A 72089-nucleotide genomic window follows, 5' to 3' on the forward strand; every position below is an offset into this window, starting at 1 on the left:
AACAGTTATTTTAGAAATTATATAAGCATGTCATTCAAATATGTTAATATTTGACATAGTTTGGATAAATGTGGTCTGACTAAACACAGTCAAATGTTAATCATTTAGTCCAAATGAACATTGTTTGGATTAAATAAATGATTTAGCCAAGATATCATCTGTGAATGTCACTTGCATTATAGGAAATGACATATTAAATGTTCAAATTATAAAGACGGCAGAGCAGCTGTGCAGTCGGACCCGAGCTAAAACATCTGTGACCACATCATGTTCACAATACTGAAGTTTCATAAAGTTAGGCTTTATATACATCACATGTAAAACTCTCGTGTTGGAAGAATAATATTACGGAAATTGTCTATGTGGGGAACAGTAAATGTCACAGTAGTGTTTGTTCAGTCCTGTGCTTTACCCACAATGCATCTCCCACATTTCCCCTTGTCATTCTCTTGTCTCCTCCACTTCTTTCTCAACGCATTCAATCTCTCTTCTGTATATCCACTTTTTGTAGTAAAACTAGATGGAAATGACATCCGTGCTTCCTCTCCATCCTCCTACACATTTTATTTCTGACATCATGGTGTGTGTCGCAGACTCAAACTTATGATGAAGTCCTTGTCACCATCACTGAAACATGTCAAGGTGTTGCCATAGTTTTCCTCTCATTAGTTGTGTATCTTTAAAGCAAATATATGTCCTTGTGTCTCTAAAAGAACGGCCCTCCCATGATGCTGCAGTCAAAATACTTTACTGTAAGAGGAATGCCCTGGTTTGCATTGCTTTGACTTCCCATCTAAAGAAAATTTAGCGATTAGGAGAATCTGGAGTTAACTATATAGGACCTGTCAGTCTTTGCAGTGGTGGTTCAAACTGTTTTTGACTTGAAGTGTCAGAAATGATTGAGGCGAAATCTGAAGGATGAATTATTTTGACAGACCACCTGAACACCTGGTCGAGGCAGAGGGGAAGCTAAAAGGTTGCACAGCTGCTATTTTTAATACCTGAGATATTTTAAATGCTCTGGTGTGTGTGTGTGTGTGTGTGTGTGTGTGTGTGTGTGTGTGTGTGTGTGTGTTTGTGTGCACAGTGACAGGAAAAATGTATGCAGTTTACAGTAGATTACAAACATATGTGCTCTAGTCTGACAGCTTCACACCGGAGACAAAACTGCAGAAACTTTGCAAAGAAAAATTGTGTTACATCACTTATGTCTAATGCAAGTCAGCCTGTGTCAAGAACTTTATTTAAGTGATATTTCACCCGAAATCTACACCTCTTTGTAAGCTCAAAAGAGGGTTGTAAAAGTTGTTTTTTTCATGTCTGTTGCAATGAATTTTATTGGGAAACGTTTTGCTTCATTGAGAAAAGAGGAAAAAAACTATCAAAAACAATCATAAAACTTCTCAAACCAGTGCTGCAGCAAAATCCACTTCTCTGCATGTCATACTTAAAACACTCCTTTCTATTATAATATCATAGCCTTCTGATATTGCGAATTGAGTTCAAAGGTTTAAGGACAATGGTGTCAGACAGTATGGAAGAACTGTACTGTTAAGCCAGATTTTCCATGATGGACAGCAGGGAAGTGAATTAAGCAGCAGGAGTAGTTTGAGAAGTTTGTGTGGACATTTTGATGCTTTTTTTCTGCTATGAAAACTGACATGAGCTGATAATAAACACTGCTAGCAAACTACTCCAAAACAAAGAAAGGGTGTGTCAAACACATTTTGAGTTTTTGTGATATTATGGCTTTCCAGTCTTTGTGAAACAGAGCTCTGTAATTACTTTCCATCAAACTAAACTGTGCATGAATGAGCATGCATTTACAACTCTCCTTAGCTACTTATCAGTCTTTGTTTTGAAATTCTTCCTGGTTCATTGTGAGCTTTATGTTTACCAGTGCTGAATGGAGTGATGGTAGCCTCGAGGTTTGGCTTTGGGCCAAAATGTTTTCTCAGAAGATCAGTTAGATCTGTGGACGAGCTGGGAAAATGTGAGCGGGCAACAACAAGGCACTAACCCCGACTTTCTCTAGTACTGAAAGATGGAAAGAAGGGCTAGTACTGAACAACTCTTAGCTGTGTGAATGTGTAGCTTGATGTTGCTCATGAAGACTCAAATGTTTGTTTGTTTAAACCACAGTGGAAAATTTAGCTTCAAGTGGTGAAATTCATACAACCCAAAGAAATCAAATACGTGCTTGTATACATAAATTCCCTCAAATCTGGAACAGAAGTTTGGCAAACTCATTATTCACTTGGAAAACGGTAAAGATCCAAATTTTCATTTTTGTCTTGGTGCAGTTCCATTGGCACCTAACTCCTAAACAAACCAATTTGAGGAACAAATGTCTCCAGAGATGGAAAAAACATTAACAAACATGCTCAAAGTGGACATACCAGTCAGTCAACCTCACACAAATAGAGCTGAAAAATGTAAAATATTGGAAAGACTTAGACAATGCTGATACTGAAATACTGACCATGTTAAAAAGACCACAAATCTACCAGCTCAGCCTATTCATATACAGTAGATGACAGAGTGTGCTTGTTTATTACGTTCACAGACTTAACCCTGTTTGAGTACCAAATGCAGATATTGGAGCAGAGAGGCATCCTGGGTAAAACATAACCCAAACTTAAAATAAGTTGCCCATGCCAATGTTATCTGTGGAATGCACTGCATTTAGACTCACTGAGATAATGAGCAAGAGGACTGTTGTGTCTGCAGAGAACGAGTTTGTCCTTTCAACATCTGTATCAGACTGGCTTCATGTGGAATTGATGGATAATTTGATATTTTATGACACAAAACACAAAATACCACATCTGAACTTCTAATTTTTCCACAGTTCCTCCCAATTTGTACATCATCACAAAATTCCTCACATCAGGGCTCATCATGGTTGGTGTTGTAGATACGGTTTGTGCCAGGCACTGGCACTGAGAAACATACTTTATATGTCGTTTACCAACAAAATCTCCTTCAGTATTTTATGGTAGCATTATGATGGTGGTTCAATGGGTCAAGCATGGCTCTAATACTGCCAGTTTTATTTCCCCCACTACGGCTATTAGAAATATTATTACGCTGCCCTGGGGATAGAAATATAAAAAGAAACTTTGTATCTTACTAACATTTATAAAATTACTTACAGGGAAGTAGTGAATGAAATGCTGTAAAATGAAGTGGTTCAGATTAGGCACTGCACCTAATGATAATTTTCTTTATAAATTAATCTGCTGATTATTTTCACGCCTAATTGATTAATAGATTTGTCTATAAAATGTATGAAAATAGTGACAACAGTCCAACACCCAAAGATATCCAGTTTACTATCATGCATGTCAAAGAAAAGCATCAATTCATCACATTTGCGAAGCTAAAAGCAGCAAAGGTAGGTATTTTTGCTTAAAAAATGACTAAAACAATTATTTTGAATATCAAAATACTTGCAGATTAAGTTTCTGTTGATCAACTAATTGACTCATAGACTTAATCATACAGCACAAGTTGACTTTAGGTCTACCTCTTCGCTTTTCCTGCGACTTTCAACTGAATCTCTCTACAATTTTCAGGGTCAAGAATGAACGTTCACACTCTAGGTTTAGATGTACTGTCATGCTTGCAGATTGGAGAAAGTTGAGGGGACTCACTTAGGAATTCAAGCAGCTCCAAATGGAGCAGCAGTTTTTCACGTCAGTCCTTATCTACACTGCTATGTGTGGGTCTCTCTGTCTAAGTACAAGGGCCCACTTTGAGCCGGCCCACTGTGTGTGGGATGGGAATGCGGGGTGTACTGAATGGCTCAGCACAGCCTGACTCCAGCTTATTCCCACCCAACCACCCATACAGTACCCATCCTGCCCTGCCTTCCTCGCCGCATGACAGTTCTGTGGTGAGACTGTGACCACTGTCTCCTCCTCTGAACCCAGTCTCCAGCTCAATGATAGGACATGAGCAGCATGGCACCGGCAAGTCGCTGATGCAAAGTGTGTCCACTGTATTTAAAGGCCAAAGGCCACGGACAACTTCTTTAGTAGGTGCTTTATTCCGTCTGTGTGAGTTAGGACAGCATCAGGGGAAGAAGCTTGTTGTGCTTAATCGTTGGCAGTTTTGAAGTGAAGCCAAACCATAAGGAACCAGTTAAACAATGAGGCACCCCTGAAACAACAAGGATCTAAAACTTAGAGTACACAGCCTGGCTCACTCCTTCCTGAACTCCATCACATTGATCCAAGCTGGTTTTGGCTTCTCAAAATGGTGAGTGGCTTTGCCTCTTTCTCCTGATTTCCTGAATGTTCAGCTTCTTCTGTTTTTGTCAAACAGAAATTCATTGCTTTTGGCGTAATGAAGCTGAGCCACTGTGGTGTGGTATTTTGTTTTCTGCAGACCAGTTTTTGTATTCATTTTGGTGGTTTTACCCAGAATCTGTGGGAGGCATTCTGCCCTACCACAGAACATTATAAAAAGTATTGCAAATGTATTTTTACTCTTTGACTCTGCATTTTTGTACAGCACAGTGAGGTCAGTGGACAAAGAAATCTTGGTGGTACATTAGAATGTACATTTTTCACGTCTGTTATATTTGTGAGACGAAAACATTGTTCAGAGTTAGACCTACGAAGGAGTGTATATCTCTGGCACTAAATCAATTTCAATTCCCCAAAAGTCCCCAAAATGTACAAATTTAGAGTTGATTAGAAGCGTGAGATATTAGAAGATATTTCACATTATTTCATGTGTTACAGTGCACTTAGTGTACGTAATTTCCCTCATCAAACCCACATCTACACTTCTGGACTACTAAAGCCCAATCTATAACAGAGTGGCCTCAGTCTGTCAAAGTTAATACTGAACCTGAGATGGTCTTGTATTTACCGTTACAATTGTAACTGTAGTTAGAAGTTATACTCCGTAACACCTTGATCCCACTGGGTCCATCTGCATCGCATTCAAGCTCCGACAAGCTGACCGCAGCCACTGGAGTCAATACTTGTGAGTCCACCGGATCCATCGCAGTCTCACAAACATCCCAGAAGCATCTCCGCCCTGTGTACTACATACACGCCTAGCCTTTTTTTTGAACAAATCGGTGTCAAGCTACAGTACACTGAGCAGATCAAGGTGGGCAGGAAGTCAGACACAGAAAAAATAAAGAGCATCCAGTCAGTTTTCAAATTAAGACACCCCATGCAGACGCCAGACTGTACATTTACAGTAAACACGATTAAAACAGACAAATAAAGAAACCAATGAAATACGTGGCCTACTTTTGCAGAAGCACAAAAATCAAGGAAAATGACCAAATCAACAGAAGAGAAAGTCAACAAAATCAGGCAGTTTAGTTGCGCTGCTACTGCAGTAATTACGGTAGCCGAAAGCTGCTCATTCCCTTTGACTATGCTGCTGTAATTACTGTAGTAGTGGTGCAACTGAATATAAAAGGCTGACTGCAATCAAACACTCCACTTCTGAAACTCTCCCAGTGGGGTAGGACGCTGTGTGGAGGTGGAGAACATAAACGCGTCAGAGCTGGAACACAATGCAAATGCACTTTGTGGGAACCCAGATGATGGATTCTGCCAGTAACAATGAAAAATATAAAGAGATAATTATTAGGTGTATCTACAATGAAAGGCTATTGCAACAACAACCAAAAATGTATACCATAAATACCACAGAAAAGATAATGATAAATGATGAATGCAGGAGCTGGCGTGACACTAACTAGAGGCCGACATCACATGAAATATGACTAGAAAACTACAAGTGACAGAAAAAAGCACACTACCACACACAAACCTTTAAAACCACCTCTACACACATGCAAAGAATAAATACAAGTGCTACAGTAAATCCGGAATGCAAACCCTGGTGATTTCCCTTACACACACAAGTCACTGAGTGGTTGTTGTTTTACCCGGCATGTGACATGGAGCTTAGACAGAGGTGTCCTTTGTTTGGCTTACCTACAACCGACATGTTTCTCCACGGCAACCGAATGGGGAAGCCCACAGGGCCACTCAGGTTTCAGTCCAGACATGAAAAGAAATGTCCACCCCAGCAAGAAAATTAGCCAGGATCCTGTCAAAGCTGACCATCTGCTTAGGAAACTCATATTTCTGTGGCACTTGCAGCATTCATTCACTTGGGGATGCTTAACTGCAGACGCACACATATGTATAGTGCTGATTTAAAATGAACGGACTGCTGTAACTGTTTTTACCTTTCGTGAATTATTACAGCACTGCAAAGCATTGCCTAAACCAAATCAGTGGAGTCGCATATACACAGAGGACCTGCTGTAAACTTTTAGTAACATTTCACTGAAAACCTTCCCTCGCTTCCTTCATGCATCGTTTGCAGTCGGTGGCCACTCACAGCAGAATGACAGAGATCACTTTTAGCAAAATGGTCCTTAACACGGCACTTAGTGGCACTCTCTAAGTGCTCAGGACTGAATTGCTTGATTGGGCACATCAGACAACTCATCTCCATTTGTATGGTAATCCACAGAAGAGCGTCATAACGAGCTGTAGGCGCATGTAATGGAATCTGCTGGATCCGTGACTCGCTGGCGGTGACCCTGCGCTCAATTTTAGGGCCAATATAATTCATCTACAACTCTATTGTAATAATTTAACGGTGCAATTATATCAGCACTCATTGTGTGGTATTCTTTTCTAGTCTAACAACGCTAAGTTTAATGAATGTGGGTTTTTCCCCAACACAGAGTGCTTACTGTCAGTCTTCCAGATTTTCAGGGCCCTGGCACAGTCTTGGTATCATTTCTGATTCGCTGTTCTTTCTCTGAAAATGGCCCTTGAGGAGCCATGCCAAGACTGCAGTTAAAAGACCCCCCCTCCTTTCTTCTTGCTTCTCTGTATCTTATCCCTGCTTGCTCCCTCTTCTCTTTCTTTTGTATCTCTCTTACAAGTCTAGTCTGGGTATCTGTTTTTAGCAGTCACTGATTCAGTAGCCGAAAAAAGTACCCCCGAAAAAACCCTCTTATTTCCTCATCCATCATTAAATAGTTCCCTTTGTTGCTCATAATTATGTAACCTTGGTAGTTTTGTAGCAATCGAAGCAAATAGTAAAACCAAATGGGTAACTCTAATGCGCTGCTGCTTCCTCTTCAAATGCTGCAGAATGGATCAGTTGTTCTGCCATTGTGGCGTTTCGGCTTCAAAATGCCTGAACACTGCGGCACTCAAAAAGCAGGCCAGCAACGAGTGACATCTCACATGCATCACACATCCTTCTAGTCTCAATTTCTTTATTGTGAGTTCTCCTGTTTACGTCTATCGATCCCATAACACTGTAAGCATTTAATAAAAAGCAGGGCACCACAGCTGAAACCCGATCCGTGACACTAGCAGGGTGTGCGTTTGTGTGCGTGAGAGAGAAACTCACTTTGTAACTACCTGCTAATTATACTCCACAGTAAACATGAAATTTGTTACCACACCACTGCAGGATATCATTAACTAAAAGGATTAGGGTGTGGCCCAGGCAGGAGGGCATCCGTGGCTTCTCCCGAATAAAAATGGACTAATCTAAATGGGATACATCAATAAAACGGCAGAATAAAGTTGCGGGCACTTAAGAGCGTCAGCCCCTTTTGCTCAGGCTCAAAGTAGGGAAGAGAGTCACTGGCTGGCAGCCAGCCAATAAATTAGAAGATAAGAAATATTATTCCACTGGCACACCAGCGGCTTGCAGCTATTTAAAACAGGGAGGTTTATTGATAATTGAATTACTTGGAGGAAAAAAAGACAAGACAAGAATAGAATGCTTGGAGGCGGATCAATAAGGAGATATTGTAGTGGATAACGCTGCGGTGGCAAGCAGCACAGCCAGGAGGATGCAGTGTGTGTGTGTGTGTTTGTGTGTGTGTGCATATAGTATTCATTTTATGTGTGTGTTGAATGTGTCTAATAGTGCATGGAGGCATTCAGTCAGAGGTGGTTGACTCTTTTTTAAAATAATATGTGACATTTAACAGCAACATAAGCTGATAAAGGAAGTGTCGGTGTCACTTTCATGACTTGTAACCTTGATGTTTACGTTGCGTGTGTTGTGTTTCAGGTGCTGAGCTGAAGTAAGATGGCCTCGGACAGAATGGCAACTCCTCAGAGCTCCAGACAGAGCAGCTCACTGTCTTCATCTCCAATGAGGTAAGTAGAAATGCACAGTGGTGATGCCCTGAACGCCTTGGGGTTATGGCCCCAACCATGAACCGCATTGTCTCCGGTTTGCATCCGGCTGCAGACTTTTGTTGCACGTCATTCCCCATCTTTTTCTCGTTCTCATCATTTCCTGTATGTCGCTACTGTCTGCCATAATACCAAAGACAAAAAGAAAGAAAACAAATCTAAGAATTGCTCCATGACCATATGAAGGAAGGAAGTTGCTAGTCACTTTCTGTAATGTATTTATGTAAACACACACAACCCAGGCCATCTCTAAAGGCACACATCTGGTTCATTTGAGCACTCAAAGATGTTATGTATTTAAAGGTTCGTTCACCCAAATCAAAAAAAGAACGTAATTTCCCTTTTGCCTCTTGTGGTATGTAGCCATGCAGATTTTTTTTAGTATTATTTGCTGAGGTATCCACTGCTGAGAAGTCTGCTGACATACCAGTAAAATGGAATTTTTAGTGGACTTTCCTTTGTGCTGCTCAAAGTACCAACAAGTTAGATTTGTACTAAAACTGCAGTAGGTCTGCAGCTGTCAGGTGTTTATTTTCATTTTGCCGTTGATTCTGAATGTGAAAAACAAGAACATACTTTCACAAAAAGCTTTTTAAGATTGGATGAGGTGGAAAAATTGGCATATTGAGAATTGTTACATCACATGGTACATGCCTAAAAATTAAAAGAGCATGGTTTGAGTCCAGTTGATGGCCATATATGTTACTATTATGTCTGATAAGGGTATTTGCATAGGTTAATCAGAAGAGACACATTCAATTTCATTTCATTCAAATGATATCTTAAGTGGAAAGCAGCAATTGAGTTTCATGATTTCATGATTAATTAATCAGTCACTAACTCTTGATAAATTATGCATCTTTTCAGTCCTCTTGAATATGTTTGCATAAATATATAAGTAAACATATATTTTGTTTTGGCAAATTTTCCAAAACTAGTATAAATTTAAAGACTATGCTGGGAATTAAATTGAGTTGTTCATGATCTGTGCACATTCACATAGTTCTGAGCAGAGGTCTAATCCAACAAAATAAGTGAAAACACTTGTCGAGGTGGACAATGGCTGTGCAGGGAATTACATGGAAACGTAACTGTACAGAAACAATAATGAGGCAAGCTTGCATGGAAGACTGCATCTTGAGACAGAGATCTCAGTTTTAAAGCAATTTCTGTGCCCCATACACTGCATTGCCTGCAGAAATGCTATTTCAAATAAAAAACACAGTGAACATGAACACAACAGTTTCAGCCTTGGTGGCCATGTTGCTAGTTAGACCTAAACACTGTCCTTGCCACACAAACACTGAAACCCACATAACACAACCACAACAATGGAACCATAAATACAACATCGCTAAAACAATGATTCAAACTTGAACATTAACAGTCCCATGAGCCCTTGCGCTCCATTTGCACAGAATGGTCAATAATTAGAGCGGCCTCCTCCTCTGATTGCTACAATTCTTTGGTTACTGCGGGTAAAACACAGAAATTGCAGTCAACAGTTGAAACTATTTCAACTGCTTACTACTTGGTTAAATGTAGTTCAAGGTTTTTTATGAACATAGTCTTACGCAGTTCTCTCAGCTTCTGGTGTTAGTATTACAGCCATTGGTTGAGAGCTGTAAATATTCTCAATGCTGAGAATACACACGTCACAAGCATGTAAAAGCATGTGCAAACACGCAAACACCATACTGACAATAATAGCCATGATAACAAGAAATAACCCTCCTGTTTCATCTGCCGATAGCACCCCCAGGAAAGCAGCATACTTTGGCCCCACATCTCCTTCTGATAATGTACTGTAATGATGACAGCGGTATGAGAAATACAGGTATCATGGCAACTCTCATTGTCACAGAGATTGGGGTTTCCAGTCGTGACAGGGTTTAGTCGTCCTCGGTGGTTTGTGAGGAGATGAATATGTCACATAAATGTCACAGATTAGGCTGCTGTGAGGAAGGCAGGTAGTATAAAAATATTGAATAGTAAAGCTTAAAATTTTACCATTGTTTGTCAAATATCCCAAATCCAAAATTTTAATTAGAAGTGTATTGTTGGCAGGGTTGCATTTGCAGATGGCTCACTTGTATTTTGACAAAGAGTGAATCAGGTTTCATTACAGTTCTTATTGACTGACACCCTAATACCCCGGATCCTAAATCAACTAATTAGAGGCAGTCAATAGCAGACAGAACAAAGGTCAAAACCTTAGTGACACACAAACACATAAAGCAATACACACCTTCACACTCCTGCCCACGCACACACCTGACATGAAAACATCTGGCTTCACTTGGATTCCACATTTGAGGTGCACATACGAGCCAGAGATTGAATCCAAAAATCCAGAAAAATCTGTAAGACACATGTCTGTGCACATACCAAACAATCAAAAACTGAAGCAAAAACAAAGCAGTTCTGCATCAACGCTGTCAAGCACTCACGAACAGTTGAAAACCTAAACCGGATTGCACTGCTGAACCGTTTTTTGTTGTTGTTGTTGCTGCTGCTGCTGTAATTGACGGTTCACGTGTCATTTTTTTCACTTTGAGAAAAAGAAAAAAACAAAGCCATTTTTAAAACTGCATGACTATCACTTTTTAAATAAACTGTGGTTACTAAGAAGTCTCTTTTTGGATGTATTCAAGACATTACTCATATCACACAGCAGTGATTTACTATATCTTAGTTGTGAAACTTTCAGTGCCAGATGCTGAATCCTTTTTTTAATGGGAAAAGACTCTTCATCAGCTGCTGTGTTTGAAGGTATTTCAGTCACTGATAATAAATGTGATTATATATCTTCTGACAGAGTTGTGTGTACAATTGCTTACACAGCATTGCAGAAGACACGCAGTGAATGTCCTTGGATATCAAATCAGTAGAGCTGTCACGCCATACATAGGAAACCAGACACACACACGCATAAACAAACAGATCATCTCTTACTTGCTTTCTTTGTCTGTCTCTCATTAACACGTTCAAATATAAATCCTATTTGTGCACCACATGGCTCACTAGCAGTCAGTAAATCAAGTGATGAAAGGAGCCAAATAACTGAATTGTATTAAAATAAATTGAAAACACATACATACCCTCAGTTGACAAACATCTCCAGAACAGAACCGGTGTTTTTTCCCTGTTTGTTTATATGAACAATCTAAGCCTCAGGTTACAGTCTTATAGAGGCTGGAGAGTCATTATGATATGATTTTTGTACCTTAATTTGTCTGTGCTTTTGTGTTTTTCATGTTGCAGATTTTTGCTTGCAGCCAATGCAGGAACGTTGGAAAAGTTGGAAACATAAGTGTGTTTTTTTTTGCTGATGTGAGGCAAAAGAGTGTGAGAGAAAAAGGGAGTAAATGAGTCAGCTGGAGATGGTTTGAGACACAGAGATAGAGATTATTCCACAGTATAATGTCTTGTGCTTATGCCCGCAATAGCTGTAATAATATGCCTACAGTAAGCAGGCATGTGTTAGGTCAGGAGTCTGAGTCAGAAAAAACAAACAATGAAGAAAATTAAAGGACCAGTGTGTAGGATTTAGTGGCATCTAGAGGTAAGGTTGCACATTGCAACCAACTGAATACCCGTCCCTCCTCCACTTCCATAGGAGAACCTACGGTGTCTGCGAAATTCGCCAAAAACTTGAAGGTCCCAGTTACAGTGTTTGGTTTGTCTGCTCTGGGCTACTGTAGAAACATGGCTCTTACTGTGGAAGAGGACCCGTTCCCTATGTAGATATAAAGGGCTCTTTGTAAGGTAACAAAAACATAAAGATTCTTAGTTTCAGGAGATTTTACAGTAATTTAAACATACTTATGAGTATTATATTCCATTTCTGCCAATAGATCCCCCTTAATACAAGCACTGGTCCTTTAAATTGAGAGTTGGTTTGACTGTGAGAAAGAACAAGAGAGAAACAGACTCAGTGTGTTCTGTTAAAGGTGAATCTAGTCTTGGCTACACAATAGAGGCAGCCTGAAACATCTGGGAGTCAGATGTCTGCCCCCTCTGCCAGAATCCAACTGTACCAGTCAGAGGCCACTATATCCCCTTACCATGTGCTACTTCGGGAGGAGCACAGACTCAACCTTCGCCCAGAAAATTAAGGCGTGACATGCACATTTAAAAGCACCATTAGCCATATGTTTTTACCATTTACTTAGCTCATCATGCCCTGCTTTTACACAGTAAGACAGCGTTATGTAAAGGAACCAGAGCTATACCCTTAGTGTAAAAAGGTTTGCGCAGTGAATAGTGTTTAGAAATATTCTGGTCTCTTTGTACATATGCCTTCATATTTAATTATTTATGGGACAAGAGTGTCCTTGTTTCCTTGTTCAGTTGAAGCCAAACCCACAATGGTCTAGGCTCAAAAGCTCGCAGCTCACTCTGCCCACATTTCCATTCACTATGCCCCACTGGACTGCGGTTCTGTTGTGGTATTTGAGAAAGATTTCCATTTGTTCATATGTGACATCAGGCGTCAGACAGCGATATTCATGCAAAGCAGACACTGGACAACAGCTACGGGCTCCTTCTTGCTTATATTCTGCTGAATGACTTCCATATCAGAAAGCTGTGAGGAGAGTAATCAGAACTGCAGTCAGAAACAATGGAGAGATTATTACATGAACTAACACATGTTGCTGTGGTTCTTTTCCAAACAAGCTACTTGGCCTGCCAGTAATATGTATGCATGCAGTCAGTGAACGATACAAGATGTTGTTTTAAACCATTTGATGAGGGCTTTTATTCAAAACCTCTGATTGTACTGTGCTGTGAATACAATTGGGTAGTTTAGAGGATTTTTTTTTCTTGGCAAAAACATTTCTGAAACAGTTATCATGCAAAGTTTTGCTAAATAAAACATTTTAGAAGTGATGTTTGAACTAATGATATATTAGGTCATAGTTTTAACTGGACTATGAGTAATAAGTGTTGTAATATTTTGCGACATGATTTTCAAGAGAAGAATTTGATGAAAATGAGTATTTTACACCATGCAAATATATTTTCATGAGCTAAAGTGAACCCATGTCACCAGAGATGAATGACGTTCTTACACTTAAATTACTTAAAGCTTCTACGTGGTGCTGCTACTAATGATAATTTTCATCAGCGATATCTTCAGATCATTTTCTCAATTGATCGTCAGCCCAAGGTGACATTGTCAGATCGCTTCTTTTGTCCGACCAACAGTTCAAAACTAAAACATATATAGTTCACAACAGCTTAATCACATTGAACTCTAAATCCATCTGAATGTGGTCTAAAAGTTATTGTTTTTGGTGATTTACTCCACAAAATCTATTTATTTACATGGAGCACTGTATTTTAAGAGATGTTAATTTCAGACACTTTCTGGAAACCAGACTGTCTGAGTCACGCAGAGTGTCTACACTTTAATTCAAAACATCAGTAGGATCCTTTTGCAGATGACAGCAGGATGACATGACTTGTAAGGAGACCATTAATCAAGCAGCGTACCAAAGTGAAGCAGACATTACTCAGCCTGTGCTCATGAACTGTTAAGTGTTGTACATAGTGCGTGAATCACCTGGAGCCTCTAGCGATATGTAGAACAAGCCTTATAATGGGCAACCACCCCTGAAGAACAAATTAGTTCCTTCTGTCCAATAACTGCCATACTTGAGTGACAACAGGTGCTCTACTGCTTGGTTACACACCTGTCCGACTGCCGCTAGTTAACTAGCTACACCACACTGTGGAGCTGATGCACTGTGTTGGCCAAAGATGTGACTGTCATTGTGGTTGACACTACAGTTGTATATCCTTTTATTTCCGTTATCCTCCATGATGTGATTAGTAAGTGACCTAGAAACAGCTCACGCTACAGTGTTTTCATGTGGACAAGGTTGCTGTTTTTAGCCTCAAACAAACTGACTCACATCCTGTCATTAAGAATTCTGACAGAGGTCTGTATGTGCGCTGCGCCAAGTGTTGCTTTTATATTTCCTTTCTCTTTGCTCTGTATTTCTTCTCTCTGAGCTCAGCAAGGATTTCCCCCGGCCTACTGAATGCCTGTCAACCGATGATTCCCTTATTGTAATGCGATGTCAGCTCGCAAAGGTTTTTGAAAATGTTCTGGGTGACTGTGAGGTTCATAAAAGGGAGATTTTACACATAAACGGAATAGAAATGTCTCATTTTATGGTCTGAAAGATGTCTGTAATGATCATAAGTTTTAAACAACCCTGTTTTACACAGGGGCAGAGAGGGTGAATGCAAATATAGACACTCAGAGGCAGGGAGAGCTGGGAATCGGGGACTGTGGGTGGTAGCTGGGAAACAGAGGCTGAGGCTAGGACTGGCAACCGGGGGCTGAGGCTTGGACTAGAAGTTGGGAACTTCAGGCTGGTGTTTGGGAAAATGGAGCTGAGGCTTGGGCTGGTAGTCAATGGGCAGACCCATGACAATGGTGGATGACATGGTCACTGTAGATGAGTAGGGCAGGGAAGCTCAAGTCTCAGAAGACAAGCCAGATGGGCAGAGATGCTCGGTACCTCGGTGGAGAAGGATGACTGCCTAGGAACTAGCTGGGTGTTGGCAGAGGTAGCTGATGGCACAGAAACAGGCGGGTTATTAGCATGGACACTAACCAGTGGAGACTTTATTGTGCTGGGCAGCAGAGAAAGCTAATGGCCTCAGGAATCAGGCTTTCTTCTAGAGGCTCCTAAATGAGGGTACCGCGTGAAAATGGCAAGACCCATTAGAAAGGGGAATGATTGGGGCATTCAGGGCCAGGATTAGACAGGAGGCTAGCCAAACTGGAGGCAGAGGTAGACTGGAGAATAGCAGGGCCAAGGCTAGCTGACTGGGAGCAGACTGATAGCTACCAGTCAAGTCCAAAAGTAATGGAATCATGAAATCCTGTCTCCTAAAAAAATGATGTATACTACTAAATTGTTTTCCTAATTAGGTTGCGCTGGCGACGATTAATGCTGCCTGGATTATGTTCACTGGCAATTTTTCTTTTGAATTGAATAATGGCTGCATTTATTTTATTCAGGAGACAGAGGGACACAGTACTCTGGCACCAGAAAATTGCACTTAAATGTTCAGTATCAACATTTTTGCTGAATATGTCAACAACATTTTATCACTATGTTGACAGAAAATTGAATTCTGGCAGCATTATGTTTCTAAAAATAACATATTTGCTGTTGTAGTAGTAGTATATGAACATAATTTCTAGGAGACCACGTTGGAAAACTGTTGAACTAAAGGTTTTTGACCATGTTTTGATTTTTATCACTGCTTGATTAGCTTTGTGACAGAACTCAGTTTACTTCAATACTTGAGGATCCTTATTGACCCAATGTATTCTCTAGCCACTAACCCTGACCTTTTTGTGCCACACCAGAGTTACATAATTACAGAGTTTCTGACTTATAAATGGCATTCATGTCAACATCCAAGTCAATATTACAACTGGGAAAATGCTTAATGATATGGAGGTATGAATGCCTCACATCAGCTAAAGTCCATTCTTCGATGTAATTTATCCCAAACACGGTATTTCAACCCTCATACAACCAACCAATATTACAACCACATATGCTCACACACAGTTTGAGTCACAAACCTCTCTCTTTCATAAATCTGGAGTAGAGCTCAGGGATAAAACATCATGGGACTCGATGGGCAGAGCAGCACCCTCTCAGTGACTCATCCAGCAGAACAACTCCGTGTGCTTCAAGTATATAAAAACTTAAAAAGTGAATCATCTAAAAGCTCAAGTTATCATTTTCTCTTGTGTTCCAGGAATAGTGAGCTCACTATGTCCTTTGTCACCTAATCAACACACCATCGAAAATAAAACCATTTTTTTCTGCCAGATTTCAGTACAGCTTTCTTCCCAAAGTTCAGGGACAGGTTGCACAAACACCTCAAGTTAAGATTTTCCTTAAAGTCTGAGTTAAGATTTCAACTTCAAATAAAATTGATTGCACAAAAAACCCTTTTGTCTTCTCCTCAAGGTTTCCTTAAAATGGTCACTTTCGTATTTTAAGGTTTTCTCTTTATCCTGGTCTTATACTTAAGAAACTCCTTAAAGTTTGTTAAACTGTTTCACAAAAGACCTTGGCAACCAAAGTCAGGAAAACAACTTAAAGTACCTCTGACTCTATCGTAATGGCCAAGTTTATGGTGATAAATTAAGTAAATGAACGTATCCCAAGAAGGCCGGGGAGAACCCAGTGGATATGCTTAACGATAAGCAACAGATTTTAAATTGCACATTTGACAAGCACTCAATTTATGATTTGTCAGACTGTCTAAAGTTGGATCACTCTACTTTCTGCAGCTGTGCTCTTTCCGCTGTATTGCAATTAATGATTGTTCTACAGTTCTGTGCTGCAGGATCTTTTCATTCATCAATAGATGTCCACAAGTCATCAGCGTGCTTAGTCATTCATCAGGTTTAAATTAATTTATAATTAATTGAATGTAACTAATAATAATCGATAGTACCAAGTGGTCTCCTCACGAAACAGGATACTTCAGTTCATGCAAGACACAAGCAATTATTGATCAGGTCAATTGGAGAAGATTTTATTGGTTAACTAAACAGTCATGCCATTAACAGTAATGTATTGGCTTAAACTGATGATTGTTACCTTTCCAAATGACCATTGCTCTTTATTGCATGTGCTTTCTTTAATTGTATCCTCTAGGAGAATAATATTTTCTTCCTCTGACCAATTTCGTCTTCTTATCTTCTTTTATTTTTCACTATGGGCTAACTTTGTGAGGCGATACAGAGAGAGAGAGAGCAGTCTTATTAAATACAAGCAGAGATATTAGTAGACCTCAAAGTCCGATAGAAAAAAACAAAAACAAGGATATCGCTCATTAACTCCTACTACTGCCACCGTCACTCAGTTTACAGCCAGCAGCAGATGAAAAGGGCTGATGTTTCATCTTCACAGGATCCCGGTCTGGGATAATAGAGCCGCTGTCGCCTGACCCTCTCTTGGCCCTGCATGTAAATATTTGTCATTCCCTGCAAGCTGAAGTGCACCGCTTCCCCTCCTTTGGAAAACAAACCTATTATTATCATCTTTTTTTCCCCCGTGGTGAGGGGAACGTTTTGTGGCTTGTTGAGCGTGTAAATCAAGATGGGTTCATCCTTCTGTGATGCTGTTTTATAACTGTGGAAAATGGTTTGAAATGGCCATATTGGGTCTCAAATGAATAGGATTCTGCATATTGTTGCACATTTTTTACCCCTGAGATTGATTTGGTTGTTTGTTTATGAATTCTCAGACTAAGAGTATCACTTTAGCTCACATTTGCTGTTTCTGTATCATCCAGTTTTGTCTTCCACAAACTTTCTCATAGGTTAATTGGGTGACATGTACAGGAAAATGATGCCACTTAGGAATTACTGGCTCTCCATCTCCTCATCAGCCACAGCAGAGACTGGTCATCAAGCTCTTTGTGGCTAATTTGACTCAGTTTGAGTCACTTTGTTATTCACCACTAATCTCTAACACTTCAGTTGTTCTGAAGTGTTAGAGATTAGTGGTGAAAAACCCAGAGAAAGTCTTCAGTAGTGTTTTATTTGTAATGAACATTTAGGAGAAATGAATTTCTTTAATCACCTACATTTTAACCCTAACTCATACTTCATCAATTTTCCGACGCCATCGTGATCACTATGAAGTCATTTACCCCTACTTAACACTTCTATGCTTAGCTTGCAACTTTTTGGTAAAAGAACAGTCTGACATTGATATATTATACAGCCCTACGCTTTCCAAATCTGCAAAAAGAGGCCTGATTATATTTTAACCCATTGTGTTTCAAGTCTCAGTTTTGCAGCCAAGTGATAATAAAACAAATTAGGGAGTGCTAATCCACCATTTGTAATTTAATTCAGTGAAAGAAATGTTTCCCTGGAATCAAAGTGCAAGGAGACATAACCTAAGTAACACTTAAAACGCAGACATGCTATTCTATGTATTATTATTATCATATTATGATATTACTATCTGAACTACAATCAAAGAGGAGGTGAAAAAGGACATTTGAATAATGGCAATATGGCCTAGTAAAGATACTGGGAGTTTTAACCCTATCCGAAGGTCTGATTTTGGTCACAATAGGTAAAAAATAGGTAATTAAAACCATTAAGCCACCTTGAAAGAAAAATAATCAGAGAAATGCATACTGTACCTACTGCTACTTGTTCTGAGTGATGATTTAAAGATTTTATCATAATTTATCCTATATCCAGACAAATAGCAAAGTCCTTTAATGATCTCCATTAGTGCTGGTATAGACATATTATTATTCTAGTCCACATTCGCAGGTAATTACATCTTCATCCTTTCCCAAATTGTGGGAGATTTATTTGCCTGGGAGTTATTTGAACTGGTGAGCACTCTGCAGCCTGCAGATTCATCTGCTTTTGCATTGTTATTCCACCTCTTCACCTGACCGATGATTGACTGAATGTACAATTTCTATGCATACTATATGTGCATAATGTGTGTGTGTATGTGGGTGTTTGTGCTTTAATCTTAATATTTCTGAATTTTCTCTCTTATAGAAGGCTCTGTATGTGTCTCTATGTGAAGAGTGTTGAAAATCATATGACGTTTTCAGTTTAAAGTGAACCCGAAATTCTGTATTGTGGTGAAGAAAGATGGCACCTAAAGATAGATAGATAGATAGATAGATAGATAGATAGATAGATAGATAGATAGATAGATAGATAGATAGATAGATAGATAGATAGATAGATAGATAGATAGATAGATAGATAGATAGATAGATACTGTAGATATAGGCCTACATACACACAAATGTATATTTCTCCTGGTGACTCTTCCTTTAAAATGTCACTCTAAATGTTAACTCTTTGCACATGTCCTAAGTTTATATGTAGTGTAAGATGAACCTCCCTTTTTTCTTTTTCTTACTGCAATAAAACGGACCGTTTCAGAGCAGTTTATGTTCCTACCTGTTTAGTTTTTACATTTTTTGTTGATTTGTTTTTATGTGAGTTTTATTTTTGCCTTTATTTGACAGTCATAGTGTAGAGAGAGAGAGAGAGAGAGAGACAGGAAGCACAACTGTCAAGAACACAATATCGGTTAATATACAAGTGAAGCCCTCTAGTGGCCGTAGCAGTTATACATTTTGTCCATCGGTAGCAAAGGAGGAAACAGTGTGGCCATATTTTAGACCAACAAAGTCTGCAGAGTGGAGGAGGCCAGAAAGGAAACACTGGACTTAAAGTGGGAGACCATTGACTATTGACAACTTGTAACCATGACTGTTGTCATCCCCTAACCGTACCTACATTGTTATCGTAACCCCTAACCTTGACAAAGTAGTATTTTTAACAGTGATTTCCAAATGATTTCAGATTTTAACCATGGCATTATCACATCATAAAACAGTTTCATTTTTGAAATAGCAACATAGTCCTGCTGATGCTGACAGGGGTGTATAATGTTGGAGGTGTTGTTGGGGGAGATAGGTGATGCAACATGCAACAAAAGGTCCCATAGCTTTGTAGTTGCTGACTGTGAAGTTAGTTTCTTTGATTCTTCAGCTCTGTAATATGTTCAGTCTGTTAAAGATGCTTTTTTGTCTATTATTCTTATACTGTTATGATGTTAGATGTCTATGTTAAACATGGTCAAAGTTACAAATCTTAAGGTAAACATATGTATAAAATTGCCTCTACTTCCTCCTCATGATGACATCAGATAGTCTGTGCTCACAAACAGCTGTAGCCTTTGTTGCTAAAGTTGTTCCACTGATTTTTCGTGTTGCCTACTCGAATATTGCAGATTGAATTTGGGCTTGAACATGTACGGACATATTTGCCAAGTTTTCATTTGAAGAAGAGAAATCCAACTGCTATACTTTGTTTATGTACTCTTCCGATCCGCAAGAAGATGCAGTTTCTGAAAGCTAATCAGAACAGGTGCATATCGGGAGGGGGACCATAAAGAGACATAAGCCTAAACAGAGGGAGGAGGTAAACTGAAGGCCAGTATAAGATAAATAAATATAAAAAATAATTTTTTGAATCATGCCAATATATATCAGTAGAGCTATAGACTTGTAAATGTGCGTGATATGTCCGCTTTATGTTCAGCTCTGCACCAAACTGGGCTTATACAAGAACTGCAAATTCGTTTAATAGCTCAGCAGCTATTTATAAAAGTTATCTCATCATGATTGTTTCTGTTGCTTTTTATAAGCTTTCACAACGAAAGTAATGTACTGTGTATCATGGCTGAGCAGACAACCGGGTTTCTCAGTCACCAGTAAGAGGAGCTCCATGGTGATTCATAATAATCAGTTCAGTTGGGAGATTCAGTGATTTGTTCGCACATGTACTGAACACCTCTGCTATCTGGAAGCCCTCTGCTGCAGGTTTTAATGAGACCTGCTCATAACAAAACCCCACGTTTATTTTCTTTAGTAAATAGCTTCCCTCTTTGTGGTTTGATTGTGGATTAGAAATAATTGGCACTTTCTAATGGATCAGTCCTGTGTAACCAGCTCTGGCTAAAAGCTGAAACCCAATACCTGGCTTGAGGAAGGTTATATGTTATGTAATGATGCTGGCTGTTGCCAGTCGATGACAAATGTTTGGAGAGTACACACAACCACAATGCGAGTTCAATCTATATTCAGTACCAGAGCAATATCCCAATGTCTCCAGTGAACAGCCATTTCCAACAAACCACAGAATACCCAAAGAGCCACAAGGAACTTATGACGCTTCATTAGAGACCCTTTCCCTTGTGTTTACTCAAGGCAGAGATGGTTGCTGTAGCCATCGACCCGTACTCTCTCAGGGTGCTTTGACTCACTGGGTGCAGGACTCTGGATTGCCCCCTTAAGCCTGCATTCATTAGGTTCAGTGCTGTGAGGGATTGAATTGTTTACCCAGTGCAGCCCATTGTTAAAGCTGCTTTTAAACTGAGGGGAAATGATGGGTTAAACTAGCAATTATGGAAACTGGCAATGATCGTTGGATGATTAACCCCAAGTCGACATCGTTGACTTTAAGAAAACTGTGATATTTCACCACTGCAGACTATGTTGGCTGTTTTATTGATTGGCATTAATGGAATTGTACTTTAGAGAGGGGGAGTGCTGGTTTCATTTGCATATATAAGGGCTCATATGATTGGACGGTAAATAGAATAGTTAGCTATTTCATTTACCAGGACATCATTTATAATTTACCATTCCCTAAATCCTGCTCACTTACTTACTGTCTGTCAACCTGTCAAGTGTTCCAATGCAGTTTACATAGATTTACCAGTAGTAATTTATGTTAATTTGGGACACAATGGGTCCTTGACTTCAGATGCGATAGTAGGTGACAAAAACAGGCCTAATTTTCAGTCAGACTTTGCTGGCTGAAATCAAAACTCTCCCTGGCTGCTTTGATTTATTAACTGCAGTCAGCTGGCTAACTAACAGTAACTCAGTCAGTTCATTGAAAACTATATCCAGCTGACTCATATCATACATCATATAAGAATAAGGGTCTTAAATATACACTCTTACTGAGTGCTGCTGTTACAGCTTCATGAATGCTACTTTAACAGGTGAAAATGCAAAATGTAGGCCAGCTGTGCTCAGTTACACAATTATTGGATTATCACTTTTTGGAGTGGTAAAGCAAATTATCAATTGTAGCAGTAACACTATTCATTTGTTTCTTCTTTTTTTATTTTCTTACATCAAACTAAATACATACTATGCACTTTCTAATAAAAAAGGAAAAAATGGTAAGAAAAAGGAGAAGGACTGATTTAAAAAGAGAACAATAGTGGCACAGGAAAGTTGAATGGTCTGTCATCGTCCTAACAGCCAGTTTGAATTCATGAGTCACCATTTCCTTAATTTTCTACTGATTAAGCATGTTTTTTCTTGTGGAGGAGGCAAAGATGATTAAGGCTTTCTCAAATACATCATCTCAGGCTGTAGTCAGCAGGCTACTCAGCACAAATGGTTTCCCGGACTTCAGAATGAGTCTAACCTCAACATACAGTATCTGTGAAATACTGAGTACATTTGTTGCATGCATGTGGCACTGTTTGTGCAGTAGTTTGTACTTTTCAATTTTACGTCAATAATGAAAGACTACTTGGAAACCAAATGGTCAGCTCATGTCAATTTCCTCTCGGCAAATCAATTCAAAAGCAGGAAACTGAATTTGCTCTGTATTAACCAATCAATATAGAGGAATGAACTGTAGTCTGTAACATCTGACTTAATTTTGATGTGTGCCATGGATGTGCACAAATTGAGTATGTAGGGGTAAGTTCAGTACAGTAGTTTAATCAAAATTGAAAATGGGCCATCCATTTGGGTGATTTACAAAACTGTGATTATCAATGATAGCCCATTCAACCACAAACACAAGAGAAGGTATTTCTAATAATTCAAACAACTGTAGCACCATCTTTTCCTAAGTGAATAAATTAGCTTTTGACTGTAATATTTATATGTTTTTCTGTGCTCTTTTCTTCCACAGCACACGGATGCAGTCTCTCCAAGTCGACTCGGTCCAGCGATGGATGGAGGACCTCCGCCACATGACAGAGGTGGAGTGTATGTGTGTCCTCCAGGCCAAACCTATCGGGGTGGAAGAGGATGCTCAGCAGGGAGAGCTGATTGTGGCCTCTGGGGTGGGTGCAGGGGACCACGTGGCTAGGAACAACCTGCAGACGCTCCTTCGCCGAGCGCTGGTGGTCAGCACAGAGCTCGGAAAGATGTTCCAGAGACTTGAGAAAGGGCGCTGGCAGAGGGTCCACAGCACGGCCGTACGTGCAAATTGCCACGTGCGCTCTTTGGTGCATGAGTACAGTGCGGCACGAAGTACACCACCTGAGATGCAGAAGGTGATGGTTGATTTTGGATGTTTCAAGTTTTTAAGTTTCGAGTTTTAAATCAGGCACTAAGACTTCCTGACTCACCAATTAAGACCTTTTCAGACTGTCTCATAAAAGATTTTAATGTGACATCTTTAATATTTTGCTAGTCTAAACAGCCATTAGGTGATTACTGTGTCAGTGCTAAATTAAAACTAAACTGGACATTTAAAGTTCATGCCCATTTTCAGTAAAAACCTGTATTGAGAAGCAGTGAAAGCAGTCATATTTCCTGCTTTGAATATATAAGTATGGGTATTATCCTTTTTATAGATCCCCACATTCCACGGGCCTTCTAGTGTCAGTCATCCTAATGCCAAACCAGAGAGAAATTTGTAAATTAAGTAAAAATATTATGTGGTATCCTTACAGATTTGTGCAAAACGTTCTCCAAGACCACTTAAAGGCCAGATTCAAGCAAGTAAAAGTGCGATAAATTAATAAAAACAGCAACAAATTGTAAACATTACAAACAGCTGATACATCTGGATTCAAATTACACAAATTTTGGCACTGGACTCAAAAGAGATCAGACTGTGTTTCCAAGAAGATTACTAGTGTAAGATCAATGATCAAAGTGTAATTTCTCTTAATGACATATATCAGAAAATCTGAGAATCTCTGGAGACCTATAATCAAAAGTAAGTACACTACAAATATATGTGGATTATTCATCTCAAATCAGGGTTTTTCTGTTTAGGATAAACTTTACTATGAATGTTATATCACATTGTCATCTGCATTATATCACAGCTTTATGTGTTTCTTTTTCCTTCTTTGCAGTATGAAAAATCTCTGCTAGAAAAGTGCATGGAGCTGACCAATATCACAGAGAGGTAAAACTCTTAAAAGCTAATAAGCATCGTTAGAAAAAAAGTAAAAAGTGAGGCACGATGATAACTGTTCATCCTTCACCTGCAGGTGCCTTCACACTGAGGATGAGTTCTTCTTGAAGTCCATGAGGGAGGCGATCCACGAAATCCTCACTGATGTTAGTGATTCATTCAGCAACATGATTGACATGGCTTTAGCCAATGAGATCCAGGTATGTAACTGCAATGATGCAAATCATGTATTCCTGTGGTCCTGAAGCTGGAAGCTAATGTACTGAATCATAACTTCCACCTGCTATGAAACTGAAGCCTCAGCATGTTTACATTATTAGGCTGTATGTGTGAAACATGTGAGGATGATTTAAGACCCTGTGGAGTGAATGGAATAATTTAAAATGATGTCGGCTCACACAGAAAAGTACAGTCTTTATATTTTCAAGATCATTTAATGTGCAGCAGTTTGAGCAGTTTCACAACTACAAGTTACAAGATGTTTGACTTGAGAGCTTCCCTCAAAGACCAGGCGTCATATGGAAAAACATAGTCATCAATTTGCTTGTTTTGGCCGTTTCTCATTTCTTCATTTCCTCATTGGGATGTTTGAGGGCTTGTGATTGGTTTTGAGGTTAAAGTTATAATTAGGTGCACTAGGGACTTAACTGAGGTACTGCAGTTCATTCACCTTAACACAGTTTGATAGATATATAAATATGCGCAGTGACCTGAATTGCATACTTTTACTTTTTACTTTTAGTACATACTGCAGCTGTATCTGTTCAATTGGGACATAATACTTCATCTGTCATTAGTCTGTTCTCTCTTGGCAGCCCTTGCATTTGACATACTATGTATTGGGACATACTAAATCATTTTCTGGCATGCTACATATTATGGCAGGATGACTATCAGAATGGATTCAGTATTAGGTGTGCTGTGCTAATGGATGATTACACCATCTTTGTAGGACTTAGAGAGTTAAGGTAAACTACCAGGCTTATTTATTATTTCACTCTAATTATTCTATGATTAAAGCCCCACAAGTGAATGATGATTGCATTTCATGTTTTCGTAGTGAGACAGAGAGTTAATTTCTGAAGGAAAAAAGTTTGTATATTTATATTTTCTCATTGAATAATTATCACTTTTTAAAGATGAAATATTTTACAACACCTGTTATACATGCACCATGTTTATGTCCTCATAACTTGCAAGATTTTGATAGAGTTTATTCTGGTTGAGAATCATTTGTACAGAGTCCTCAAAGACCCAAAAGATTTTTTTCTTTTGCGCATAATGTATGGATCTTGTGCAAAAAATGATTATAATTTGTGCTCACAAGATAAAGACATATTTTCTTTTTGACAAGGAGAATTTAAAGATCTTGAAGTTGAATGTAACAACAAATGCTGATGAAATTGTTCAACACTGCAACTGTGACACATTTCTTCCTTTGGTGCCATGGAAAGCAACAGACTTTTGTCATGAGAATAATTTGAGAGATACTATGATTATAGGAAAATTCTACAAGCTGTGTCTTATCCATTACCTTTAAAGCAACTTAAATATCATCTGAAAAACAACATCTACTGACAGTGTGACTTGCATTTCTGGGTCAGTGATAAAAAGCTTTGATCTTCCTTGCAGGTTCTGATCAAACAGATTGAATCGTCAGACAGTGTGCACACCATTGGCAGTGCCATTAGCAACCTGCTGTCACTCACCCAGGACGGACCTCAGCTCTGCAGCATCATTGCCAAGGTACTGTGGACGTGTGTTGTTCTAGCTCTGCAATGATTAGTCGGTTAATCAGTTAGTCGATCGACAGGAAATTAACCAGCAACTATTATAATAATCAATCTTTAATTAAAGCTTTTCCTTTGGGAGGATTTGACTTATATCGTTGTTAATGGAATATTCGGGTGATCCTGACTATTGGTTGTACAAAACAAGACTGATGGGTTTTCCAATCAATTTATGGATAAAATAATCAGCAGATATATCAATGAAATAATAAAAATGATAACTAGTTGTAGCCCTGTCTAGGTCCTCTGCTGCCAGTCTTAAAATTGCACTGAACATGGGTTTTGATCTAAGTGGAGACTCATTTCAAGACCGCCACCACCAACGACCATTTAAATGAATCTGTCTGAGGCACTGACGCATGTTATTGTGCAAAAAAACATTGTGGTCGTAGATCCTGACGTCAGTGGCAAGTCAGCAGCATGATGTATTAGATTCTTAGGTTTGCGATTTTCACACAGACCTCCCACCTTGTCTTTTGCACAGGCAGCTTCATCTAATATCACATCTCCGCCCCCTCGCTTCATTCTAGACACACCCCTGTTATGATCATCTGCACCTTTCGTCCACCTTCATCATCCAGACCAGCAGACCTGTGTGTGCTGGCTCTCTCTTTCTACATGCATCCAAAAAGCTATTTCACTGCAAGATAAGACCAGGCAGACCAGACAGCAAGTCTCAATTGGCCATTAGTTAGCTGGCCGCTTCCAGGATACTCTTGATAAGACTCTTCCTGATGGTCCCCCCCTACGCACACATAAAGAAACGCACACACCTCCTTTGCTGCCAGATTGTCAGATCAATACTGTCAGCTCCCATTAGGAGTGAGCATTGATCACAAAGGCAAGCTGCTCAGGCGTCTTTACCTATCAATCCGCTCCACCTTTCTTAACTCACTCTGTAGCGCTGCAGGCCGAACCCTCAGAGAGCTGTTTAGGGGAAACCTGCCTGCCGATGGCTGTTAATGAATACCCAATACAAAACATTGTCCACCTGCCATCTAAATTAATTAGCTGCCACCAGTCTGTCTGTCACATTCTCACAAAGAGACCCTTTACAGTTGTGCGTACCTTCTGGCTCATATGCTCTTCCCTCATTATTAATTTTCCACAGTCTGCTGACTTTACTAACGCACTTGTTTTGAATAACTGCAATTAAATTAATAAAATGCTTGGGTGGAGACCTTATATTTCCGCCTTTATCATCTCTTTTCCAATGTTGCTGTTGACAGACTGTTTAATGAGTGATGTACAGATAAGTGGAGATGAATCAGTATGTATACATGAAGACTGGGGTTAAATGCATTTGCAGATTTATTAGATTTTATCTTGTTGGTTTTATTCTGTTGGAAGCACCAGATGGGTGGAGTTGGACATCGTAATGGACACCAGACAGTTAGCGGCAGCTCCTCAGGGAAATTGGGATTAATATGTAATAATTAGTAATATGTAATATCTCAGGGTTGTTGTTAGGTCATAAACATTGAGGATTATCAGATACAAAAGATGTGTATTAAAAGGCATAAGCATACTTTAAATGGGTTTAAATGAAAATCAACATATTATTGCATGTTTTGCATCTATTTAAAACTTGATGTTGTAGCTTTGCTGTATACATATTAAAACATATACGTTTCATCAGCTTCTATATGAGCTGTTAACTTTCTGATCTCACATCTGCCGTCTTCTTCTCTAATTATAATAGCTCACAACTTCTCACAAGTACAGGAACACATCTAAAACACACCTGAAAAGCCTTTGAATATTAGTGTGTGAGTCAAGTATCAAAGGTATAGATTGTAGAAATCCACACTTGTAGGTATTTTTTATTCAGACATTCACCTGATCTTTATGTCTTTTGACTGTGGGAGTAAACTGGAGCAGCAGCAAACATGATGAGAACAAGCAAACAGTCAAGAAAACATGGTCTACATATGAGCTGACAGCGCTAAATACTGAGCCAATTCATAAATCAAACAGCAGCTGGAATATTAGAGAGCGACACTGTCACGATGTAGAAGCGGTGTTGCTGTCTCAGTGTTAACCTACTGTCATGATGGATACTGATCTAAATGTGTCCGTGTTGGCAGACTCCTCATGTGTGAGTCTTTGCCTCTCGTAACGCTGAAAGCAATAGACTCCAGGATGTGACAGCATGACGTGGAGGGTGAGAGTCAACGTGTCATCATTCTTCATCTAGGTGAAAATGAAATGTATTCTTTTCATTATAGGAAGTATTAAGGTTTAGCTGCAGTCTATTCCACCAACCTTTTGTCGGTCCCAGAGGAATTAATAGATGTTATTATTAATTAAAAAGGTGGTAACTTGACTGCATCCCCTTGCAACTCAGGAAACTGCAGGCGTTGTGTGAGCATGTACAATGGACCAGAGCAGAGAGTTCAATTCAGAAAACTATGAGATGGAAAGAACACGTTTACACTGCGTAGGCTGTGAACATGCAAACACACGGATAGAGAGGCATTTTTAGATGAGTAGTCAAGTTTCACATGATAATCTTAGTGTGCAGAGTATACCAAAATGCATGAGTGTGAGAGTAAATACGCTTTATGGGCTTTGTTTGAGGAATGAGGATGAAGTCATTGGAAACAATAGCAAGTTGTTTAATGATCCGTGAAAAGGAAGAGCAGGCAAAAAGCCGCGCAGATGAAACAAGAAGACAGAGGATTCAGAGACGAACCAATTTGATGGCTGTTTGAATAAAGCTGTCTGGTATCTGCAGCTGGAGGATGATTTTTTTTTCTCTGATCGATCACTGCTTTTAGACTAGATTTTAAAGTGCAGATAAATTATATGAAATTACTATAGATTTTAAGGCAGGCACTGTTGCATTGCTGATTTATGTCATGTTTATTTAATATGGCATTTTGATCTAATAGTCGTTATCAAGTAAATGAACAAGCATCACACAGTTTCCATACATACAGTCCTTTTTTGTTCTTCACCATCTGTGCTTCAGTGTGTTCAGTTTGAAATAAAGTAATGGACACATGAAAATGCCAAGTCTCAGCTTTAATGTGATTAGGTTTATGTCAATATAGAAAGTAGTGTGTGGGAGATATTGGCCTTTTAACACATAGAGCCCAACGTTTATAGGTTTAAACACAATTGGACACTTACTAAATGTTTCTTGAATCACAGCAATTGGTGTATAAACAGAAATAACTATGCTGGTAAACAGGTCAAAAAGGCATCTCTTAATAAAGAAATCACTGTCAAAACTAAGGAGATCATTTCAAGTTCTGTCACCCTCGGAGGCCCCTGTCACACATTTACATATGAGATATTTTTCCAGTATTTAGAGAGTATAAAGCAATCAGAAGTGAAGTCCAAGCACAGACAAATGTGGGTATTAATGCACAGTTGCAACTTCTTCAGCGATGTTATTATAAGAAAATTGTTGCAGCATTTATCTAAAACAATTTAATTAAACATCTTAGATTTTAAAGTCACAAATACAACTGCCTGATAAAAATCAACTTCGATATTCCTACTTTAAAAAACTACCAAAGAACTAAAACTCACACGTACACCATACAGAGATTCTCCAGAGACTCAGAATATTATTTTTGAAAGCTAAAGCAACATTGTCTGCGTCAGAGAAAACGTCAGGATCAACAGCCTCTCCATCACTACCTGCACCCAGCTTGAATCAGCCTGTGAGCCTCTCTGGAGTCTCAAAAGGGTTACTGAAAACTGTCTGACAGTGTTTAGTGGTTCTTCCACATATGGCGGACCAATATTGAATAAGCAGCGAGCAGGACAGAGCGGTCAGGCTGGAGGGCAGGATGATTAGCCACTCCAAGCCCTGGCAACATGGCCTTAGCAGCATATGAGACATGCCAGCCCAGTATAATGGCCTTATTAGGATAATGGTGGTAGTTACAGGCTTCGTCTTCCTCCAGGTAATTTTACCTATTTGCACGGTGAATAGAATTGAATACCTGCAAGTGTTTTTTGTCAGAGGGGAGCTTTAGTGTAGATGTGGAGCCAATACAGAAGCTATTTTTGTTTGTTTACACCAAGCATAATCTAACAGAAAATGCTCAGCTATTATGGCCAGCAAATCATCTTTTTTTCCTGCTCACTGCTTTCCATTCATGAAATATGTATATTTTGGCTGCTTTTATCTGACATGATAAATTGTGTGAGCTATTTGATGGCTCCGTGGTTGGCAGGCTCACTGAGTAAAGCTAGCCAAATGCATCGGTCATTTCGGGTCTCCTGGACTCTTAAAAAACAGCATGCTGCTATTGGCTTAGATCTGATGGACCTGTTGGCTTTCACAGCACTGTCTAGCGGGGAGCAATTTGATCCATCATTTTGCACAATCATGTGTGCTTCAAGACAAGAGTTGATTATGACGTATGGTTGTACAATTTGGTGTTATGAATCCGATTGTCAGACCTGTGGAAGTCTCAAAAGAGCTCTAACTGAGTTGTTTTCCCAACTAAGCCACTATGTTTTTCTCCCAGAGTAACTTATGCTGCTGAAAAAGAACAGAGAAAGAATTGCTGAAAACACAATGGCATCGAGACAAGAACCAAACAAATGATCTTTGTGTGAGAACTTAACTCTTAACTCTCAATTTGTGGTACAACTGAGCCTTCTTACAGGGAGAAATTATTTGATCTTCTGCTAAACCTGTAACTTAGGAGAGTTTTCACATAGAAATGACTATGCACAAAGTAAATTATACCTCAATGACATCTGACTGGCATCTGACACTGGGTTGTGGCCAGCAATGAGCCAGGCTGAACCAAGTTGCCATGGAGTGAAGTCATGCAACTATATCATTGGAGTAAAGAAGAGCATCAGATGCAAAGCTGTGCAGCCATAATTATAACTTATAAGCAGTTTCTGGGACATGAACGTCCTGTGGCTTTAACGTTGAAACATTCACAGCTTTTGTAACTAGTGATTCAGCATCATGTTTAAAGACACTTTAAAAGGGCACAAACTGCACGTCATGCTGGACATGGTTTTGCTTATATATGGCTTATGAAGGTATAGCTGACATATTATTTTCACTATTAAAGATTAATAAAGCCCTTTTTTCTTTTTCCACAGGAAGGAGCTGTGGTGGCCTTGTTTAAGATCTGCAGGCAGGACCGGTTCAAAGACCTCTACGCTCATGCTCTGAGAACAGTGGCCTCCATCTGCTGCGTGGAAGAGGGCATCAACCAGCTGGACAAGGTCTCTCTCTCTCGCTCTCATACAAACACTTGTTTTTGTCACCCATGAGGATAACATATCGACCTTCCCTGGAAGCGTCTGTACAAGTCTGAACTGTACTATCAACCTTATGCAATCAACCTTGTGTGTGTGTGTGTGTCTGTGTGTTTGTGTGTGTGTGTGTGTGTTTGAGTAAGTGCGTGTGTGTGACAGAAAAAGAGAGACATTAATCTCAAGTAAGTGCGTACAGTCTTTCCAGTAAAATACCTTGGCTACCTCCAGTCCAGACGGATTATGTTTACACTGATCAGCTGAAGTTGTAGCTCGGGCAGGCAGTTGTTCCTCTTCCCAGCAGCACTGTGTGTTCTGTCTGATTCACATGCAGCAAAGCTCCCACTTTCAATGTTATGACTGGGAGGCGAGTTTATTTTCACAGGTGAATATTTGCCAACAGCGGCAGCAGAAGGAGCCTTGTCTGCACAGAAATAAAGTCTTTGATCAAAGAGTAGAAGAATGAAAAAGTGAAATGAAAGGGTTTAGCAGAAAACTGAATGTATTTCTTAACCTGGCTATTAAAACACTCATTCTGTATGGCAAGCTGTCCTATAATATACTGTAAAGAAATCTAAAATATCCTGTATCGTGTATACTTTGGTATAATTAACATGTAAACACAACACTACCTTGTGCTGGTGCTGCTGGAATCTACCTAAATTAACACCACATTTCCTAAAAACCCTGTTAATTACTGGCAGGAAGAAAGATCTTTTTTGGTCATTTATTCAAGACTGAAGAGAATACATACGTTGCAGGTGGTTTTACCCTCTATTGTCGGCAGATTTAATTGGAAAGTGCACTGTCGAAACTAGCAGGGTGTGTTAATTTTAACAAGAGCAGTGTTTTTTGTTTATGACTCATAATGAATAATTGATGTTACATGTAGCACCTTTACATGTTTAGGAGGCATTGTTGATTTATGCTGAATTATAACTTTTTTTGGAAACTTTGGGAAACATGAGTTGAGTTTTCCAGCTTTCTTTTTACTTGATTAAATTTTCATGAATGACTCCACATAGATCAGTTACCCCAGGATCGGAGAACCGCCATTCAATTCTGCTGTATAAATTTAGGATAGGATACCGTGAGAAAATTAGCATCATACTGTGTATATATTGGGTATGTTTGTATACAGTACACACACAAAAAGATGACTCATGAGTCTCATGGGTGTGCAGAGATGAGATCATTATATCAGGCCTCCTGACCGCAGAGCAGGCAGGTCAAACATTTAGACGTGCATCTCTTATAACTGTGTACTCTTTGTGTGTGTGTGTGTGTGTGTATGCATGCATGTGAGAGAGAGAAAGCTAATGATACACCCTTCTTTGTGTGTCCTTGTGCGTTCCCTATCGAGAATTCCACCAAAATAAACAACAGACGCACCTGTGTCAAGCATTTAAAGAAAGACAAATATAACCTGATTCTGACGAATAATGATGCCACAACGGTGTCTGTGTTCACATATAGAGCAGCTGGGACAGTATGAATCATCCAAGTGTGAAAACTCTTTAACAGGAACCAAAGTCCGCCCCAGATTAGCAGCCTCATCCCAGGAGAGGGGCTGTCAGGCATGTCTACGCTACCAACCGCTCGCTGGTGATCGCTCAGGCTTGAGAAACACAACTGTCACTGTTGAGGGGTGATGGAGAAAAGGGGCTGGTATGCACCTGCACTGTTTCATTGGTAAATCTACTGCCTACTACTAAGTTTACTAAGCAGTGCTTACTGTTTACTGCTAAGTTGATCCCCGACTGGAACTGGAATATTATGTAATCATAACATGGTGAATGGGGAAAGTATTGATTAAGGGCAAAAGAGCAAAAAACCTTTGAGGTGCAGATGGGGGATGGATGGTTTTTATTTTATCTGACTGAAAGTGGGAGGTTACACCTTTGCTTCACATTAATGTTTTGAGGTGTCAGGCTTTACAGTGAAAAAATAAACAGTGCCAAAGTATAAAATAAAATTTTAGGACTTAATTACCCTAAAGTGCAACAGACTGTACTATACTGGCCGTGTTGTGTGCAGGTACAGTAGCCAGGATGTGGCTGTGAATGTGATAAAACTTCTGCTTTTCTTAAGTGTCTACGCATGTCAGTGTTGCGTATCCTAACAAGCTGACACGTTTCAATCTGCAGTGATGCATGTTTTTGTGTATTGCCTTTTTTCTATTTTCAGCAGGGCTTCTCCAGTTTCTCCAGAGTGCCATACTTCAGGAAGACAGATCATTTCTTTAAAAAACAAAAAAATATAACTTTTGGATTTTGATAAAACAAACCATTTAATATTTATTACTGTAGCCTAACTGTGTTTTCATTTAGTATCAGAGTTCAGTGTTTTGCTCTTTTGTCACTGCAACAAAGAAAATACAATTCAATTATCAGGTAAAGTACTTGACAACAACAAGATGGCATTAAGCAAAAACTTTCCGTGAGGTGTTGATAGATGAGGAGTTGTGCTCCTGATTTGAGAAGTTGGGAAACATCCTATTTTAGGGAGGAGGAGGAGTAGGAGGTGCAAGTGGGGACAGGGGGCTAGATGAACGGGGGTGCGGAGAGTGGATTGTTCCACGTCAGTGGGTCGTGCCGGCACAGTGCTGCTGACGTCCATAGAGACAAAAATAGGGAATTGCCCTGTGAAGCTCAGCGCACTGATGCTCGTCAGCAGATAAGACTGACAGGTGTGGCTGGCTGAGAGCTGACGGTTTGCCTCACTATGGATACTTGTCTCTAAACTTTTGTTTTCCGGAGTGATGGCTGGTAGTGGCTGAGCCTCAAAAACACTTGAATTGCACATTTCCCAACTGAAAGCAATTATGACTGTGATTTAAAGTTGACAGAATGAACTGATGTATCAGTTAATGACATTTTTTCAAAGAAGTTTGGTGTCCACCACCTCCCTGGGAACCATGATCATCCAGATTTTGACTATAAATATAAACGTTAATTGGTATCAAGGATGATTTTCCAGAGTGTGCTGAGTTTCAACACTTAGACATGTGTATGAATGAGAAAAACTACTGCTGAATGATGCACAGTAAATGACAGCTGTAGTAAAGTTTGTATGAACTGTCCACCACTGCCCCCAAGTGGATGAAGATATGCTCTACATCTCCATTATTTCCTAAAGTATTTGCACACTGTCTGGTTTCATATCACACCTACGCACAAACACAATCACAACAAGTTCAATATGACCTCATGCCCCTGAGAAAACTTCTCTTCAAACATAAAGGATTTCCTGCTCCCAGTAGTTCTATAAAAGCCGATAATGCACACACCCTGGGTCGATGCCAGCCATATATACAAGCGTTTCTTTGGCGGCTATTAAATCAAAGTGGTGTGTTTTAATTGAGATAGTTTTATAGGCAGAGCTGTGAGTTTTAGCCAAACTGACACTTAACTGTCGGTCTCGATGGCCAGTGATGTTGCTGAGGTTTAGTCAACTCTGCAGTGAAATTAAATGTTAAGTGAGAGTTTACTTCAAAAGTGCCAGTGGAAGTGATTTGTAACTCTACTACTTGGCATACAAGGAAACTACATCATGTTGAAGTCACCATAGTGGCTTTTCATGTTTTAGCTCATAAAAACTACAGTATAAACTTCACATTAGATTATGCCTGACTGTTGTACAAAGCAAAAACACATTTCAGACAACAAATGGTTTCTATTCAATTTGCTGTGATATGAAAATCAATCAATTTGCTTAAAGTCCAACCTCCCTCAAAATGTGTTGTTTATTTCTTCCTTGACTTGGATGTTTGGCCTTCAGTTTGCAGAATGATGTATGTACAAAGTTTGACACTTTTGACATTAATTTGCCAAAGGAGGGCAGTTTCACATCACAGCTAGTTAAGAAGCCAGTCGTGGTGCAGTATGCAGCTTAAACAAGTATGATTTGGAAACTTGAAACCTTCAGCACACAAACACTGAGAATGGACTTTTCATTTAAGTAGGATGCATCTTGTTGAGTTGTTAAACTTGAATAATTGTATTAAAAGTTGAATAATATTTGGATTTCCATTTTGATTTTAGAGTAGATCATATTTATGAATACTGTTACCAAGATAATTGAACTTTTTGGTGAAAAAAATATTTAAAAAATGATTAATCCAAGCCGATTTTTAAAAAAATATTAGCTTTTTAAATTTTATTTTAATGCAGTTGATATTAGCCATGGTGTGCGTCTCCCTTGTGGGCCAGAGATGGCTAAAAAAGTTTTATTCTTTGTGCTTTTTATTAAAAATGTGAATATTTGCTGAGTGCAGTACCTTACTGTTTGTCTATTGATTCCTTACAGCGCACACGCCAAATGGTCCGAACACTGCAGTGATGCTAATTCTTTTTAGTTTTAATCAAATGAATCATCAGTCACAAAAGGCTTTAAGTGTTACAGCTGACATGCAGCTTTCTCAGTGTTCAGGTCAGGATGTCATGTTCAGTGTCAAGGGTAACACATAAACTGTATTTCACATACTGTATGCAGTATTTGTAGTGGCTCAGTCCTATTTGATGTCTTCCCTAAAAGTGAAATGATAGTTCATGCTCATCTACCATAATTACTTGGTTATAATAAATTGTTACTGTTATTTTATATCATAACATATCTTCTGTATGTTGTGTAATGTGTAGGTGGATGGGATCCTGTGCCTGGCGGACATCTTGACTGATGAGAGCAGCGTGGAGGCGGCCCGGGCCGAGGCAGCGGCGGTCGTGGCTCAGATCACCTCACCTCACCACACGTCAACACAGCACCTCGCCAGCTTCCTGGAGAGCATGCACGACATCGTCACCGCACTCATCAGTAAGTGGACTTGAGACTGATGATGTCACCCTGACCTTAGACTCACAGTAGACCAGACTGTGGATTTCTTATGATTTGTTGATATATTTAAATACAAAAACAAACAAATCCTGCTCACACATCATTTTTTATTCTTTATTTAAGTCACTAAATTATCAGTTTATAAATTGCAGAGGAATATTTACAGCAGGTATTTTTGAATTTTATTTTTATGCTTGCAACACTTATTGTGTAAAAGAAAAGGTACAAAGTAAATCAAAAAGCAAAACTAATGTTTTTTAAGATTGTTACTTTTTAACATCCTGGTGTGTTGAAATTAAACTCTCAATGCCCTCAAACACTGGAACAGCCTTCCTTATACAAATCTCCCCTATACATCTTTAGTGTCCTTAAACTCTACATGCAAAACATGAAAAAAATAGAAATAGAAGCTAAATTATGTCAACAAGCAACTTAGATCTTATTCCTGAAAGTCAGTAATCTCAAGCTTAATGTGGCAATCAGCTCTTCATCTTAGGATTGACTTGTCTTGCAGCAGGTGTGTTATTGTGTCATATATTTGAACCTCTGTTTAAAGTCATTTATTTGTCTTTCTGTCAGAGTTGTGCGAGAGCGCCTCCTGTGGTGAAGTATTCCTGCTGGCGTCTGCAGCCTTAGCCAACATCACCTTCTTTGACAGCATGGCCTGTGAGATTCTCCTGCAGCTCAATGCCATCCAGATCCTCCTGCAGGCCTGTAAAGACCGGCAGAGAGTCGACACACCGTACTCCAAAGACCAGGTAGACATCTGCAGCCATCAAAAAAATAAATAAAATGAAGAAAAAGGAAAGAGAGAATGAAGAATGAACATGCTTTGTTCATCAGAGGCTACTGTTGAAATGTCAACAACAAGACGCTCACTGAGTTGCTCTATAGATATTTACATTTAACTATAAAAATGTCAGCAGGTATTGTACAGAAAGCAGTGTGCATGAACCTCTGGATAAGTATAAAAGAGTATATGTGTCAGACATTAAATCATCTATTCTTTATATTTCAGGTGGTGACAATCTTAGCAAACCTCTCAGTGTTAGAGCAGTGTGCTCCTGAAGTCCTGCAAGAACAAGGTAATTATTTCCCACCTATAATTTTAAATTAAATATCATATGATGGTTTGGCTTTTAAGGCAAAACTGCTGTTGGCTGCATGAAATGATCACTTACATTCAAAAGCAAGATAAATGAGTGGGGTGTAATAACTATTTTAGTCCTCAAGATGGCAGCAACAGGTAATATTTGTGAGGTAGCTTTGATGAGCTGAAATAAAACATCAACCACGGAGCATGTGCACATATTAACTGTTCAAATGTGTTTATATTCTTTTTATTAATGTTTTTCAGTACTCAGTTTCACATTGTATATGTTCTGCTTATATATGTGGCTTTGTTGTGTGTCAGTCATTTATGTCCTACTGGGTTGGCCCTTGTAGAGTCAATCTAGATAACATATTCCATTGGTGCCAAGCTTACATTCATGTGTTATAAAATACATGGATGGATACTGTCACAAACAGGCTCAGTGTGTGTGACAAAGACAGGAGGCAAGTCAGGTTAAAGTGCCAATTAAATGTTTTATTGAAGAGTACATAACTATTTGAGAGAGAGAGAGAGAGAGAGATTTATGAATACAGGAAAAAATGGTGAAAACAAACCCAAAATCTGGAGAATGAGACCAGACTGGTATTTACCGCCTTGGTAGAGGTCTACCCAGGTGTCACCACATTACCGTAACGACCGTCACTGACTGCCAGCTCCTGCAGGAAGTGGCCAGTTGAACCACTGTGGGCAGAAAAGGGGGAGAGGATGGGGGGATTTTAACAATACATATGTTGTCATTATGGGTCTCGGCTGTAGTGTCAACCTCTGATTGAGGCAGTATCAGTATTATTCTATGTATTTTCATGAAAGAACATGAGTCATTTAGTATTTTCCAAATAGATTTCATGGTTTGTTCTTGCCTACTTTAGTGAAAGCTGGTTTGGGAACTACAAAATTAGATCATAGAATGAGTAGCCAAAACTTTTTCTTCTTGTACAATGTTCACAACGTGTTTTAAGGTCAGTTTTGAAATTAGTTCTCTGCTTTTTACACCTGCTCCGCACCGACTGTGCTTTCATCTCATCTCTTTTTTTGGTGTTTTGAGTGTTTTTGGACTTTTGACTTTTCTTTCTTGCTGCACTCTTTGTCTGAGTCTTTTCTGACAGTGTTGTATTAAGTGTCTGGGTCCTGACTATTTATTTTTGCTTGGTTAACCTGAATACTTTGTGACTGTTGGTGAGTCGTGAGTAACTTTATGTGTGGGAGGTTTTGTTTTGTTTGGCTCCTCTCTCTCTCTGACAGTGTATGTGTTAGAGGCGTTGCTTTTGGCTCTGTGTTTCTTTCTGACTGTGGTCTTTGTTGTTTGTCTATCGTTCCTCCTGACATCCTTGATTCTTGCCCTGCTGATCTGTATGTTTATTCTTCTGTCCATCAGGCGTAGAGCGACTGCTGCTGCTGCTGGGAGAAAAGCCGTCCTCTTCCAGTCCGTCAGAGGGCGCAGCCTGCGAGCGTGTCCAGCAGAAAGCTGCTGTCACATTGGCCCGACTGAGCAGGGACCCTGATGTGGCCCAAACAGCCATCCAGCTAAAAGGTATTTCTTTTATTAAATATTTGACAAACGCAGGAATTAAAAAAAACAAACACAAAGCGCTCAAAAACAAGTGGTAAAAAGCTCTCATGAAATACTTTTTAATGAGAGCGACGCAAGGCATGAATGTGTGGATGCTTAGGGTGACACAACCACCAGAGGGCTCCCAAACCAGAGAAAAACAACAGTCACAATTTACCACTGTACTGATTTGTTTTTTATAGCTGATTTATATTAATTAAACTTTGGGATAGACATGAGCAAAAGACAAATGAATAGTTGAGTATAAAACACATACCTTAAATTTTGGAATGGGCCTATTTGGTCTTTAATTAATTGGCCAAAGTGAAGAGAAGTGGATTTTATATGCATAATTACAAATAAAGCTGGACCTTGAATTGAGCCTTGAGATACTCCATTTGTAAAGGCACACATATGAAAATAACTAACTGTACAAGACCTTGAATATTTATTTAATTAAGCTGGGGGGAATAAAATGTGGCTAATAATGTGATTTCACAGGCCAGAGGTTCTCCTCCTATTGCTTGACAGAAATAAAACCCTTACACAAATGTACTATACATCCATTCCCTTACAGACCTTGTTGTCTCATGGGAGGCAGTTCAACATGAAGGTGTCTTGAATAGCCATCGTTTGATTTATAGAAATTCACATATTTTATACTCCGTAGCAAGTCAGAGATTGAAAGAGTTTTTTCATCTTTTTTTTCTTTTTCTTTCCTGTAGGTGATGATATTATATATCTCTGTGATTTTATTTAAAGTATACTGAGACATGTACAGAGGATTAAGTAAAAACAGAAAAATGAGTTGGAAACTGTTGTTCTGATGTTTACAAAAAGTACTTTTACCCTCAGTGTCTTTTAAACACAAGCAGAGCCGTTCTGCACTTCATTTTCATATCAATGTCTAAGAATTGGACAAGCTGGTAACTGAATTTCTCCTCTGCTGTCTTTAGCTGTTCCTCGTCTTATTGAACTGTGCCGCTCCCCTACTGAGAGAAATAACAGCGACTCAGTACTGGTCGCTTGCCTGGTAAGCATAAGTGTGTGCTAAATGACTTCATGTTGTGAATGCAAATATGTAATTCAGATGCTCAAACTGCCTATTTTAGTTATACCCTTTTTCGCTGGACTTACGAGTACTTCAGTAGTAAGAATTGAGGGCATCATACCACACGCCTGCATGTATAACATCAGTGCACCTAATGACCAATTTAATTACATCCACAGGGCAATATTTGAAAATTGAAAATACATCACAACCTTAGTATCTTTAAGCCATGTTGAGATAGCTGACCGGTTCACATCATCTCAAACACTGTATGTTTAAATATGTACATATCATGAATAATATCCCTGCTCGTACTTTATCATACTCTTATTCTGATCATATTTTATTAAGAGCAGATCTTAGGGCCGATGAGGGGATTTGAAGTGCATAATGGTCAGGAGCTTAATTGGGCTGCTCCGCTGCGCTGAGAAATACCCTCTTCTTCACTCTAACCCCACTTGTCAGTCTATTCAGATTAATGTGATTCTATTTTATCCTTTTAGCCAAGGGTTAAGTAGTACATTTGTAGGTGTTGAGTTTTTACCTTCAAAGGATGCGGAGCTTTCACACGTCATTTGTAATCTTAAATGTAAATGCTGGAGGCTCCGCTGGCTGAATGGGTTTAAGACGTCACACATATCACTCATACACTCCTGAAATCACATGACACGTGCAAAAAAAATTAAAACAATTATGGCGTATTATTGAAACAGCTCCTGGTCTGGTAGGAGTGAATTTAGTTTCCTGTAGTTTGTACAGTATCACTACAGTTTGCTGTTGTCTGCTGAAAACCTGCAGATATATCTAACCATATAAATCTTGCAGTGAGAATTCTACTTCTTCCATATTTAATTTTGATGTCTACATTTGTATAGAACAGTACTGTATGGTCTTCAAGTAAGATACATATGTCTGTTTGTCTTTTGTGTTTGTGCTCATGCATACTGATATATACTGTATGTGTGTGTGTGTGTGTGTATCTCCAGGCTGCCTTGAGGAGGCTGGCAGCAGGGTGTCCAGACAGCATCGAGGCAGCCGACCACCAGCAGCTGATCAAACCGCGGCTAGTCGACTCTTTCCTGCTGTGTTCCAACATGGAGGAGAGCTTCGTATGACGGCCTGCACACCAAACACTTGCGGTGGAAAACTGAACTCGTGTACAAGATCATGTACTGTTTCATGACACAGGAAGGACTAATGAGCAGTTTCACTTCAGAACAAAGTATCTGAGAAGGATTTTTTTTTTGTTCCCCACCAGGATTTTCCAGACTTTGTTCTGGACGCACAGTGAATGGAGCCAAACTATATTGCGTTAGTTTGGATGGATGGAAAAGACATTGATATGTAATTGTAGATAAATGCATAAAATGAATGTGTGGTGTTCTATGAAAAAAAAAGGTCATTAGCTCATATTATTCCACATAGATTCATAATTTCATATCGGTAATGATTTTGTAAGAGTAGGTGCTACTTTTTAAAACTAAAAGTATAACCTGATCTGAAAATTAAACACTTTATATGCTACCGCTGTGCAATTGTTTTGTTATAAGCTGAGTATTTATATTGTATCCGAAGCATTTGGCTGTTTTTAACAAAGACAAAACCTTCATACAAGAAGATGAGACAATATAATTGATTATGTATGATGATGTATGTCTAGTTAAAACCTTTACGATGTCTCTTGTTATGTTTATTTGAACAAAAATGTATTTGTTAATGTTTTCAATCAGCAGCCACTTTATTTGGATAACCAATTACAACTAAATTATTACAGTTGGGTTAATTATTACATGTTTTCAGTATTTTTGTGTATTTGAGTACTTTAAGTGACAGGGCACTATTAGTATTTAAAGTATGATGAAAACATACTGTACATCTACATGATCGATTTGTCCTAGCGTACATTATATTGTTTGTTAAAGTGTCTTGTATGGCATAGAGAGTTATTTTTCTTCAACTTATTTGCCATTAATATTAATTATTATATTTGCTACTGGAAAAAGAATCTTTAAAAATGGTCTTGAATTTGGTAAAATGCTTTTTATTTAAGGAGAACTACCATTATTGTTTGCCATGCATGGAATAAAGGCAATCATCAATCTAATGTTCAGTGTATTTTATTATAGTAAAGTGAATTTCTTGTTTTTCTTGTTTTCTAAATGTTTTGTTATTGGAGCCCTGTGACAAAGCAGTTGTATGTTTAAGTTTTCCATGAAATAAAGCCACTACAACAGAACATGGTGCATGCACAAGGAATCTACATGCTGACAAACAAATAAATATCAGACAAAAAAGTACATAATTATATAAAGACAAAAGCAAAAAAACCCCAACCCAGATGGTTCACAACAGCCTCTGTAGACCGATCCTCTAAAAGCTGACTGATAAAGAGAGTTATCAAATTGGTATTGACTCAAAAAAGCAATGAAGAGGGATTCAATTCTTCTAAAATTTCTCACGTTCGTCTTCAGCTAACTGTGTTGGTTTGCTGTTTAGTGCTGAGCAGGTAGTGTGCAGTGGATTTTTTAGAGCTTTTTGTCTGAAAACAGCTGCCTGCTGTGGAGAAAATGACACTATAAGAGTGATGAAAGTGAAAAAAAACAGTAAATTTGAAGCTTGACTGCTAAATAATGAGCTGAAACTGATTCTCTGTAGCTTGCTCACATAACTCTGACCTTACACATTGCCTTTTGATACATTGTTATATCAAAAAATATCAGTTACTGCTGCTTTAAGGTAAGATGTACTATTTTACATCCCTTTGACCAGTGTTAAAATGTGCTTGAGAGTGTCAGTATTTGAAGCATCTCTGTATAAAGCATAGATTCTTTAACTCTACTTAACTCTACTGAAAAACAGACTGCAGTTCAACTTGTGGGCATCTTTATTGCGGTCACAGCAATCATAAGTACAACACCACACCACCACATTCAAAATCGCATTTAAAAAAAAAGTCATCACATAGTGCCATCTTAATGCAATGCATTCAGGTTCCATGCAGCTAAAGTTCCCTTGAGGCCTTCTCTGACCTCCAGCTATCTCTGAGGAGAAACACTAACAAATTCTGTCTTGCCACAAAAGCAAAGGCACAAAGATAAGCAAAGCCTTTGAATGAGGCTCACAGAGAAAAAGAGACTAAGAGTGTAAGAGCATGAGGGCCCAAAGGTCTACCTATTAGTAGCCTACCTGAAAACCAAGAGGGACATTTGCTATTTAAGCCTCAAACTTTCCAAAACATCAAGTCTTACATTTGAGGAATTCAAGAGCAGATTCTAGTTGTGCACATTTTCATAACCTTGTCGTCGAAATGTCCTCTTTTCACGAATTTAGAAATTAATTCATTCATACAAAATGGCTTTGAAAAGACTTCACAAGCTTTATAAAACAGCTCACAATTGATTGGGACATGATGCAGAAAGTGACCACATAAATATGAGAGGGCTTATCTGCAAAACTTGTCCTTTGTATTGTGATCTCTTTGATAAAAACTCAGGTTTTTTTTTTCGTTCCATAAGCCTTCCTCTCCTTGGAGAGACAATTGAGGGTCTTCTTGCTTTATTTGTAGCTTCTATTTCACCTAAGGGCACTTACACTGAGCCTGGACTTGTTACAATCCAACCCAGTGTTGAGACAATTGAGCTGCTTTGTGTGTGTGCGTGTGTGTTGTCCAGCATACACGTGGGACTGTGTTCAGAGGCCTTTGTGATAGAATATGCTCCTGCCTTGCTTTGTTGAGACCCAATGAAATATGTATCGACACAGAGGAGAACTAAACAGACGGCCTAAAAACACAGGTTCCTTTGATATTGTTTTGGCTCAACCATGACCATGAGCCCGAGTACTGCAGCTCAGAGTTTTTCAGTTTTTCTTTCGCTCTTGAACATTTTACTTTCCTGCCTCTCCATCTTGTACATCACATATGTTACTCCAATCTTTATTGTTTTCAGTTAATAGCATGATCAAAGTTTAAAGGCAGAGGTTGAATAGTGACCAACCAACCCAGTTTTAGCTAACAGGTTCCAGTAATATTAGCAATAAAACATTAATTATGTGAAATTCCTCATTACTCCATAATAAAAGGGAAAGCTGAGTTATATTTATTCCATCCTCACTGTCTCAAACCATAAATCACAGACAGTTTGAGTAAGAAAAGGATCTGAGGACTTGTAGTCTAATTCAAAAAGACACTTCTCTGTGACTCTCCTGAACCTTTAATATTTTATGTGTCACATCGTTTGCTTTTGACGCGGAACAGTTTCTCTCTGTCTTATACTTTTTTTAAATTTCAGAGACACAAAAATTTAATTTCTCCTTCCTTTGAAACTGCTTTAAGATGTAGAAACATTAGAATTCCTTCGGCTAACTGATTAAAAGTGAATAAGTCCTCACATGTTTTCAAAATGCACACAAAGGCCTGTGTACTCTTGTTTCCACTGTTATTCTATTGATTAGCTGAACTTCAGTGAGAGATGATCTGAGGCACAAGGACGCCATCATGAACAAAGAGGGGAAGGTTGTTTTCAGGGAGGCTCAACCAGGAGAGGCCTCATGTAAAGAGACCAGGGGCATGCGGTCCAATTGTGAAATACATATTTTAATGAAAAATAATCTTTGTTACTATGTGTCTATACATTTCAGTTGTTTGATTATGAGCGCTGCCTACAATCTTTGTGTCCTGACGGTGGTTTGTGTGCAATATGTTCGGCTTTCTCCCGAGTTGACACCACACACTAAGAATAACTTGATCTGAACAATTTACGCCCAAAAATGTTGCCAGACTGAGCAATTTATTGCCCAATTGCTGCTTCCTAATTAGATGACATTTACCCTCAGAAGACAGACACAACGTACATTGATTGTTGTGCTACTGTGGTGATAAACGTAATGTGAAAGCAGTATAAGGGGCCACCAAAAGACCCTTTTTAAAAACTGCTAACCACTGCTAAATGTTAGCCACCAGCGGCTGACTCTTACGGCCTACACTGTACAGCGCATGCTTAAGCTGCAAAATGCATGACCAAGGGTTGAAGCTTACCTGGTGAAAGAGTCAGACCAGGCTACTGAAAGCGACAAGGTGAGGGTGTTTAAAAGAAAATGTGATTTTCTTTGAAATTTGTGTTAGTTTGGTACACTTGGCTCAGTATGGATGCTGTAATGTAGGGGTGGTGAACCATGTGCCATGGAGAGCCAGGTTTATGCAGGTTTTCCTTCCAACCAAACACTTCAACAGGTGATTTCACTGATTAACACACCTCTGTGGCTGAAGCTGTGTTAATCAGTGAAATCACCTGTTGAAGTGTTTGGTTGGAACATGGTTCGCCACCCCTGCTCTAATGCAATGGCAGAAGTTCACTGAGGTTGGTTTATTGACATGACGAGTTCACAGTATGCTTGATGTTTATGTGGTTTAAGTCATGATAACACTGTCAGATCTGAAATATAAACAGGCGCAGTGTTTCCTCTTTAAAAATTGTGAACGTTTCCATGTTTTCTGCATTTCAGTGTCATAGAATTATAAAAAGGTGAACAATAAATGACTAAATAAAGAAAAAATATTTTGGATCTGAGATTTTTTAAAGTTCTTATAAGATAAAGAGACAAATATAAAGTTGAAGCCACTTTATTTGATCAACAATGCAGTGGTGTGGGCTAGCCTGCTGCAGTATCCAGAAAGAAAGACAGTCTTACTTTGGGTGGTTGAAAACTACTAGTTAGCTTGCTAGCTGGTTAACTCGCTTGATAACATGTGCAGTAAATACTGAATACAAAATACTGGTTTTAATTTAGTATCAATGGCCTTACAAAAACACATGCAACTACCTCTTTAAGTCCACAACTGTCTGCTGTTGGACTGGTAACACAGCCTCTCTTGTCAAGGCAGCAACAACTTTGTGCTGTTTGGTTGAAGAGCAGAGAAAGAGAAAGAAATCCAGAATCTAAGAATGTGCAAATATTTTCCATTTCAAATGTTTTACTGCTGGACAGAATGTGTCTTCTGCTTCTCTGTAAAGTCTTTTCTCAGCGTTTGTGCACAGGAGGCTTCAGGTTTCCACATCACTTCAGGTTTCCTTTTGTAAGTTGCATACTGGAACACGATGGCCTCTAAACTAGTTGTAATGTCACCAAGCAGATTTTTGGTGAGCACATTAAAACGTTCCATTTTAAATGTAAAAACATCCATGTAGTATCAGACTTTGCACATGCTTCATTCTGCACAGTGAAGCTTAAACATCCAACCGAAGGAAGAAAATGAACAACACATTTTTTTTGTAGTTAATTACTTGATAAACACAGGCTGCTCTTGGAATATCGACATTTCTTGGGACTGGCAATTATCACCATTAGTTTTAATTCAAGAAAACTACAGTTATCAAATCCAGTTAATAAACATCTATCTGAGATATTATAGAGTGTGTAAAAACTGGAAGGGTAACAAAAGATCAAAGACGCAAGTACACATTCAAAAAGCCCACAAATCGCACATTAGCACCCTGCTGCAGCACATAAAGTTTTCAGACTAATTATGACTTAAGTGCTATCACCTGTCGGACAGCCAATTAAGAGGGTAATATTCTTGTTTACTGATATCGCTGGTCTAGTCCCCAGCTGGCCCCCATTAGAGGACCCAGTGGGATTTTAATTGCTGAAATACAACCACAACATTGAGTATAAATTAATATCAGCACTTTGCGGTTCCAACTTTTTGGCCAAAGTCACTGGAGGGTAAAAGCTCACTGCCAAAAAAAATTCATTTTTTGTTTTTTGTTTTTGTTTTTTGGGTAAACTTCAGGCTTCATGTAGCTACTGTTCATTAGTACATCATAAAGCCTTAAATCCCCGTGGTCCACAATTACCACCTTCAAAATTTATCTGATGTGTAAATGCTATGTAAGAAAGATAAATCATTTCTGGCTGAATTAGGGGCATGACTTGACTTTTCTAAATGTTTTTCTAAATGTTGGTTGCAATGCAGCATAAGTAGTTAATGAAACACTTACTTAAAATAACTTGAATGAACATTAAATGCCATTGTTCGATATTTTAAGTATTCTCAATGGCTAGAAACACAGGTGACATTGAGGCATGGATGAACAGTATAACAATACTGGAGAAGCCCTCGCCCAGTAACTGGTTAGATAAACTGGAAAGTAATATATCTCATCACTTACTTAGATTAGCAACCTTTAATGACATTTTGGGATTTTTGATTTTCTGATTCAATGAGAGTCAAGGTAAGCATTTCTGAAACCATTTTTGAGGAAAATGATCAAAAGAAGAGAGCTGTGTTGTCCAAAATTTGCCTTTGGCCTCAAGGTTGTCAAATGTCATTATGGGAAATAAACAGCAAAATTAAATAAACAGATTCATAACAGAGTGCAATTAGAAAAAGGCACATAACTGACTGAATGATTTACAGGAGCGGAAAATGCATAAAATCAAGAACTTAAAAATGAAGTCTCATAAAGAAATCACACATGGTATAAAAGACTTGTTATACAGATTTAATACTGATCCTGATTCGGCTCTCCCACTTTATGAAGCTGACCAATTTTGATGCACATGGATGTGGTGTAAAATAAAGAAGTCTGTTTCCATTTCCCCCACTGTGTAAATTACTATTGGCACTTACTGGCATTAGTTTTAAATATTTCAGCTTTTTTTTTCTGGAAAATCAGGTTTGTTTGGCGTAGAGGTCTCTAAATACTTTAATTCTCATGAGCCTCAGCCATCATTGCTGTGGAGAGAAAGTCAGTTAGAGAGACAAATGAAGAGTTTTATCAATTTGGATCAAAACAGCACAAACCAAAAGTGACTCAAAGCGAGGATTATGAATAGGTTTTCAGTATTTATCCAGCATCCACTCAATAAAACCCAGATAGCATTACATTTTACTGTTATTTTTAGCACGGCTCATTTAAGGGAAAGAAACTGGCCACTGAACCATTTAAAAATTCAGCCTGATGAAACACGCAAGAAGTTACAACACACAGTAGAGAAAAGGCATTTGCATGTTAATTTGTGCTGAAACCACCACTGAAGCAAGTCAAACAGTTTGTACTGTACTGCAAACTTTACTTTCACAGATGTTCAAGGTAAAACAAAAACAGTTTTTTTTTTGTGTTTGTGCTGAGAAACAGAATTCCTGGTGGACCGCCATAAATTTGTTCAATTGTTGCCTGAGTGCACCTTAATTTGTTTGTGGCAGGCAGGACAGCGGGAGGTCGCTCTGTGCGGGTCAGAATTGACTCTCAAATAAATACACCATACCGAGGCACCAACAGCTCTTTTTTGTCTCAAGTCGTGTGGCCTTGATCAAATGTTCAACATATTCAGGGCTGTAATTTATTTTTCCGTGCTGTAAAGTAAAAGATAAATAAAAAGGTGATTAATTTTCAGTGAAAGCAAATGAACATTTTGAATCTCTCTTTCACTAAAATAACTCTTGAGCCTGATTTACAGTAGCTCATTGGGCAAAGAGCAGCAAGCATGTGGAAAAAGGAATGGATTTATGAAATGTGGTGATTAAAATTTAAGCAGCCACAGTCTTGTCAGTTTCAAAGGGTGTTTTTATTAAGTCTGTATTTTTTGCATTTCAGTGTGTGTGTGTGTGTGTGTGTGCAAGAGAGACCGCTACTCTTTAGGGACCAGAGGAATTCCAGCAGAGAAAAACTGAATTTACGTACACACACACACACACACACACACACACACACACACACACACACACACACACACACACACACACACACACACACACACACACACACACACACACACACACACACACACATTTGTACCTCTATACTTACAGGGACACTTACCAACATAATTAAATCTGGTCCCTAAGCCTTAACCATCCTAACTACATGACCACTAACCCAAATCCTTCAACTAAGGAAATCCCCTCCTCCTTCTCACTCTATGATTGCTTTCAGATCTAAATACAAAAGGTGATTTCACCAAATTTACATATTTATGTATAAAACACTCTTCTCACATAAACCATGTGGTATTTAGTTTTATTTGACCAGATGCATCCGTCTCTAATATTTCTCCTCAGTCCTCCAAAACAATGAACGTGAATGCAATTAGATGAACAGTTTGAATTACTTAAGCAGTTGTTCCTATCCAGAGTTATGGGGAGACTGTTATTGCTATTGAATTTACAGACAGCATGGCTAGATACCACTAGAGGTAACTGGGAATTCAAGTCAGCTCATTTTAAACGCAGGTTTTAAGGGACTGTTGCTTTTTGCTCGTACGTAACTTTGGTTTGTTGTAAATGTATTTGTCTCAGACTGTTTGTTTTATTTTGTTTTTTGTCTTTTTATGTTGCAAAAGTACTATATAAATTCAATTTAATATTATAATTAATGTATGTCTGTTTAGGTTGCACTTTTCATTAAAACATTGCTGTCCTTTCCTTGTTTCTCTCTGCGTCAGAGCACTTTGGATCAACTGTATTATATGTGAATAGCTTTGAATTGAGTTCCCATAACACACACAAAAAAAGTTGAATGTTCTTTGATTTCAGTGTTTCTTACATAAACTCGTCAAAGTTGTCCTCATTTGCTCCTTTTCTGTAATATGTTGAGATCTACATTGTTTACATTGTTGTTTGCTAGCTAAACATCCTTCTATTTACATATTTTCCTGGTGCATTGCTACACTTCATGTCATGTTAGGATTGGAAAGTTGAATAGTATCAACCCAAACATTTGCATCCTTGTATGCATTGTAGTAAAGCACAAACAAATCCTGCTCATCAAAACCCTCTGCTCTGTGGTGCCACCAGTGGTCGAAAACTTCACGGGGTGACTTTAAATTAAATCGAATTCCTTAACCTGCAAACTTTAAAATAAGTATAGGATATTGATCAGAATTTCCTCACTCTTACAAAAATATTTAAGGTCTACATCTAGAGTTGGTCCTCATAAAAATAGAAGTACAAGAGCACACACTTACTGTATACCCAAGCATGTAAATATACATATAAGCACTCAAATATGGACAAATTGGGACATCCACACAACCTCACATCCTCTCCTCCTTTCATTCACACATTAAATGAACAATTACCCACTCACAAACACACAGAAATCTGTTTAAAGGATTTATATGTTTTTCCATTGTGTTTTTGAAAAGCCATCAAGCCAAAACAGTGCCGCCTTATTTAACCTCTGTTCCTTACGGCTGTTAACACACTCATCTGTTCGTCAGCAAATCATCTAGCATCCATAATAATCCACAACACACACTGACAGCTATACAAAAACACACACACACACGTTCCCTCTCTGGTCTTCTGAGCCCCCCTCACCATTAACAGGCCACCGCAGCACGCCTTCTCCATTTAGGTCCACCCAAACCCCCCGTACACACACACACACACACACACACACACACACACACACACACACACACACACACACACACACACACACACACACACACACACACACACACACACACACACACACAAACACACACAGACTCCCCTTTCTCCTCTCTCCATCCAGCGTCTCAGAGGATTTGTGGAGAGATTGTTTCTGCTGCAGACGACCAGGCTGCAGAATTGTATTTGTTTTTTTTTCTGTAGCGCTGCCCGTGACTGCAGACAGTAGAAAACCGCCGGACTGTGTGTGTTAACTATCTGTGTCCACAGTTATGACGGAGTGTATCATATGACAGCCCGGGTATCCGTAACCTTTAGGTTTTATATGTCTAACAAGCCTGAGTTTGTTTGACACTGTTTTGGATTGGCAGCAGCACTTTTTAGTCTCTGGGGCTTTTCTGATTTGAGTGACATATTGTGTGATGTTTTTCCAAAACTGTGGTAGATGTGAGGAAATGCCAGTAGCAAAAAATGTGCCCTATGTTATATGAGTGTCAGTGACTTTTTTCCTTCCCTCTTACAGATTTTGGAAGTTATTTGTTTTCATTTCAGTGTATATATATATACATATGTATAAATGTATGTATATATACATATATCTTTTTTTACTCCATTTCTTCAACACTGACAAATGTTAAGTAGTACAAACTATTTCAAGACAGATGTTTTATATCCAGCTTATTTTTTTAAATAAATGCTATTAAAGCGAATGAAATTAAAGGTCCAGTGTGTAGGATTTAGTGTCATCTAGTGGTGAGGTTGCAGATTGCAACCAACTGAATACCCCCCCGCCCCCCTTCCAAGCATGAACGAGAACCTAAGGTGGTCGTGAAACTTGTAAAAACCATGACAGACTTTATCTAGAGCCAATGTTTGGTTTGTCCATTCTGGGCTACGGTAGAAACATGGCGGTGCAACATTGCATGCTATAAGGGACTAATTCTAAGGTAACAAAAACACAACAATTCTTATTTTCATGGCATTATACACTAACTATAATGAACTTATGAATATCACATTCCACTTCTGTCAAGTCTGTCCCGCTAGATGCCACTAAATCTTGCACATTGGTCCTTTAAGTTCATGGATGATTGCTGCAACTTTTCCAGGAGTAGAAAGAGGCCAACATTTATGTAACCTGTGTCCTAAAGTGACTCTCCTGATTAAACATTAAGACACTGGCTGATTGAGGTTACCCTAATGGAGTGGATGTTGGAGCATGTATGACTGTGTGTGTTTCTCTCTCTCTCTCTCTCTCTCTCTCTCTCTCTCTCTCTATGTGCGTGCAGGTATATTCACATGAAGAACACACGTGAAACAGAGTTACTGTGCTTTTGAGGACACCCAATCCTGGTTAACCGCTGTGATAATAAGTAACTGATGAAACAGACATTTTCTTTGTATCAGGATAAGATTCAGATTGACCTCTTATTTAACCTTTATTCAACCAAGAAAGTAACTTTGAAACAGATTTGTATTATAATCCCAACTTGTTGTCATAATTGTGTGTGACATTTTTGCCAAATAAATTTTGAGGCAAACATGTAATGATGGCCTGTGTATGGCTGTTTTTATGCAAGAAAAGCACTTTGGCTGAGTTTAGGGAACAATCATGGTTTCAGTTTAAGTAAAGATAAAGTTCAGATACAGTAAACACATTCTGTCATGTGTTTTAAATCATTGTTTGAATTTTTTCAGTATTTAACCAATCACCACAATCTTTCCCTGACCTTAAATGAGTGATTCGAACGCCTAAAAAACACTGCTATCTGCAAGTTTGCTATTTGCATGAGCAGATATTGTAGAAAATAAATGAATGACGCTGTCAGTTAACATTTTGCATATGATTGGTATCAACATTTTCAACTTACTATATGTATTAATCAAAACATATTTATTATTGTTTATTGATTTAAAAATCTATTTCAGCTGGTATTACTTTTCTTAGAAAACTAAATTACTGTAAACATAATTACTGACGGATAGGGCTTTGGATGAAATAGAGCTGCACCCTGATATGACTGAATAAACATAAAAAGTATTATGTTTTTATTATTCAGTGAACATGTCAGTTCATTTACAGAACCATCATTTTATCAAATCAATTAAGGTAACAGGCTCAGGTTATGAGATGGTATTTGAGGAAATACTTCACTTGTCTCCTCATCTCTGGATCAATACACATATCAAGAATCATAATAAGGGAAATTGCCTTCAATCCAAAAACATCCAAAAACAGCCTTAAACACACCATTTTTTTATCTCCCACGCACACACACACACACACACACACACACACACACACACACACACACACACACACACACACACACACACACACACACACACACACACACACACACACACACACACACACCAAAAAAACCCTCTTACATGTTCTCCAGTTGCCATAAACTCACAGCACAAACCAGACAACATTCCCATCTAATGTTCGACATCTTTTATTGGGTCCATTTGACTTCAAATCCCCGATGGTTATAACATTTTATTCTTGCAGTCTTCCTCTCTCATGCTCTGTAAAACAGCTACATGCAGACTCAATTCCATAACCAGCCCTTGTTCTTGACCTCAGCTGCTCAACCCAGCGTAGTAGCCGATGTCTCCTCCGCCGGGCCATTCCGCGTCGCTGCCCTTCCATCTAACATGGCAGCGACATTACCATCTCTGTGTAAATCGCTAGCCGACGCAGAGACGAGGGGGGTACGTGGGATGGAAGGGGCAGAATGTTTGTCAAACCCCTCCACCCCTCCTCACGTAACCTGACAGGGGAAATTACAACAGCTGCTGAACCCAGCACTAGTCTGGGCTTCTCTATTAGAGACACTTCTAGACAGAATAAAGAGTCTTTCATTAAGAGGTGAAGCGAGTGACTCTGTGTTAAAGTGTGTGTGTGTTTCCCAGACTGACCAATTCTTTCTCACAGAAGTCACTGTCTTAAATATGTTTTTGGTTGGGTTTTTTTTTTTACAATAGACTATCCTCAGCGTATTAGCACCAGTTCTTTCAAGTATTCACCACTTTCTTCAGGTAAACTTCAAGATTCATTCAGTCATTAAACTTCAAGATTTGCGCCACCCCACCCGCTCTCCCAGAGATTAAATAAGAGCAGCTCTTGTAACAAAAACAGGTAAGGATATTAACTAGACAGGACACTTGACAGATGTTTTTCAAATACAGTACAGCGCTTTTTTCCCCCCATCAAAAGAGACCCAACAGCAGCATTGAGGGCAGAACTGTGTGCTTTTCTACCAGATGAAAGTGAATATGTAATTAACATGCTATAATTGCTAGCAGTCTCTCTTTTTATTTCAAGATGAAATGATGCGAGCGCTCTCCCAAAGCCAAGGTCAGAGGCCCAAGCCTATTCAATACATATTTAATGGAGAAAGAAAGAATATGAACGTATGTGGCTGGTTACTTCAGCTATACTGTTAAACATCGCCCACAGTCGCTGCTGTTGCTCATTTTGGCCTGCGAAATAAATTAGGCAGTCAAATAAATCATTGCATAGCATCTTAATACTGCATTATTTATCATTTTCAATGTGTCATTAATAAGAAATGTTTTTCAGCTTGCAGAGTCTAAATCCAGAGAATGATTGTTCATTTCCTCCACTTCCAACTGAATTCAGTAGCCAGACCACAACGAGAACACACTCTACTTAACATAAAAGTAAATGGGCTACCTCTGCTTCATGTGCTGACGTGGTTTCGTGGCTCATTCTTCATTTCTAGATCGTTTCAGCGTTACTGCCGTACCGCCATGCTCCATAAACACTGTTCCAACCGCCGCACTGCTCCTTGAAAACTGCATCACAAAGAACAAGCTCCCCTCTGCACTTCAAACATATAAAATTGAGAACGATTCAGCTTTACAAGCGGGCCTTGCGAATCTACGCCGCGTAGAAGGAGAGACGGCATTGTTGGATGGCGAACACCCCAAATGGTGTGGTGAGAGATGGAGCTGGTTAGGCGTCTCTCTGCCAATGATATCAGATTAAGCAGGGCTTTCAGGGCCCGTCCGGTGCTGGCTACATAGCTCTAGCTGGGGATGACCTCATCATGTGGCTCGGGTGGTTTTGGCAGCGAGGGACTGTGTATAAGCTGTGGCAGGAGATGACAGAAAACATAGCAGAGACATTTTCTGCACAAAGAGTGTGTTGGTGCAGACACTGGCAATGGTTTGATCCTTAAATGCTTTATTTGATAGAATTAAGTCAACAAGAGTAATGCTTTGGATCTGGATCTTTCATAGGATAAGTGACATATTATATTTTATTCACCCAATGTGTTTACTACACTGTGTGAAAGGTTTGCACACTGGCATTAGATGCACCACCTGAATGTCTTTGTTCAGTGCTGATGACATACTATAGTCCAGTCTTCAGTGGTGTTAATTATAGGATTATGAGAAGCTTTAATTGTGTGGCAGATGAAAAAGTGGCCTCCAAACTACTGTACGGCTGTAGGCAATCAATGAAATGTATATTCCACCAAAATGATTCACCATTATTCTCTTTTGTTTCCCATTAAGTAGCTATAAAGTTGTCACTATCGCCTAATTTCACACTTTATGACCAATTTTCTTTATCGGCTTGTTCCAACTCTTTATTGAAGCTATGATGTTTGAAACTGACCAAAATATTCAAACCCAAGACTGCACCATTCAATTACAGGGAGACATTTTATTCTTTTGTATCCAAGAAACCCTATTTCCTCATAATTCAGCCTGACATATTTGGTATCTTTGGAAAGTGAGGATCTGTACTATAATTTAAAATAAAGTTCTGTGGGCTTGAACAGTGTTTGGCCAGACAACCACTGACGGGCTTGTTGAAGGGTTATTTTAAGAGTCCAAAATATGAAGAGTGAAAGACAAAGTAGACAACACAGACCACTGCACAATTTAAAGAAAAGAAAAAGAAACCAGTACTTATTGAATAAAACAGGTAAAACTTAATCAATGTGTTGATGAAAATAATATATATATTTTTAAATCTCACCCAGTGACTTTTACAATAATATCCTCTAATTCCTCTAATTCCTTTAGCTGATATGTTTTTACTTCACAAATCTGCAGCACAATCCAGAGCAGGCTCGAAGTGCAGCAGTAAACATCAGCTAATTGCAAGCACAACACTCCTGCGGCTACTCCAAGATATGACAAACGTGTCACTTCGAAGAAAATCTGACAGAAAAAATCCCATCCACATCTCTGATCTGTCAGCATAAGGGAACAATTAATTGCAGTTGCAAAGTATTTTCTTTCCACATGTAAACCAACAATGTCTCAGGCAATTACTGTAGCCCCCACCCCCTCCTGCCTCCCCCTCCGTGAGGGCTGAGGCCTGAATCCTGCATGTCACCCTCTTCACATAATGAAGAGACAGCGGGTGTCATGTCTGGACTTGGCAATCTGCTACTGACATGAGAGTTAGAGTATTAAATGGACTAACTGCCGGCTTTACCGTTGAGGAACACCGGTGTCTGAGCCCAATGATTACCGCGGCCCCAAACAAAAATGACATTTGTCTGACAATAAAATTGGATACTAACCTGTCTGAAAGCAGTCTCCATTTGCCTAGAACAAATGTTGGCGTCGGCAAACAGTTTGACACACTTTCCCCTTGAATGCATAGAGAAGGCGAAACCATCCTTTGGCTCACAGTAATGGCCCCTCATTGTTGGCCGCAGAGGATGTGGCGCTATTCATACCGGTGGATGATTGAAAAGAAAATTGAATCCCTTTTGATGTGATAAATGTGTCTATTACTGCATTTGCACACAAAATGTCGGTGGAAATTATAGTGGGGAGGCAGGGCTCAGAGGGGAAAATACATAGGGATGGCATATTGGCTAGCTTTGATTGGAGCTGAAATATAAATATACTGTACCGGTAGATGAAATGAGCCCAAGCTCCCTGATTTTTCCACAGGAACTTCACAAATGAAAGGCCTTGAGAGCCCCAATTGTAAGACTATATAAAAAGGTTAAATGTCTGCATAGCTCTCTCTCTTTCTTTCTCTCCAAAGAGCTGTTTGATAAGGGCACCAACAACTGTTTGCCTTGTAATAAAAGGGAATTTTCTCTTTTCAAAAACTTCTGAAAGACAGCGAGAAGCCCGGGGAAGAAAGGAACCAAGGTATTCTGTGTTGCATAAAGTGATGCACTGTGAAGGACAAATTCATTTGAAATTGTTAAGACAGTTGATTAAGTGGTTTGATGTATACATTTATCACAATGTTCTCTTGGTGCCACATACAATCCCCTTTTCTTTGTTGCCATTTTGGAAACATTTCCATTACAATTATTATTTGTAATGAGTGTTTTCTCAGTTAGTCATGTGTAGAACATACCAGCATCTTATTCACAAAAGCAAGCAAACAAACATAATATTCTTAAATATTTCAAAATTCAGAGGAAAGGAAACTGAAAAATACTTGAAAAAAAGACTTCTTATGCTAATACACATGCTTATATCAGGACAGCATGGAGGATACATGTTCAACCTTTAACAAAATAGGGTTAGAAACTTGACCTTAATGACCACAAATGGCATACCAGCTATTGTATTAAAGTTTTAAATCCTTCAGATTTCAGTTCTGGTTGGTTTGATGACGCCCATTGCTATTGTGATATATTTAATACAATAAATAAAATAATATTAAAACTGTCAGAAATGCAGAAAAAATGCAGTTCTCTCGTTTTTTTTAATCTCATTTTCAATGAATGATGACGTTGTGTTTCCTGTGGTGTCTTCACAAAAAAATTCCACCACATATTTGTCCGTTTAATTGTCCTAATGTGAAGCAGCAGTGTGACATGTTTTATACAGCTCTGGTATGTGTAAAAAGAGTACAGACAGTACAAAGTGAGGCTGACAATAATAATGTAAAATTTCACCTTAAATGGGTTATTTTTCTTATGCAACTTATTCTTACATATTCCTAATGCATATAAAGGTAATTTGAATCCAGTGTGAGGATGGTGGACTCCATCACTAACATGAGAAACTACTACTGGGAGGTCATGTAAATCTAAATGTAAATACAGACAGTTGACAAATCAAAGGAAAAACCAACATTAAGTGTCTTAGTGAGGTGTTGGGCTTCTGCTTGCTGCCAGAACAGCTTCAGTGCTCCTTGTTATTAGTCTACAGTCTCTGAACTCTACTGGAGGGATGAACACCATTCTTCTAAAAGATATTCCCTCATTTAGTGTTTAGATGATTGTGGTGGAGAGCACTGTCTAACAAGTCGGTCCAAAATCTCCCATAGGCGTTGAGACGTGGTCACTGTGAAGGCCACAGCATATGATTCACATCATTTTCATACTCATCAAAACATCCAGTGACCTCTTGTGCCCTTTGGATGGGGGGGGGGTTGTCATCCTAGAAGAGACCACTCCCATCAGGATGGAAATGTTTCATCATAGGATAAAGTTGATCACTCAGAACAACTTTGTATTGATTTGCAGTGCCTCTCCCCTGTAATGGGGACAAGTGGACCCAACCTATGCCGGCAAAATACCCACCACAGAATAACAGAGCCACCGGATCCCCTCACTGTAGGGGTCAAACATTCAGACCTCTACCAGTTTGTCTTTTATGTGTCTGTACATTGAATGGTGGATGCAGACACAATGCCAACCATAAAAAGTATCAAAAATGGGATTTGATTCCTCAACTTTAATGTAACTTTAACTGGCATTAAAAGAAAGACCAAACAGAAGACACTTTAAAATGATTATTTAACATTACACATAACAGACGTTACAAAACAATGTATTTTGTATTTGAATCATACGCTAACTGACTTCAATAAACAACCTCTGCACTCTTCCTCTATGTACTTATTATGCCGTTTGGATGAGTTTTTGTTAATGTTTCCCTGAGAAAGAGTTCACGGTTAAGAACTTCTCAAGAACTACAACGAAATAATTCACATTTATGACATTTTAATCTGATCTCATTCAATTTTACCTAGAATTCATCTGAATAAAAGCTCATTGTTGGCATGTAAGTAACCAAGCTTTCTTTTTTTTTTTGGGGGGGGGGGGGGGGGGGGGGGGGGGTATCAGTCTTTGCCTCAAGTGTACAGCAGAAAATATGTTAAATATGTCCTAATTTTACGAGCCCTTTCAATAGATCTTATTATTCTAGATGCATCATGAGACTGTTTTGTAACCAGTTCAAATTTCCTTGTAGTAACTTTAAATATTGAAAAATCTTTTGAAGGATAAGTCCGGCAAAATTCCATATTTTTCTTATCATCAACAAATTCCATGAAGGGATTAAAATCAATTATGAGTTTGCCTGTGAAGCTAAAGCCTATAATAATAATAATAATAATAATATTAATACATCCAGAAATCTTGGACAATGAAGGAAAAGTGAGGATATATGATCATTTATCAGCAACAAATTATAATCTGCAAACAATAAACTCTTATTATATCTATGTATGTATCTATCAGTATCTATGTATACTGTATATAATCGTTTATGGCTTTAATGGCTGAGTCTAGTTAATGTCAAGAAGTCAAAAGAAGCTAAAGCAATATTATCTCAGTTTTTTGTTACTCTTTCATGTTTTCAGCCCAACTGTTACTTTGTTGATTTTTTCATAAATTATTAATTTTCAAGGCTCAAAGGCCCAAATGGTAATGTCTGACTTATCTGCATTAACAACCACTAGAAAACAAGACAAAGAAAAACTATTTGAGAAGTCAGACATAAACTAAGTGGATTTGTCTGAAAATGTGTCAAAACAGTGTATGTGCTTGCATGGGTTATTGTGTGTGTGTCATCTTTTCTCTAACTAGTCTTCTTGTTCTGCTGCACTTGAGAGGTACATGCAGTAACACAAACACTGACTCCACTAGTCTATTCAGTCTGACCCTTACATTTTTAATCGAGACACTCATCTCTCTTTCAATACACAACATCTTTGATGATGAGACGCTCTTTGATGGCAAGTGAATTTCATTTGCGTCTAAAAGCTTGTAAAGTGTTCGGTTCAAGACGATCACCACATTCGTGACTTCTAGGCAATTACTGTAATGATTCAAAATGATAAACATTGGCCCAACATCTGAATAATTTAACAGGCTGAAAACACGCTGCTCCAATGTTTATGAAATTCGTTTTGTTTACAGAATGATCATGTTGAAATGTTCCATGGCATTGAGCTAGCATCAAAGGTCATGTTTGAATGAACTAATTGCATGATATTTAAATGAGTCTTCTAGATTTCGATGACTCAGGTCAGACAATAGACTCCACCCTTGTAAAGTCTTTGCTGGTGCCCACGAGCCAAATGTAATGCATCTGAAAAATATTTAGAGAATCAAGAGTCGCCTTATTGGTCTGATTTTTGGCATATGTTTACTTTCTTAGCTCGAATAAAGTTCAGTAAAGTGCTCTGCAATCTAAATTCTGTGGGGGGCTTGCAGTGATGTTTGCAGCAGTTTACAACAGTGTGATGGGCATGTGTGGAAATTGACTGCATGGAGAGTCTTATGTGTTTGTGGCTGATAGCGCACACTTCCATCTGTGTGAATGGAATAGACATTCCATCATGAAAAGTTAATTAATTGCAGCCTTTTATTTTTGTGTTGCAGTTCAATGGACATTTGATGATTTTTTTTTTGTAAAGTAGTAATGACCTGACATCTTAAAGCTATAAATTTCAGTCTTTATTTCACATCATCTAAACTGTATTTACAGACATTTTTCTTTTCGTTTGAAAACCAGACCTCTGGTGCAGCATGACACCTAAATGAATAAGTAAACAAAAGTAAGAGTGTACGCTCTATTGAAACAAAACCGTAATCATTATGCTTCACTGCAGAGCTTCAAAATCAGTGTTTCACCCAAGAACATTTCTCATTTAATTATGTTTAACACTACACGTGCCTGCAGCACAGCTCCAACCACCGGTGGTTAATGTGTAAACTCTGCTGCAGTGGGGATGAAGATGCCCATAGGAACATTGGCCCCTGATAAGAAAACTGGTTGTTGAGTCACTGGACACACAAGTGGACGACTTCAGTGACATGCAAGCAAAACCGCTGACTCTTGATTCGGTGTGACAGTGCTGAAACATTAGATCTGAAACCTCAGTTTAGAGCTCTGTTGTGGATTATTTTACCGTCATCAAGACTACTCTATCCACCTCATCTCAGTTTGTTTTTGTTCATTTTTGCATTGTTCCCAGATTAAACCCACATTGGACTGTTTCAAATTTTTGATCAAAGTGGTCCATGTTTGGATGATGTCTTCATGATCTGATGTATCTGGACACAACTCAACTGGTCTTAGAACAGAGTAAGACTTTGGTTTGAGAGTTTCTGAACTCGTTCTGGAGCTTTTTAGTGTTCGATTGTGACATCTCCGAGACATTAAATCTGCTTTGTTGAAGATGGACAGTAGTGCTGTATGTGCTAGGAACCAGCTACTCCACATTGATGTCCACATAGATGAGAATGAACCTCGAAACGGCATCCTGGAGGTCCTCAGCAGACTCCGTCCTCAGTGGAAGGCACAGGACATTCAGATGAAGGCAAGTGGATGTCTGTGTCTCAATGCACTCAATCACCATGAGAAAAAAGGATGCAATATCACATTTCTGATGTAATAATATAATAATAAATATATATTGATCATAGCGATCACAAACTGTAAAGTGTATCAAAGTGATGCTATACAGTTTGTAGTTTGGTAGTGTAATGATATACTAAAAATGGTGATGAAACACACTACAATAAGATCATCTTCATTTCCAAACACAGTGCAGCAGTGTTTCTGTTGACCGACCGAGCACATCAGGTCAAAGCTAAACAAAGGTGAACTCTGACTTATGAAACCACACAAGCCGGTGCAAAAACACATGCTTGAGTTTGGCCATCAGACAGGCTTCAGTAGAAGTGAATGAAAAAACTGAATGAATATATGCTAGAAATGTTATGTGAACATATCTTAACCCCTAAAGCTCCATCTAAACCAGTTTCACCATTTCCATTGATGTGAATTCATATTTAGCAATAAATGGGCATGTGTGATGATACTTTGTATACAAATTTTGGCAGGGGTGATAGTGTCCAAATACAACAGTTTTCAGGCAAATTTTAGACATATGGAGACACGTGAAATGATTGGGATCCATTAGTAAAACTTTAATATGAATCATCCAATATTTGTACTCGTTTGCTGCAGACTAACACTAACTCTTTGAATGTCACATTATTAAGGTGCATGAAAATGACCTCACTGCATCATGAATGTCACGTTGACATTGATTGTTCCTCAGTAGCGTTTATTAGCTTTTGACTGTGTAGATAAAAAGCACAAGAATATTGTTCCTGACCTTACAGTTTTGTATCTTTAAACATAAATGGCAGCTGCAAGGACAGAAGATAAACGAAAAGAAAAATTCACTTATATAAGGCATCCAAGTTGTTTAAATGTAGTGTAATGATGTGGTAGTTTGCGTGCAGGCGATATTAAGCAGATACTGTTTCACTCATTGTGTAACAGCTGTGCAGTTGTGTGTTCAATGATCAATCTCAATATATTTTTCTCATCGTCAATAAATGTCATATGCAGAGCCAAACCAACAATGAAGTGAAGTGAAGTACTGTATGTGTGTGTGTGTGTGTGTGTGTGTGTGTGTATAAAGGCTGATGTATTGTTTTCCTCTGTGCTGTAGACCTCTGCTGTTGTCCAAAAACTGTTAGAAATACATCAGTGAGCCACACCATTTCACTGGGTAACATGCTCCTCATTCACTCCAAACATTAAAGTCATGTTTGTTTGATTAGAAATGGCTCCAAAGAATAATAACAGCGACCATGGTCTCCAGTCTCCAGGGACAGCAGCTTCATGTAAGGCAGATGACATTTCCATTTAAAGTGTTTCACTAGCTTGTTATGCTAAATATCACAGTCTCTTGACTTTGTACAACATGATACATTGTTAATAACTTCAATATGAACAACTGACTAATTCAAGTACAGAGGAACACACACATTATTTGTCAGATGAATTAATTGTTGGTTTGGCTCTGCACATGACATTTGTTGACAATAAGAAAATTAAGAGAATGATTCACCTATAATCCTTTAAAGATTTGAAAACTACATTTAAATGATTACTTTTTGGCTTTCTACTGATTTGTGTACAGACTCTTGAGATAGGGTTACCTGCAGGTGTTGACAGATTGAATAATCCTCTTTTCAGGACTGTGTGGGAGCGTGCCCAGACCCTGCATGATTGACATTTAATTCTGACTCTCTTTGCAACTATTAGCACAAATTACTCCTTTAGGTTTGGCTGCCTGAATTTAGAAGAGGGAGCAAGTAGCAGGTTTGATGCATATTATTTTTATGTTCAACTAGCATGTAGTAGATGAAGGAGCTTGTAGAGAATGAACTGTACAATGAAATACAAGGAAAAGGTGCAGGTCAATTTAAATCACTGTAGATTAGGATCAATGCAGTCAGTGCACTCAGAACAATTGCACAATTTTTTGCCAGAGACAACACAAGAACCAATTTTCATTTATGCTCAGCCAAGCAAGGTCGTACCCACTTTAGGCAAAGAAGATAAAAAATCTCAGTAAGTCCTCCACATAGGTCTGCTGAACTTCGACATTCGGCTCTGAGAACCGAGACAGAACTATACAGACAAAAAACAGCATAAAAAAGCCAAGGTAACCAGACAACAACTGTTTTTTTTTCTTTAACCCTGGGAACAGATGCATAGTGTTGGGTGAGCATCAGTCTGAACAAGATAATCCCGTTTTGGTCCCATGTGCAAACACAAGGTCCAATCTTTCAGAGAAATAGGGTTTATGTTTGTTAGGTGACAGCACGTTGGGTGGGTGACCTCTCCATCTACACCAGGTCCAGTTATGTACACAAAGGAGTAGATGTTTCCCCTCAGCTCTCAGATCCCAACAGCCCCTTTAATGATGTAGTGGGTTCCTCTTTTTGGAATATACAGAATGTGCAGGCGAAGGACGGCTTCCTCTTGTCATACCTGTGCAGGAAGGTTATCACATCCTTTTTGACTATTTGTGTACGTATGAGAGTTTTTCTTTAACCCTTACATTCTGTTCAGGGTCAAATTTGACCCGTTGTTACATTTGAGTTCTTTAAAAACACCCTATACACATTTCTTTTAGCCAAACTTTTCCTAATGTGACCGACAGTATACAAAAAATGGAAATAAAATGCATCATTTTTTAAATTTTTGTGCAGCTGATACACATTTTTATATATGCAAATGTACAAATTCCGTTTTTTTTAAAAAAATATAAAAAATCAGTATTCAAACATGTTGTATTCATCATATTCTATAAAATGTTCTCCTGGACCATAAAATAGTGATTGTGAAAGTCTTTTTTCCATTTGATTAATCAAACAGAAGGATTAATTAAACATTTATTAATGACTGATGGGGAATTTATGAATGTGAATTAGTGTAGAGACTAATTATGAGTCAGAATATGAACAGTATGTAAGGGTTAAAACTGCTTTCTCTTATTTTCATCTCTAATGCATCTATTGTACTATTGCTCATATGATTTCCTGTGATGCACTTAAATTAAATTAAACTTTTCCTTAAATAAAACAAAATGAATAGAAGGTCATACATGGAGGCAGTTTGAAAACTTCACAGCACAGAAATGAGGATGCTATACATCCTTAAACCCAAATGTGAGTGCATCATTTTAATAAATAAATCCTATAAGTTCAAAAAGAAGTTTAGGAAGTGATCTACATGGTGACTTTTTTATGTTTTCAAATGACAATAAGAAACTATATCAAATAAAACAAAAGAAAACTTATGTGAGGCTGATATAAAGCACATCAGATACAAAAGGCTTGTAAAAACAATATCCGAGCCAGAGGAACAGTCCCCTCATCCACTGTATAAATTCTTCATCAGATGTCAAGGTGGGCATGTTTGTTCACTTTCCATCCAGATGAAAAAACGGTGTACTGTGCGGTTCCCATCTGAGGCTAAGAAAATGCCTTGGAGACTGTGGCAGTGAATGAGAGACTTTGAGAAACCACTGAATGACAACAAATGTCCGATGAGGGATTTGCAGGCAAACAGTGGTCACTGTGGTATTGTTGTGTACACATACAGTACACGCAGTACAGGCTGTGCTGAAAGTGTGATCTTTAACGTCAACAAGTTCAGGTTGCAGCTCAACAGATGTAATTTATCTGCCGTTTCATGTTCTGTATATGCATGCATATGATCTGTTTCTCCATGTCGCTGTGTCTATTGCGTTTTCATTTATGTTTAGTTTATTGCAACAGTTTCAGATCACAATCTTATTGTATATGGAACAATGGAGTCTTATTTATATAACATCTGCAGTCCGCGTTAATCCTTTATGTCTGTTTGCTTCGATGTCAGATTATCGGGTGAAAGGGGATATCTAATGCTGTAAAGGATTAAAAGTGTATGCATATGTGAAGTTCTTTCATTTCTTTACAAGTATATAAATCACTAATTGCTGGTCAATGATCTCTCTGTGTCTGTAATTTTCATTTTTTTGCACAAAACTGTGTCTTTAATGGGTGGTTGGTGAAAAGGTTTCAGTAAATGAGCCAAAACGGTGGTAAATTAGTGGCCTGTAAATTGATATAGAAGGAAAAGTTGTAATCTAAAGCACTGAAACCAAACAGGCATTTTGCCTTCCTTTATTTACCTTTTAAAGCTCAGAGGGTAACCATGTTTATTGTGATTTGTCCGAGATCGTTACGGACAAGCAGTAACTCTTGGAGAGTGACCCATTAAACTTAATCTGTTATACTTATACCCAAATGACTTAAATAAGCTGTAATTTCATTGTCCATGTATCAGTGAACTCTAAAAAAGCTATCGTAATGAACATTTTAAAGAGGTTTTTGTCGTCACAATGTCATCATATCATCTGTAATTACAATTTAAAATGTTCTTAGAAAGTCAGCATTTGGAGTACATATTATAGACTTTATGTAGATTCATATGTTGAAGGTTCATGGTGTACTATTTTGCCTTACAAAGCCACACAGCAGTAACTACAGAAACAGGGAAGTTGAGTTTATGAAGGTGTACGCTAACAGCCATGAATTAACCTCCCCAACAAAACAGAAAGCATCATAGAAAATCTGATACATTAGAGCAAATCTAAGTTAGGCTCCTTAGTGTTTAGCAGGACTGTTTTCCCCCCCTATTATGATTTGATTTAATTACTGCTTTAATTATGAGTTATAACAGACTAAATTATTAAGATGTTTGAGCATCAAGGATGGCTAATGCTAACTAGCTGGCGTGCATTCAGTGCTGTTTGGTTTTTACCTCTGAACATTATACATTTCTTAAAGTCAGATTCTGGTCTTAAATCAGTCATTTGACCAAATATGTAAATGCAGTGTTTTGGCTTTGCGGTGTAGTGTTCATAGGGAAGGTGTTGTTCCACCTCCAAAATCCAAGTAAGTAAGTATTTTTTTTGTCTTGACTTCCAGACATTCACAGAAGGCATCACCAACCAGCTGCTTGGCTGTTATGTAGGCTCTCTCCAGGAGTCTGGCTGTGTTCTGGTGCGACTGTACGGAAGAATGACAGAGCTATACGTGAACCGGGACCGGGAGGTGGAGATGTTCCAGGTCTTCCACGCTCACAGCTGTGGTCCGGAGATCTACTGCAGCTTCCAAAATGGCATCTGCTATGAGTTTATTAGAGGAACAGTGTTGGATGATGAGCTCCTCCGACAACCGTCCATTTACAGGTCTCTGCTAGAGCAGCTTTGGCGGTCTGATTTGTTTCATTTATTTGTTTAAATGTGTTGATGTTGCTCAGGGAAGGTGCGATGAGCATGTCTATGATTTTTAGGGGAATGTCCTGGTTCACGCTCCCACAGTTACACATTCACAGCTGGTAATTAACCAGTACTAAAACCAGCCAAGGTGCCAGTCTAATTATTTAGTCATGAACAAGTTGTACCAACATTTAAGCACATTTTCAGAATTCACTGTTAAATATATAAAATTGAAACTATTCAAGGTAATATTTAAAACTATTCAAAAACTGTCTGTGTCATTCTGGGATGATATTTTACACGGTCGCCAATAAAGTTGGAAAAAAATATTTTTTACCTCTTTCCATGAAATGATTGTGACAATGTGATGTATTCTTGATAGATAAAGTGCATATATTCTCAAAATTGTATTGATCAATCTTATTATACCTGGTCAAAGGTGATTACTGATGTAATAATAAGGATAATTGAAAAAAAAACATTAACCAAAAATACTTCCTTTACTTAATAATTACTATATTAAATTCCAATATTCAAAAACTTCAAGATTTCAAATTTGAAGATACATTTATGACCTCTGACACATGTAATTTGTCTGCCAAATCATTGTGGCATGAATATTTAAACACTGGCATCACTGTAGACATAAACAAATGTTAACAGCAGCAATTACAATCAGACAGATGTTTTAAATCATATTGCATCTATTGTTATTATCATGTTTACCGGTTACTATAACAAACTGCATTTATCTTTCTAGTGTTTCAAGCACAAAAATGAAAACATGTTTTAGTGCTATTGTTTTTTAAATGAACAATTTAGTTGAGAGATTATCTTCCATTTTAAATCTTAAATCTTAACTGAGTGAAATTGATGACTGATGTGATATTAAGGGCGGCAAATGCTGTTATTCATTACAGTCATACATCGTTACAATATGTTTAGTGAGGGATACAGTATAGCTGCTGAATGTAAGTATGTGATATAACATTGTGGAATTCATTACATTTATTATGTGTATATTTGATATATTACTTTAGTTAAACCCTAGTATAGTAGTTAAATTACCACAGGCCTAATGTAGATGGCACTGAGAATACGTCCTGTCATACTGTAAAATGCTTCCTGTGACTATTTTTTCTGGTTACTTATTAGACAAACTGTAACATCTTAAAGCTTAAGTTCATGTTAATGATATTGTGAAACCTTGAACTCTTTTTGTTTCTTTGTTTTTACAGAAAACATTTATGTTTAAGGTCATATATACATATGTTTTAGTTAAGCCTTACATTTGGTTCTGATGAAGGCTTTCTTGTTAATAATTTTTGTTAAGTCATGTTTCATGTTGAGAGATGTTGTTTAGTCATTCCCCCCCCGTGCCATCCATCATCCTTATGATAACAGGCCATCGTCATTATTCTCACCGCAGGACAGTAGGACGCAACGCAGCCAGGCAAGGGCGAACAGCCAGGGCAACAATAGACATCAATCACCTCACTCTCCCTGATACTCTCTGTGGGGAATAGGCAGAAAACTTCATGTCATCACTAAGATGCCTGAAGAACGAGCACTCAAGTGGTCATAAGGTCACGAATGCAACAAGGCCCCTTTTTTGAAAAGAAGAACAAGATAACAGCGCTAAATGGATAGGGAGTTGTGTTTCTTCTCTGATAATGGTTGTTTGTGCAATAACAGCATCAACCAGGCTCATCTGAGAAAATGTTTTCTCTCCGCAGATTGATCGCAGCAGAGATGGGGAGAATCCACTCGATCCAGCCAAAATGTGGTCAGCCTGTTGAACCTCTGCTCTGGACCAAAATGTCCCACTTTCTCAAACTGGTGCAGAACAATATCAACAACAGCCCGGTCGAGCAGCGGTGCACTAAAAGGTACAACTGAAAAAAATCATTTCAATTTGATGTTTTATTTGGGTTTCATACAGTAATGTCACAAGTACATTTGCTGGGTGAATATCACACATTCATTAATATATTCCTATTAAATACAGCTTCACAGCAGCAAGTGGGAACTCAAGAACACCTCAGTAGTAGACTCAATAGGCCTGATTAAATGTTGTGAGCTTAGTTATGTTCAATGACATTTAAAGATGCTAACAACCAGTCAACAAGTGTATTATAGACAAGTATTTAGTCAATGATGTGACTTGAAGCATAATTCTGCAACTGTACTACTTATTTATCACCTCAGATTTTTTCAGTGTCTGATTTTGTAGGTTAAAGGGTTCAACATTTTTAGAAGTATGTTAACCCTCCTGTTGTCTTTCCATCGACCATGCAACTTTTGTCCCCTCTGGTCAAAATTGACCCCTTTTGGTTTGGCTGTTTATAAAGCATAAGGTATAAAGGATCACCCAATTTTGTGTCAGACCTTTATTAGCCAACTTCATTCCAACTTATTGCCACAGGTTTTACACATATTGTTTGGAAATTACAGTAAACAGGCCTCATTTAAAGCAACTATACCTCATTTTTGAGTTAACGCCTGTTGTCCTCATGTCAGATTTGAGGGTTAAATCATTGTCTTGGCCAAAAGTTAGATGAAGAAAATCTATTCCATTCTCTTGTCTTTCTGGTAAATGTAAGGCTATAGCCAGCAGCTTGTTAGCTTGGCTAAGCACTGACTGGAAATAGGGAAAAACATCTAGTTTAGTGCTGTTCAAAGATAGCAAAATCTGCCTACCACTACTGCTCAAGAATTAATATGCTGGCTCTTGAGTTAACCCAAAAGGCACATCAGTCAACCAAAGGGGTGTTTTATGGGAATTTGCGCCAATCAGAACGCATCTGGAAATTTTCCCACATTTATTCACTTTTACAATCAGTTTGACAAGTAAAAAAAAGAGGTGTAAAAGGTTAATGTCAGAGTAAGAGAAGAATGCTGTTAATCATCCACAGTGCTGAAAATTAAATCTTTTTTGAAAAAATTCCTACTGAGCTGGTGTTGGGAGGTAGATTTTTGCAGTCAGCGCTTTGATAGAAAACAGCAGCATTTTTTACTTTATCTTTTAGGCAGCTGCACTTTCACTGATGCCTTATCATTTTCTCACATGCCAAAAGTACATTTCTCAAACCTGCTCACAGTGCTCCTCCTCCTCTCACACACACTTTGCATTTTAAATATCCCGTCCGTGCTTGAGTAGTGTTGTCACATTCACCTCTCTGGCTGTGTGGATGGAGCCCGTCACCGTGAGCTGTCATTGGTCAGTGGGATGAGGCGGAGGAGCGGCCTCCATGGCAATGACGTTGCATTATCTCTGACAGGGGTCACAGGATGAGAGGTGAGCAGGGCCTTCCAGACACTACAAAGAAACAGACACTCTGCCACGAGCTTCCTGCAGAGCTCTCCCTTATCGGTCAAACGTTCAACCTTGTTTATGTTTGCAGCGTAGGGGTCGGAAGTCCAACCAAACTGAAGGTCCTGAGTTTCTTTTTTTCCCCCGAACAACTGAATTTTTCTTTTGAGTTTTAGCAAGTGGGTGAGGCAATTAGTACTGAAGTGAGTCATCCATAAAGGAGAGGGACTGTCGAGGAGAAAGTCTTTTATGATAAGAAATAGTTTAGCATCCTGGATTCCGAGAGACAAAAGTCCCTCAAAGATCAAGAGAAAGCCAGTGCACATAAACGTCTTTATCCTCAGGAAGGCGACACACAGGCAGCTATTGTCAGTACTGTTCTCATTGAGTGTTTATTTCATCCAGTTTTATTAATGAGGATCTGACTGATTTTGTTTGTTTTTATGTCTTTAGGGGCAAAATGTTTTGTTGATTATATGATGGACAGTATCAATTGAGGATAATCATTTTGTGTTTTTAGTAAGTATAACTGAGTAAAACAGCCTTTTCAGTTTATTTTAATCCTTGGTTTTGACATTTTAAACTTCCTTCCTTCATTCAATTTTTCAATTTAAAGTCTACATTTGATTTGCTAATTTGTACAATGTGCTATTTTGCGTACAGTGACACCAATGCGATGTGATAACAAGTATAAGAATATTTATTTGGTATAAATATTGTCATGTGCATCCAAAGGAGGAAACTGCACCACATTTAGAGGCCCAATAGATGGTGCTGTACTGTGAGACATTTGTGTGAGAGCTGTTTAACACAGTCCACTGCTGCTCAAAAACAGAAGGAACAACTGTAAATATATGTGGAGAAAAAAAAATCAATAATAAGGTTATAATGATAATACAGAGTGCTGGAAAAGCACTATAAAGTGATGACTGCGAGTGCTGCACCCTAACCCTCTAGTGCATGTCTGTTTGTGTATTCGCTGGTCTCTGGAGTGTGCAATTGCATGCGCGCCCACACACACACAAATACCCACACACACACACACACACACACACACACACAAATACACACACACACACACACACACACACGCACACACAAATACACACACACACACACACACACTGAAAAGCAGAGACAGAGAAGACCAAGGATGAAAAAAAAAACCAAGAGGTTTTTAACAGGCATCAGAGAAACTTTTGTACTTGAGAATGTACGAGTGGTGGTATGAATGTGATCTTCAGAGGAAATGGCAAAAGAAAGGCAGAGAGAGCAGGAAGAGGCTGCACCTGCAGAGGAGGTCTTCAGCTCTCAAGCCACCCGCTGTGCACAGACAGAGACAGATAGAGAGAGGAAGAAGAGAGAGAGAGAAAAGGGGGAAAGGGCTGCAGCAGCTGCAAGGTTTGCAGAGAGAGAGAGAGAGAGAGCGAGAGAGAGTGAGAGAGAGACAGTGCACAGTAGAAGTCAGAGATGGGAAAGAAAAGCTATGGAAAGCAAGAGTGCAACCTCCTCTTCTCCCCTCTCCCAAAGGCCCCCTGCTACGTCTCACATACGCACTCCCACGAATCACATAAAAACTGCAAAAAGGAAAAAGAAAAAAAAAGAAAAGATCAGCAGTGCTCGGCTGGTGTTTGAAATCATATGTAAATAAGGCACATTGATAATGAAGCGCCAGAGGAGGAAATTCCACTAATTACCTTACAGAGACTTGACAGGGAGCAGGAGGCGACAGTACTTGACGTACTGTTTTTCATGAAAAGGTTCGAAAAGAGAGGAAAAGATCTGATGGCAAGACGACAGGTTTCCATTTAAAGTCAATGGAAGTCTTTCATTTAGCTTTTGACTCAGAGTAATCGTTAGTTTCTATGATAAAGTCAGTTTGTCAAGTTAACGAAATGGATGGGTTGAAAAGGAATCAGGGTGATTCACCATTCAACGGTGTGTTTTAATTCATATTAGAGTGGAGACAGATAAATTATGCATGTCAGGGTTAAGATTAAATAACAAAAATGTCAAAAATCCAACTAGACGCAACTATAGAGGCCTATTTTAAAAATGGTATTTGGAATTTAAATTGACAATATTTGCACAATTTGAGTTTACAGCATGAGTGGAACAACTTAACTTTTTTGCAATTTAACAAATATTAGTCAAGTCAATTAGGAAAAAACACTTTAGACAAAGATATATTTTCTTGCAGGTACACTGACTCAATAGAAGCATGTTGACGCCTTTATGTAAACTAAGAAGGATCAATCCATCCTTCTTCAAACTGTCCATCCACAGCAGGAAGGAGGGAACAAGTGAATGGACTAGAGGAAGATGATATACAAAAATGACTTGGCCTGTTGTGTAAGAGGACTTGTATAAGGCAGCAAAGCCTCTGTGTCACGACTATAAACAAGGCTCCGCTCCTCTGCTTTTATTGTGCGTTCCTAACAGGCCTCACTAAATTATGTCTACAAGTGTGTATAATACCGGAGCATCTGTTTGTTCCCTTCGAATAAATAGGTAGAGTTTAAATTACACTGTTTAAATTACCCTCTTGTCGTGGCCTGAAGACTGAAAAGGAAACACGAAAATTAATTAGGGGACAGATGCTTGCGCAGCATTTCTTCCAGGTGCATTTTGCACTGATGTCCAAGGACATTAGTGCCTTCTTTGATAGATAGAGTAATCAACAGAGTGAAAACAAGGCACAAACCTCTCAATGAGGCTCTCAGAACAAGCTTCAGTTTACAAACATCTTGTTCCTAGAGGAGAAAAGTGTGGAGTTTATAACAAAGTTGACCGTAACTCTTCCTTATCTCTTCTCCTTTTGACAACTTCTTTTACTGTTTACACCAGTTGCGCAATGAAAGTTATATTCTCTTTTTTCATTTATACAGATGAAATTTAGATTTTCTTAGCTTTTGATTTATTTAAAATGCAAGAAAGGTTCAAAATGGT

The 72089-nt window shown here is 38.6% G+C and overlaps 2 protein-coding genes across 2 annotated transcripts in view; both read left to right on the plus strand.

Moving 5' to 3' along the window:
• Positions 1–8090: 8090 nt before the first annotated feature.
• Positions 8091–41728, plus strand: LOC133982041 (protein inscuteable homolog). The gene is made up of 12 exons (XM_062420939.1): positions 8091–8180; positions 22774–23140; positions 23954–24006; positions 24092–24215; positions 25648–25761; positions 30891–31016; positions 35687–35858; positions 36459–36637; positions 36898–36964; positions 38369–38524; positions 39499–39575; positions 40580–41728. The coding sequence occupies exons 1-12, from the start codon at positions 8110–8112 to the stop codon at positions 40706–40708; spliced, it is 1635 nt and encodes a 544-aa protein (XP_062276923.1). The 5' UTR covers positions 8091–8109; the 3' UTR covers positions 40709–41728.
• An 18284-nt stretch (positions 41729–60012) lies between these two features.
• zgc:113516 (uncharacterized protein LOC541449 homolog) overlaps positions 60013–72089 on the plus strand; it is a 26772-nt gene continuing 14695 nt past the window's right edge. The window contains exons 1-3 of the mRNA XM_062421647.1: positions 60013–60571; positions 65535–65797; positions 67564–67716. Coding sequence (XP_062277631.1) covers positions 60431–60571; positions 65535–65797; positions 67564–67716 — 557 coding nt within the window. The 5' untranslated portion in view covers positions 60013–60430. The remainder of the gene's footprint in view (positions 60572–65534; positions 65798–67563; positions 67717–72089) is intronic.

Source organism: Scomber scombrus, chromosome 6, assembly GCF_963691925.1.
Source record: "Scomber scombrus chromosome 6, fScoSco1.1, whole genome shotgun sequence".
Classification (NCBI taxonomy): Eukaryota; Metazoa; Chordata; class Actinopteri; order Scombriformes; family Scombridae; genus Scomber; species Scomber scombrus.

Excerpts from the sequence above, each read along its gene's own strand:
- LOC133982041 (XM_062420939.1), top strand. The coding sequence starts at position 8,110 with ATGGCCTCGGACAGAATGGCAACTCCTCAGAGCTCCAGACAGAGCAGC. Across the intron at positions 24,216-25,647 it reads CTTTAGCCAATGAGATCCAG|GTTCTGATCAAACAGATTGA; the intron begins GTATGTAACTGC and ends TCTTCCTTGCAG. Across the intron at positions 25,762-30,890 it reads TCTGCAGCATCATTGCCAAG|GAAGGAGCTGTGGTGGCCTT; the intron begins GTACTGTGGACG and ends CTTTTTCCACAG.